Here is a 72,089-nt window from a genome sequence, read left to right as displayed (position 1 = left end):
AGTAATCAAGACGGGAGATAATCAGGGCATGGATAAGAGCCTTAGTGGCATGCTGTGTAAGGAAGGGACGGATGGGGGCAATGTTTTTAAGATGGAGACGACAGTTTTTAGAGACAGACTGAATATGGGTTGCGAACGAAAGGTCGGAGTCAAGGGTGACACCTTTCCCTGCGTGCTTTTGAGGGACCTGATGATTGTTTTTGCAAACTTCGGCCGGGCTTGGATGTTTTTCTCTGTAAGAAAAGGCTTCTGTCTTGCCACCCTACCCCATAGCCCATTCATGTGACAAATACAGGAGATTGTTGTCACATGTACTTGCCAGAAAAACCCACTTTTCTTTGCTTCGATTATTTTGACTTGTGACTAATTATCTTTAGGGAACTAGCAAAACTTTCTATGCACATAAAGGCACTGGAACACATGTGACTGGGTGATTGTAATGTACCACAAGCGCACGCTGTGCATAATGCCTTACTAAACCAGTAAGCCATTAACATGTTAATCTAAACATATTTCTGTTGCAATACTCCCATTTCCAATCTTGCAGTTTCAGTTTTTGAGGAAATACACACCAACATTGAGACATGGGATAAGCCACTTTTCTGATAGTTTACAGATCAGATTATTGGTGTGATTGGTGTGATATAAATCGTGTTGCAAAGCTGTTCATCCACGAGCATAAAGGTACAATTGTGTACATTTTTCCCCCATTCTGTAAAACCTATATAAACCACATCCATTGTTCTTTAGGTACACTTTTAGATCTTTAATTCCCCAAAATGTGAGCTGTGTCACAAATATCCAGGGGCTTTATTATTTTTTTTTTTAAGTTGTACATTGTAAAACATTTTTACAATGAACAGGTCTTTTGGTAAATGTTTACAGCGTGCGTTAATCCTCTGACCTAATTTCATTCTAAGTGCAATAAAAAGGTGTATTACCAGTTTTGACATGGGAGGAATAATTGCGCCCCTGGCTCGTACTTGTATCCTGCGTACTTGCAGTAACATTCTGATGTACTTATACAGCCTTTTTCCCTCACATCATCAAAAACCGTGTCTGGAAATAGGAATCAAATATAAAGAACAAGAAAAAGCATTATTATTCTACATACATCAGTGATAGCAACTATCATAATGGGATTTATAAAGTTCTATCTATAGTATTTTAACTTCATTGGCCTATCCATTTGGTCGTCGACTGCAGTTACTATACACTTGTTTTTATACATACAGTTTTGTCTCATTATATATATATATGTATATACGGTATATATATATATATATATATATATATATATATATATATATATATATATATATATATGTATTAGTACTATTATATAACACCAACATTTTTTTGCAGAGCTTAAAATACATATATTCAAGGGCTATCACAAATCTAGAATTGAAAGACTAAAACAAACATTCTAGAGGAATGGGATGTAGAGAGGCATACGGTATGGAGAAATGGGACACATAGTGTGGGGGTTATATTAGCGGCAGATAAACTCTAGCTGGATTAAATGTAAAATCAATTAAGCAATAGGGACCCAGCGGATGGCTTCACAGAGTGGGGGAGCAGAAGAAGAACAGTGTGCATGGAAGATATGCCTAGCAGCAGCATATTGGATACACTGGAGAGAGTCAAGAGATCTGGAGAGAGTCAAGAGATCTGGAAAGAACAAGTAGATTAGAGTATCATTTGCATATCTAGTACACCACCGTTCAAAAGTTTGGGGTCCCTTAGAAATTTCCTTGTTTTTGAAAGAAGATCAAATTGTTGATTGTCCATTAATTTAACACCTGATAGATCGGAAATACTGTATAGGCATTGTTAATGTTGTAAATGACTATTGCAGCGGATTTTAATGGAATATCTTCATACAGCATACAGAGGTCCTTTATCAGCAACCATCACTTCTGTATTCCAATGGCATGTTGGCTAGTCCAGGTTTAAGTTTAAAAAGCTAATTGATCATTAGAAAACCTTTTTAGAAATTTGTTATCACAGAAATGTTCTTGTTTTCATAAAAAAGTGACCTCAAACTTTCGACTGGTATGCTATATCACACTTGAAGTCACATGAGTTGATTAGTTTCCCCAGAGATGAAGTGTAAAGAGAGAAGAGCAGAGGGACAAGGACTGATCCTTTGGAAACGCCAACAGAAAGTGTAAGGGGTGAAGATGTCTTACCAGAGAAGGTGACAGGTAAACAATTGGACAGATATTAGGAGATCCAGGAGAAAGATGTATCTTGCAATTTTTTCAAAGAAAAATCAAGAAGAAGGTGATGATCAACAGTATGAAAAGCAGCACACTCAGTGGCATACAGATGAAGATTGGAGGATGTGGATATTGTGGTTCTGATGCCTGTAGAACAAGCTATTATGCAAAACAGATAAAATAACCCATTGTTTAGCAATTGACAAACCATTTGGACAGAAGCAGCCGATAACACATTTGCGTTCACATGATGCTGCTGCCTCCTGGTTACTGCAGGTTTTTTCACAAGCTGTTCCACATTCCTTGTATATCATTGTTTCAGGACATTTTAGGGCTAAAAACAGAAAACTATTTTAGCAATAGTCAAGAAGCAATTTCACAGCAATTTCACAACAATTACATATTAGGAATACCAAATTTACTTGCCAGATTGCCCACTGCACAAAAGATGGTGGTACACCTGTATAGTTACCTGTGTTTATGCATGAATTTCAAACATGACATACCTCTCCTCTCTTCTTCATTCTTTAATGTCCAACTTTTCTAGTAGCTCAAAGTGTCTATTGGGTATGTGTGTATCTCAGTGTTCCAAAGCCATACGAGTATTAATCATGTGTTTACAAACAACAGAAAATGGAAAGGAAAGTCATGTTGCTAACCTTATCCACCAAACAGTGATATTCAGACCTTATTAAACCTCGAAACTGATATGAAAATTGAGCATGGAATTCTATCTTGCAAACTAACGTTTTATTTTATACATTCTCCATTAGGTGGAGCTAAAAGCTCCAATGACAAAAAGCAACTGCATTGAAGGTGACCTTCCTTTTCACATATCTGCACAAGGCTTGATAGTATGTAAGTGACAGTTATACTATTTTAAGTTCTGACCATGGCATACTATGAATTTTCACAGAAAAATGAAAATAGCAAATAGCAAATCAGACTAGCAAATCATACAATAAACTACAAGCTATTAGAAACAAGGTATGACCCTTCATTGAAGGTCGGAGGATTAGGCTATTGGCCAACTCCAGTCCAAAAGACACCTGGCAGCCTTATGTCTTTATAAACTGCTGTGATCACACACTCCTGCAGTTGTAAGCAGGTTAAGTTACTGGATGTGCTGTGTCGGTGAACACTGATTCTTCTCTGGGTTAAAAAATCAGTACCTAGAAATCCACTTTTTAGCCATTGCTACTGTATAGACTCCATTGCCAATTAATAGTGGTTACTGCATTATAGACTCAGCTAGTTGTATGACAGCAGAATCTGGCGTATAAGGGGCATAAGCTTGCCAAGTACAACTGCCCCCTGCCAACCATGGATACTTCAGTGCTTTGTATGAGCTGCCTATGGCCCAATATGGAGTCTTAATTCTGTAGCAGTAAGTCATTAATGCCATCAAGGGTACCTTTTTTCCTCTCTTTTGCATCCCTAATGTTTTTCAACCCCTATTGATCATTATCTAGTGAATCATCAGAGGCACAAAACTGGAACTGTCTATTCTATTAGGTGAAAAGACCCCTGTGAATTAGCATAGCTTAATGTTCAGGACACATGCGTGAGGGTGGGTGAGTGCGCAGTGATTGGTGGGTGCATGGTGGGGGGGCATGCATTCAGAGGGTATATAGGGGTGAACTCTGGGTGACCTGGGTCATTGCCATTTTGGTAACCGGCTAGCAGTCACTTCCCTCCCTCCCCTTTTTTCCTATGTCATTTCTATGTTCTAACTTTATTTTCTTTGTCACAGCAGGAGGGTGGCGTGTCCTTGTCGGTCAGGAATTGGTAATGTTGAATATGGAAGGTGGTGTTAAGGACAGGAAGGCGGCTCTCAATCCTCCCCTAACCTCTCGTGGTAAGGTCAATGACCTTGGTCGGCTGGTGGTTAGCACTGATAGATGGCAGCACAGGGAGCAGTTTGTTGTATTGGACGAGGGGGGAGGTGATTGCAAGTATGGAATCAAGGACGGCAAGGACGGAGTTAATGTATTATTACCGTGTTAGTTAAGTTTGTATGTTTTTTCAGTGTAAAATATTTATGGTTAATATTTATTTGTTTAAAAGATGGTGTTTTTCTCTTGAAAATTGGCGAACACGGTATGATTTTGTGTTTTATAATAAAGCTGTGGCCTGTTTTTATCCATATACAGTTGTCTGTGTATTATTTGGTTGGTGGGTTGGTCAGGGGTGGTTGTTTTGCCCGGAGCACAATCCCCACTTCTTAATCCATGAGTCCAAGATTCCCAAGATCTTGAAATGGATGACAAACAATTCATTTCTTGCTTCAGTTACTGTAGATACTGTATATCTTTGTACCTTGCACGCATAGGAGTTATACATACTCACAACATTTATCAGGCCCTCTCCAATTGTCAGGTATTCCTTTTGCAATTATACACTGTCTGGCATATTCTGATATGGTGGCACAGAGGCAGAATTCACTTAGATGATTACTGGCTTTACAAATGCAGCTGTCCAAGGTACATATTTCAAGGAAGGCTGAGACGTCCAAATGTTCTGTACAACCAGAGAGCTCAGGGCCTTCTAATAGGTTTCTGCATGTTTCATTCTAGAAAAGAGTAATCAGATTAATTAGAAGATGAAATGTTGGTTGCCTTCCAGCGGAGGGCTGGTTGGGACGGGGGTTCTGGTGGCAATTGCTGTGTGGCTAGCTCTGATTGAAAGATTATGGGCTACAACCAGATTTTATATTTCTTACTTTTACAAGCCTGGGCTGGCCATCACAGCCAACTTTAATACCTAATCTACTTCTGTCCTTTTATGTGTGGTTTTTGATTCAATATACTGGGGATGGCGAAAAGAACATTTGCAAGAGGGACCCAATGAAACCATAAAGTGACCACTCAGCTTTCATATGCATTAAAGTGCTTGAAATGGAACAAATGAAACAAATGGCATTAAGAAATTTTAAATTAATATTACTTACAACAGTTGTACACGAAGTTTGGTTCTGTAAATCGATATGCTGGCAGTCTTCCCCAGGATCTGACACAGTGTTTTCCATCACAAACTCATCTATTCCTTGTTTTTCTCCTGTAAGTAATTTAGCACAGAACCATGTTAACAAGTAGGAGCAAACCCCCATATGCTGCAAAGTACAAACACATTATATTTGTGGAGTTCATTTTTATAAAAGGCAGGGTCGTAGCTCTCCTGTGAAGAAAGGAGTCACAGGGGGCTGCTTTTAATTTAAAGCCACCACCAGATTTTATTTGTGTTTTTTGGTTACTTTAAGAAGTAAAAACAGCCTAAATAATTTAACAAAGAGTCATGTGACCCTAAGCAGCTTTTCCAAGTATACTGATAAACCCTTAATTACAAGTACAAAAAAAACAATACAAGAGCAACCATAAATCTGGCTTTTGTGTAAAATATCTAAAGATCTAAAATATCTAAATTATAGAGTTAAGAACAGTTCCAGGGCAAAAGGTTAAATCAGGAGCATATAACCCAAAATACACAGTACCCGGTCTTACTGGAATAACTGGCTTTCAGTGCTTGGATGTGGAAAAAGCAAATGAACATGAAAACATTTGCATTAAAGATATTAAAGTGTAAATAAAAATTTTTAAAACAAATAAAAAGTCATGGAAATCCCCCAAAATGTTTTCGGGTTTCCAGAAAATTAAAAAAGTATATTTCTATTGGAAATCTAACAAGCAGTGTTCAGTGTTTGTAATTATTAGGGTAAACGCTACAAAAACAAATTGTTCTACCATTTTTACATTTGCTTTCCAACTTGTAAAGTGAGTAACAGAAAACATCACTCAAAAGAACGTGACTAACGTATTATTTATTACGCTATTTTTTACAAAATGGCTCAGTGTGGCCCTTTTATTCCTGACTAACTCCAATGTCTTTAAAATATTTGCATCTTAAAAGATTTTACAAACTACAAGGAACTGCTCAGAAGTCTTCTTAAAAAAAAACAACTGGTGGAAATACTTACCATCTTGGAAAAGCTCATTAAAAAGGGGAAATCCATTATAATCTCCACAAAGGCCGCAGGTCTGATTTGCGTATTTTTCTGGGAGCTCTACCTGCAGTTACAGAGATTGAGAAATATAAAATTTGGTAAATATTTCCTGGAAAAACAGACATTTTTGCATCACCCTTTAAACGTCTCAAATTTGCAAAATGCTTGCACAACTTTACATACCTACTGCTACACATGACTGTTCCTCTAAAATAATAGACTGATTAGTTAACTTAGAAAAGTCAGCGTTATGGGTCAGTGACCTTAGACAATTGGAACACTTATATAAACCAGTGTTTCTTTTTACACATTTCTTACAGGCATGTACTTTTTCTTGGGCAGGTTAATAGTACAAAAGATTGATGCTGAAGTGAGTTATCTGGCATCATAGTGACACCGCTTAAAGGTACACTCCAGCCATCATATGTATTAATGTACTAATGAATATGATAGCTGTGTGGTCCTTTTCATTTTCGTGTTATCCTGTTTTCAAACATATAGTTGGAATTCCCACACACGCACATTTACCCCTTCCCCATCTAAATGAGATGCAAGAAGATGTGTTTAGCAATATACTCACATCAAGTCATCTCCAATGGTAGCTTGGTGAAAGCTACAGTACGTTCTTCACACTGGCTGGCTGCATCCACAAGATGTGCATGTTCTCTGTCTTTTTGTTTAGCAAAAATACATATTAAAGTACTCACAGAGTAACTTAATATGAATTTTTCAATAGTAGGGGTGTCAGTGACATTAAACTGTCCCTTTACGCTAAAGCCCATGCTATTAACACAGTTTTTAGTATATTTATTTATTTGATTATTTTCACTCTCCTCTACCTCCTAATATAATTTATGCTCATTGTATAATGATTTGATATTTCTAAAACAGTGATGTAGAATTTGCTGGATCTTTCGCAATAAAAGTTATTATGTATTCTGGCCTAGGCCAACAGGTCCACATGAAAGGATGGCATTTCTTGGGGGCACAGCCCCTCTGTCACTGTTCAATTGGTTGTTTCAAATTAATATCTCTGATCTCCCTAATCAGCCCATTTATGCTACAGAGGACTGTACTGTGCTGCATAACCTCCAAAGTGCTTTAAGCTATGCAGCACACTCTTAAGAGGCAGATAGTCAAGTTATAACGCCATATCCAAGAGCTCAGCATAGAGAAAGTGGCTATGGGCTGGGACTCTGCCCTTTGCCAGACCTAGGGCAGTGCCCATCATATGGCACACATGTAATAGGAGAAATAGCTTATTCTTTTAAGTATATTAGTAAGCTATGCATGAAAACACTATGTTCTGTAGTACTACTGTTTGGTGTGTTTGGCTAATTGATTGTCCTATAATTTGTTGGTTCAGATGTTTACTTCTATAGAGTGTTCCTGTTTTATATATTATCATGTATATGTCTTTTATCTGGGTCTCTTTGTCTGTCTCTGTGCTAGACCTCTCCGTGCTATATGTCTCTGAGATATATTCCCTAAATAGGAGTTTGCAGGTGAATGAATCATTTCTGCTTAATGATGTCACTACAAATCATGGAGGGCCAACTCCAGCAACGGGCCTGCATAATTTATATGGTATGTAAAAAAATATTTAGATTTTATTTTTATTGCCAAAACAAACTTCTTTCTGCATGTACCTCTGTGTTTCTTAGGCATGGGCAAGATATGCATTAGCAGACTTTATATGTAAAGTAATTTGCTGGGTATTTTTCCTGTTTTAGCAAATACATTTATAAAAAAACACAGCCCCCTTATGAATCTTCATCTGGGCCCACGAACTCCAAGATAAGCCTAAATGGAGTGTGTTATGTTCTGTTATGTTGTTTAATAAAACTTTATTGATCTAATAGTGATAGCCTTGTGGTGAATGTTGGAAACCACTGTTTTAAATATATTTAATAAATACCAGTTTAATAATTTATTGCATACCATCTGTGCTAGTTTATGGTGTCAAGCCAAATTTTATTAAGTAAAAGATAAAGAACAAATAGGCATATTCGTCTACCAGGAAACCTTACTAAATGATTTGTGGGAAAATTATGTTTCATGACAGAGAATTCATAAAGAATCTATAACTCCATAAAGACCAATATTTATATACTACATTATTACCTGTAAGTAGTCAATAAAATTCCATGTGACAGTCACACCCGCTTTTGAACTGAAAACGATGGTCAATCCTGCAGGAGAAATCTTCAAAGTTGATTTCTGATATGGAATATCAGCTCTGAGAAAAGAAGATAAAATGGATATGTTCATTTACACAAATCCACACAAAATAAGTTTAACTATACAGTCCTATGTGGACCAGGTTGACAGGTTGTTGTGAGAGGCTGGTGATGATCCAGTGGTCATAGTCCATGTTGGTACATAATGACAGTCAATGGCAGGTGGGGCATCCTTAAAAAAAGATTTTATGGCAGTAGATGACAAACTTAGGGAGGAATATTACCTACACGACACACTACAATAATCAGCAGGAGCTTAGGGAGATAAATGCGTGGCTGCAAAAGCGGTGTAAGAAGGAGGGATTTGGGTTTTGAGAGAACTGGGCAGACTTTGCAGTTGGCTACAGACTCTATAGCAGAGATAGACTGCACCTCAAACATGAGAGGGCTGCCGTACTGGGGGATCAGATGGTTAGAGGAATGGAAGAGATTTTAAACTAGAGCATGGGGGGGGGTGAATATAGCAGTAAAAGAGAAGATAGTGTAGGTTCTGAGCAGGTCTTGGTTTTGAGAGTTGGGAAAGGAATGGTGGGATCAGTAAAGATCTAGAAATAGCTAAACTAAAACATGTTATAACACTTAACTTAAGAAAGATATACTTTAGTGAGAAGGTTGTAGATAAATACAACAGCCTCCCAGCAAAAGTGGTGGAGGCTAATACAGTGAGGGAATTTAAACATGCATTGGATAGAAGTAAAGCTATCCTTACAATAGGACCTAACCAAAGAATGAAGAGTGAATGTTATTTTACTCTTAGTGTTTAGAGGCAGAAATGGTAACAGATGTGGCACAGGCAGGCTGTTAAGGGAGCAGAGGTGGTCCAGGCAGGCTACTTAAGGCATTCTGCTTCAGGGGCAAGGGTGGCACAGGCAAGCTATGTAAGGGGCAGAGGTGGCAGAGGCAGAATGTTTTCTACTTGCCAACATTAGTTTTTGTGGGTGTCTTTACATTTGAAAGTGTGGGGTGTGCCACATACAGGATCCGCCCCAGGTGCCAAATACTGTAGGAACACTCCTGAGTAAACAGTTTCCATAGTTGTTAGGCCATCCATGCAATATGTCTACTTGAGAATCCTAAACCTTACACTTACTTTTTTCCATTGACCAGTATAGTATTTCTCTTCACCTCAATGAGCTGGCCTTCCAACTTCATAGTAATTGAGTTTATGATTGGCACTTTGTTTACCACTGTGCGACGGAACTGTATGTTGAAGTCTTCAAAGGAGTTATGGCAGTGCCTGGCCAAAATGTATGAGCAATAACCTTTATAGCTGTACGTATAACCATCAAAAGTATTGACGTGATAGTAACCCCACGTGCTGCAGACTCTTTCGTTGTTTTGGACAACTAAAGAGAGAACATGTATATGCCATTTAAACAGCTATAACAATGCCACAAATATTATCAAACGTAAGGCAGATAAAAAGACCTTCCCTAAATAATACAAAAACATCAGGTAATACACACTAAACCTAAGAAAGACAGTAACACGTCAGTAAAGTGATAAACTACAAAACAATTTAAATTTAAATTAGGCTGTAGGATTTGGGATCAAGAACTACAATTTCTATGTTTTTTTAATTAAAAAGTTACAATATCCAGTTTTTTGTTTACAATTACTTATCAGTTATATTGATCAGAAACTTCCGCACCTAGCTGAGCATGAAGACTGTAGCACCTAGGCTGTCAAAACCACGTCTGTAACGCTGGTGTTCCATTCAGTGTTCATGTTTTTAATGTACCGTATGTGTGTAAAAGTAGGACATAGAACTACCATAATGTTGTACAGGCCTCAGGGGCCACAAACAGTCGATGAATCCTTGACTTCACTGAGAACAAGTAATTTTAAGAGTTTGTCTGTGCTCCACCTGGGATACTCAGAAGTGCAGAATGTGTTTGAACTTCAAGTGCTGAAGTTCTCTCAACCCAATAAAGGGTCATAAAAGGAGACAGGGATCAGAAGCTTATTGGCTTCCCTTTTTTAAATAATGTGGGCAACCAATACAATATCCAGATTCATCCAACATTCTTCCATTGGTAGAATTGGAAAATCTCTGTATTGTATCTATCCAACCATTTTGTTAAGTTTAAAATGTTATTTAATGTTTTGGGCTGATATTTTTCATGTTATCAGCCATCTTCTGCTCATAGGGTATTTTTAATAAATGAAGAGCATTAAAAAACTGGGTGACATGCATTACTCATTTATGTTACGTTAATACTAAAATTAAAATACTAAAACACTTAGCAGGCCTTTTATTTCAATTCTTGATGAACATATAACTACAAAGAAAGGAGAGACTAAAGCTTAATTATGTTTAGATGTTTAAAGTAATACTGTACCTTCAAATAGGTTCTGACTTCTCAGGTATTTATATTGATCCTTGTTTGGCTCCATCTGGTAGCATTGTTTCCCCCAAGCTACAAAAGATTCACAATATACAATTACGTGTATCATATGTAACTATGGATTAAGATTGTGCACAGCTGTATTTTAAATGTATACCCCCAATCCTTCAACACAGCATATTGTCCATTTTAAAATATTACTTTTCTTTTACTTGTTTGCAACTGCATAGCATTACATTTTCAAATGTTGAACCCCATTCTCCAATTTTGTCTGTATTACGCAAGAAAGAAATCTACAGCTTTATTACTTCAAATTTCCGAATTTGCATTTGTATACATTTGTATACATAGGTCTAATGAGTCAAATCAAAAGCATTTTGATTACATTCATGTGTTATGATTTTTTGCAATATTATATATAATGTTTTCTTCTATAAAAAACTTTGTAACTATCTCCCTTCCACTATAAATAAAAATGATAGAGGGGTCATTTAGTATTACTCTTTCTACTGGCATTGTATATAGATGAGAATACACATTTGTAGTAAGGATGAAAGCTTGCAGTATTTTAAGTATGAAAAAGTACCCAAGAATATACAACACAGAGATTCTTAAATTAATATGTTTTTGTGATTTTTTTGTTGTATGGATAAATACCAAAATTCTGTTATATCTGACTTCATGGACAATTTCACATGGGACCAACATTCTGCAAAAGGCGTATAGAACTATATAGAAATGCCGCAAGACCGACACAAGTGATCTTGCTCATTATTTTTTGACTTTTAAATATTTTCTAAGAAATACTGCTCACGTATGTAGAAGTGCACACATGTATGTGGGTTTATTTATGTATTTTATCAAAGATATATAGCTTTCATTGAAGTTCTTACCATAGTCGGTGAAGAAGATGACCACTTGTAACATAAGAGTCCATGTTGGTCTGTGTCCCATCCTGTCCATGACTTGGCCACAAGCTCCTCAGCTGTACTGCTGAGGAAGAACAAAAGACGTGTTTGCATCTGGCTTATATTGCAGAGAGACTCCCAGTTTTCACATTGTAGGTGGGTCCCTATATTGTACACAACACATCTCCATCAAAACACGGACTGGGTACGTTTTGTATCTGACTATAGTCTCCAGTGTACTTTTGACTTGGATGTATAAAACATTATTTCCCAGATACAATCAACCAGCACATTGTTTCAAGTATGTGCTTGAATTCTTCTTACAAAATATAATATAGGTATTTATATACTTATTTAACAGAAGTGTTCTCATTTTTTAATTAAATGGTCAACATTTTTATTAAAAAATGAATGAACTGATCACTCTTTGAAACAGCAAAGGTAGCATGTTCTTAATAACAGATGCATTTGGTTTATTCGGTTCCTATTAAACTTCCGCTAGCCTTGTTTTCCTTCTAACCATATTTTGTTTGAGGCATCCATTGCCAATTTTTTGAACCGTGAAGACAAGAAGTCCAGCAAATGAAATACAATGCTGTGTAAGAAACCAGAAAATGCCAATTGCATGAATTTACGTAGGCTCCTATAGTTAGATAAGATCAATTTCTTTTCTATTTGATACTTAACTCTCCCCTTTCCACTTGTATTCATTTATAATGCATGATATAACATATTTTCTTGCGCCTCACCTAAAATTTTACAAGGCTACTGCAATTCACTACTAAAATGCACATAGCACATGTATACTATCTAATATTATTTTTGGAGATTTCTGTAATTCCTCTACGGTTTGATTATAAGCAAATTCATCATCTTGGTTTAGCACATAGACAACTAAGTGCACTACTTTTGGAGAATTTTGTTATCTACACCCATGAGAACAAAACGATTGATTAGAACTTAGTGGTAGGACAACCTTGCTGGGTGACGAGATGTAGTGGTGGTCTGGCTGCAGACTACCAAACCTTCTATTACTACGGGTTGAGAAGAGATTGACACAGACATGGATACATTAACCGATCTTGGACATCTGAGTTCTTTCAGTATGTCTAAATGTTATAGCTATCTAATTCCAGGTTGCACCCCAAGCTGTTACCGTTGTTTCCCCCTTTTTTCCTCTCCTTTCGTCCCCCCTTCCTCATAAATCAACTTGTTTTATTTGCTTATTAATTATCTTTATTTAAGAACACACACTATATTACTTTATTTCCATCTTCTAATGTTTTCTGCACCTTGTGCATTACTATATAAAATAGTTGAAGGAGCAGTGGTTAACAATTTATTGCCTTTTGGGTCACTTTGAGCAGCCATACAGACTGCTTTTAATGTATTATTTGCGCTTCCTGGATTACTACAGGTTTAGCCCTAGGGGTAGGTAACCTGGCAAGTAGAAACCCTTTAAATCTCTACAAAACGCTCTATTTATGACCACATACATGTACTATGGATTAAGATTGTGATTCAGTGACAGACCCAGCTCATCAAAGTCCCAAAGACAATCCCAGGTTACATGTCTCTGTTGAAAACCATTTAACCAGGAAGGGAAAACCAGATTCATAAAGATTTTTTTATTACTGTACAGTAACACATAGGATAATTTGTTTCCCTTCACCATTTTATGCCATCAATGATACCCTTTAGGGAGAACATATAAATCCACAACAACAGGACTTCAAGGATCACAAAGCATTACAGAGCAGCTCGTCCTGACTGCAATGAGGTCACATGATCCCAGAATCCAGTGTCTAGAACAATAGCAGGCTGTCATGCCAGCTGAACCCATTGTTAGAGTCAGAATGAATCTAAAAGGAGTGTCCTGTACCAAAGTTAAGTGTCAGATTAAACGACTGATAAGAAAAATGATTCAGTAGTGTCTCAGCTGTGTTTGCATGCTCTGAGCCTTCAACCTTTCACAGGGCAAGGTATAAAAAAGCAATCAAATGTGACCTTTACTACCAAACCAGGATACATATACATAGATTTTATCATACAGTTTGTTTTATAACCTTATTCAGTGCTGTCCACGTTATTATTTAAAAACTGAGGCACTTCATACTTAAATTAATAATGAATTGCACCCATGTTCTAGATTGTAGACTTGTTTGAGCAGGGCCGTCTTTACCATTTGTTTCGGTAAGTCAGAATGGTTATGTTAAGCACTACTGGCTATGACCCGTGTAACCATTGTATGGAACTGCAGAATATAGTTCTAGATTGTAACTTCCTGCCCTTCTTATATGTGTGTCAGTTGCTGTATTGCACTTGTTGTTATCTGTAAAATGTTCATCTCAAGCAGGATAGAGGCTGTTTTGAAAACCATGTAGCCCACAACCCTTCACTATGTGAAAGATGGGCATTCTGGTCTACTAATTAGGTGCTGTCATGGATCTATATTCTGACTGACATCCCCAAATACTATTTATTTTCCACACATTCTGTTCCTGCAGTCTGGAGACATTTCTGATATTCGTGTACGATGTGTTTTGCCTGATTTAATATCGCAATATCACTCACACATCTAGCGTTTTGGACCTTATGAGCAATTTACTTTAGACAGAATCTTACTTCTCTGAGCGTGTAGGGAGTTTCTTGGTTTTGATTTTGGCTAGACTCTGACTTTGACTGAACTCTGCCTGCCTGACCTTTAGATTGTGATTGACTACATTAAATACTCAACCTGCCTAACCTTCAGGTTATGCTTTAAATTTTATTATATCTTGTATGCTTTTGACCTGTATTTGGGTTGCTTATGGTTTTTTTCCTTAGAGCAAAGCTGCAGAAGTCCTGGCAGTCCTATACATTTCGTCTCTAATATTTAGGAGTAGTCCTTGAGTCTTGGGTCTCTCTTTCCAGTGGTCACTGTTTTGGATCTCTGGTAGACATCAGTCCTTTTTTCTACCTTGCATTGAAACACAAGGATGGTACTAGACAGCTTTATCCTAAATCCGGTTTAGATAAATAGGTAGAGTGCCTATCATACTTAACTCGTTATATTAAAGTAAGATCTGCACCTATATCTTACAGACAATATAGGTGCAAGCTAAAATTATTATGGATAAGATATGTCCTGGCCCTGTATTTTGTAGTTTACAAATCCCTGTTTATTTTTAGTAAGTTGCGTTAAGACCTGCACCTTCAGACGCATGATATTTTATTAATCTAAGCCATATCCGAGTTGGAAAGCTGGCCACAGCTCCACATTTGTGGGTGAACGTTTGGGCCTTATGGGGATTGGAAAATAATTCCTGTAAGAGCCCCCAAAATATATTCAGATACAATACATATGTTTTGGTGTGACCCTTGAAATGTGACACAAGCTACAATTTGCAAAAACAAAGTAAGGTTATGTTTTTATTTGGTCCCCTTTTCAGTAGGTGGTTACAGGGCAACAATTCTACCATATCTACCAAATACAAAAGAAAATCTAATAGTGGTCAATGGCTGCTCATTACTTTTCCAATTCTTTCTTAAACTCCTGATGTTGTGATCTGGTTGACAAAACACTGCTGCTTAGTGCAGAATGCAGATATATTCTATGTATTTTCCAAGGGATGCTTCAGGTGTTTGTAATTTGTTGGTTTCTTTTCTTTTAACATGCTTTGTTCACTTGATTTGAACTGAAATGTAATGTATGTTTATATAATAAATCATTAAGCAGTAGATCATTTTAATATCCAGTAGCCTGTAAATTACCATTAAACATGAAACTGAACAAATTACAAATGACTCCAATATTTTGCTTCAAAATTTATTACAGTCTACATTAAACAAAACTGGGTGTTGCTTTCCAAAATACTGCAGATTACATTAGATCATGATTATCTAATGTTAACAATGATTGTGTTGACATTACAGATCTAATTAATATGCACAAATACATTTTACCTTAAAAGGCTAAAATATGTTTGCCTTAGGCCTAGCTCTTAATATGAACCATTTAGTTAAGCTCATAGCTTTCCTTGGAGTATTTATGGAGTCCAGTAAGACCACTGTCAGGCGTGCACTCAGCCCCAGCACAGCCACAACGGAGGACATCGATGTACGTGTAACTTTTACGGAGACCATCAGCACAAAGCAGCTGGATTGTCTTCTGTCCTACCTCCATCTCAGTACAGCAAGTACATTTGTGGTCTATACCATTCTTAGCCATTGAATACCTGAGAAAACAAAGATGTGACAATATAACTACAAGAACAAGCCAACAAGTAGGTTCCTGACTACATAAGTAAATATATTGAAGTAGTTTATGTATTACACTGTTTTAATTTAATCACTTGATTGATTGATTGATTATTTATAGCAATAAAGTGATTTAGAAAACTATTTTGCAGTGTCATGAAAAACATAGGCAAGTGACTTACATGGAAGATCCCATGCATGGTCCACCACAGTATGAGAGTTCCACCTCAGTCTCACAGTCACCCTGTTTCAGGACAGTTACGTTCTTACGCAAACTGCAGTCTTCGATAATCTTGGGTTTTTCTGTAACTGTAATGACTGGAAACAAAACAAATATGAATTCAGAACACGTTTCTTAGACAGAACATTTCAATATCTTTCATACAATTTTATAGATGGTGATGGGATGTTTATAGTTGAATAAATTATGAACCACAAAAGGAAACCACTCAGGGTCTGTAATATAAAACGTGAAATGAACAAAAGTGTTGTAACTTTCAAATGTTCTTTTTCACATATTTAATGTATTCAATAATAAATAGAACTAACAAAATATTACATTAAAAGTGTTATTGTCTTTTTAGAATAAATGTAGTGCAATTATCTGCATCATTTTCTAAAATGATACCAAGACTATATAATTTTATAACAGCGCTCCATGTGTATGATTGTGAATTGGTTCACATTTTGTTTCAGCCAAAGGGTTGCAGTCATTCTCCTGTTTCTTAGATTCTATCCAAGCACTTTCCTAGTAAAAGGATGGCATCTGCTCTCTACTAATATGTAACAAGTGTAAGAATGGTCAATTTTCAAGCTAATAATTCCCGCAGGCTACTTACTGTTCTTTGGTTGACATGTCTTGCAGCAACCATCTTCGTCATATTTTAGGGTACTCTAAAAAGCACAAAACATCAGAGTTTCAGTACTTTGCATGAAATTAGAAGACATCAAAAAGTGGTTTCTTTAAAAAAAAAAAAGTTTGTCTCAAAAAATATTTTATAACCCATATAAAACATTTAAGGGATTACATACCATGTCACATTTAGAGAGATCTAGATTCTGGCAGACCTTCTTCACCTTGGTAAGAATTGGCACACCATTTTCCTCATTACATTCATAATAGCTGCACGTACTGTAGTTTGTGCGGTATGTATCTCCAATCTATGCAACAAAGAATAGGGAATATTTTCAAAGGGTTAACATCTCAGAGTCTGTATTTCATCGATGTCCAGAATTGATGTTGTGTGTAACAAAATAAACATAGCTAGAACTTTCTCCACTCAAACAATTAAATAGTATAGTCTGGATGATTTAACACATAATAAACAGCGAGTCTGTGATGCCTTTAAAAGCAATCTGCTCTAATTTAGCATTTGCCTAATAATATTATTTTCACTGTGTGATAATGGATCAAAGGATTTAGTGAACTTTTAATATAAATAGTGATTTATTACCTTTATATTCACTTCTGTGTTTTCCTCTCCCTTCATAGTACATTGAAGCGGTACACATTCACCACAACACTGTCCTTCTATTTGCTTATACACATAACCCTAAATTTTAAGTAGGAAAATATATTAGAAATGTATTCTACTTTACAATATATGTGTTGTTCACAGATAAAATTATCACAAAGATAATATTGAATTTCATTATTTTAATATCCAGTACTGTATAGTTTCTAATTCTTTATTCATTTTAATATCACTTTACAAATGCATTGTACTCAGATTACCACCTCAACTTGGCATTTGTTAAAGTGAAATACAAAATATATATGATGTCATAGTTTTAAAACAACACTGTGCACACAGCTTTACTTTACAACATATAAACCCATACGTAAAAATCTTTGAGTCAAATTGAAAAACTCCTTGAAACATCTGGAATAACAATTGACATAAGACAAACTATTTTGCAATTAAGGCTTACAATTCAGATACTATACAGAAAATTTTACATTTTAAAAGCCATAGGTCCGATGCTAGAATCAGATCAATTTAATATTCAAAATGGGACACGCCAAGGATGTCCCTTGGCCCCACTACTTTATATTCTATCAATTGAACCTCTAGCAGAAATGATTCGTCAAGAGGTAAAGGGAATAATAATTAACAAACATGAATATAATTTATCATTATTTGCAGACGACGCCCTGCCATCAATAACCAGCCCACTCACTTCTATACATGCACTGCTCCAGATTATCGAACAATATAGTCAATATTCTAATTATAAATTTAACCTAACTAAAATACAAGCACTAACATTAGGAATACAGACACGAGAATTGGAGAAACTACAATCAAGCTTTAAATTTAATTGGCACAACACCAAAATGGAAAACCTAGGCGTCCAAATAACCGCTAAAATCCAAGATGTAATAGAGACTAATTACAAGAATTTAATTGGAAAAATTGGAGAAGATCTAGTGGCCTGGAGGAATTATGAATTGTCCTGGCTGGGAAGGATAGAAATGGTCAAAGTATACGTTACCCCTAAAATATTATATCTGTTTAGAACTATCCCACTCAGAGTCAATCTGAAATGGATTTTGGGTTAACAACTACAGAGGGTTAAACACTATAAATTCCAACCCTATAATTAATGGAATATTACAAACTATTAAATATTTGAGAAAGGAATTTGATGCAGCAGATTCTCTCCCAATCTCATCTCCAATTCAAGTTACACAACTAAGTATTGAGGATTTACAATTAGATAACTGGGAAGAATTAAAACTCACTTTCATAACTAAATGGGAAACAGAATTTAATATTATTATCGATCCTGAAGACTGGACACAGGGAATACCTCTAATTAGAAAAAGTATCCATTGTGTGACCATAGTAGAACTACACTACAAAATCTCCTACCTTTGGTATATGGTTTCGATGAAATTGCACAAAATTGATAAATCTAATCCACCACTATGCTGTAGATGTAGAAAGGAACTAGGAACATTTTTACATATATGGTGGGATTGTGAGAGATTAACAAACCTGAAACATAAATTTAACTGTTTGCTAAACTCTTTACTCTCTACAAACAATTTGCTATCCCCACAGACTTTTCTTCTCTTAGATCTTTCCAAAATAAACAACGAGCAATGAAACGATTAGGAATTCCATCACATTATACGTCCATATGTGTGCTTAGTCAGTATATCAACGTACCCCAATTTTAGCAATTCTCATTTAATACAAACTTAAAGCCCAATGATGTCCAAAGCGGGCTTTAAATTGTAGGCCAGTGCCCACTAAAATGGTATACGTGTTCTCTGCATCCAGCCAGAGGAGGCAGTAAGGCTATGCAGGAGGCAAATCAGACACCAGCCGACTTGGGATGTGCCTAGTTTGTCTAATAGCCAGCTCAGGCCTGGTTTATTGAGGTTCTCTGTTTTTGTCTTTCTAGATAGTACATGGTTTCTTCTAAAGGGTTAACGTTTAAATCTAGACAATCTGATATCTATGTGGTCATTTGTGTGGACCACTAGGTATGCATATAATCCACGCACAAAATAGGAAACGGCATTTTCACGACAGTATATATACATATAACAATCAAAGATTATCAATATAAAATGAGACAAAGCTCATCATGGGATGATACTGTGCTATTTTGTACTTAGTGACAAGAAAGTAACAAAATAAGATCACTTACTTGACTACATGTCTTCTTACACTCAATTGGCTGGCACTTTACAGCATAAAACTCAGAACTTTTGTCCATTTCATTAGAACATAAGCATGTTTGACATGAACCTTTTCGCTGCGGGATGATAGATCCCCGCTAGAATAAACAATAAAGAATATATTTATTCACGCCGTGCCAACACAATATGAGATGTCATATCGAAACAATGATTTAAGTGTCATTTATGTGAACCAAGCTGAAATTATAGCCATATTTTATATCTGAAAATAACCAATTATATTCTTGATTTTATTTCCTGCAAGAAAAGTAAAATGTTTCCAGGTATTAAACAATTATGAATTCAGCTATAAGGCTATTACAACCATCTAAGTAGGATGTCAGCTATAAAAATGGTGCCATGGATCCTATATTTCCTATCCTCCTACTCCAACTTTGTGCCATATCTCACTGGACACATAAGAAGCTTTGAAAATAACCAAAATAACCAATGTAAATCTACCAGATAGAACTTCAGTGAAAAACTAGCTCCTGGAATACATGAAGCCTACAGAAAACTGTTTGTCATTCTCCAGTAACGGGCTGTAATAATATCTTTATCGGTAGTTCCTTTATGGTCGTTCCTGTTCCTTTATGAACACTGGTGATGGCTCAAAGTCAAAAGTGGATTACTGGGAAATTGGAAAAACAGTCTAAAGTGGCTGTGAATTCCCACCCATCAGTAAATGGATAGGTTTCTAAAGCTAAGGGGATTTCATCAATTGGGCAACAATGGATAAGTCATGATGCCAGCAAAGATTGGGTACATTTTATAAGAATTATGATACTGTACCTGATATACATTGTTGTCGACCACACAAACAGAGTCGGGTACTGTGGATAAAGATAAAATAACAATAAATTAACGATTGTAGACCTGTTTTGAGATCGAGCTGGATTTTCCCTGTATTAAAGGAAAACAAGTTTCTTCCTCTTCAGATTGTTAATTAGTGAAATATTTTCTATACATTTGTTTAATAATACTGTGCTTACCACAAGTGATATTGACACAGCAGGCACCCGGTGGCAGGAAAGAGTACACACGATACCCCGTTTCACATTTTGGCATCTGGCATACACACTCACCACATGCTGTAAAATAAATAAGGCATATCATGGACTTTTGAATACATTACTTAACTGGCAGCAATACATGTTTAATTTGTAATTTAGGCAACTTTCTAACAATTTTTAACCCCTTAAGGACAATGGGCAGTCCCTAAACTCATTGAAAAAAATGCATTTTTAGCCCGTAAAGGCTTTGTCATTAAGGAGTTCATTTGTGTATAAGAAACTATTTATGGTTTAATAGCGTGTATATATAAAAGAATCATTTTACATTTTCTGTATCTGTTCCTGATATTGGCATGGCCTTATGTTTGCACATGGAAATGTACTTACATTTTATATAATTACATGTTTTCATAAATTTGCCAACTATAGTTTACAAAACATTTTTTTCTGTGTACTTGAGCAAACTGCAAAGTTCTGCTTTACTTGACAGTTAATTGACTATGGTTGCATATAAACAATCTTATCTGGGTTTTAAATTCAGGGTTTATACTGTCTGGTTCTGCATTTACAGGAAACCTAATTTGTATGCTTATGATGTCAATTTGTTTTTGCATCATTTAAATGTTTACTTACATGGGCTACTGGATACAGGAACAGTTGTAGAGACTGTGGACACTATCACTGAAGTTGTGTTGGCTGAGGTGGTCGGGCCAGTTGTTTTAGTCACAACAGAAGAAATGGTTGAGACTGTTGTTGAGGCACAATTTCCAACAAACCTCTCTGCTGTACAATTAACACCACATTTTGCATAGTACTCACAACCAACCTTATCTAAGGTTCTATAGATGATGTCCCCTAAGAGCAAAAAAATAAATAAAACATTAATTGCAAGCAAATGTTTATACAGTTGGCAAAAAAATCAAATATTTCTAAGTTGATCCAAGGGTTTCTGGTGTCCTAGATACATTATGTCTCTAGGACCCATTGCTTGACAAAATAGAAGAGAACCTCATGGTGCTGACCATTCTGGCCTACGTGGTGGTCCCTGATTCAACATTTCCTGTTTCATATTGTGCGTTGTTTTATCTCTCACTATGGTATCCATAACGAGCGTACTTTGTGAAAGATTTTCTAGTTCCTCTGCCAGGATGAATGTTATTAACAAAACTACCTTTTCTGTAATTTAGGAATTAAGCTCTAAAATGTTGCGTGTTTTAGAACAACAGAGATATAACAGATCAAAGAAACTTGTGACAGATCGTTCCACCTAAAGAGTTTTAGCAGTGGAGTTTCAAATAATACATACTAAATGTCTAAAATACATAACAATTGGCTTACCGGGTGAGAATAAAGATTCGTTGACTTGGCAGAAACATGAAGTTGAAATGCTCATAGTTGGATATGTAGTAGATGACGTTGGTGGAGTGGTCTTGGAAAATGTAGATATTGTTGTGGGCTCAGACACCGTAACTGGTGGTGATGGTGATACTGTTGTACTTGCAGATGTAATACTAAAAGAAGGTGATGTAGAAAAGGTAGTGCTTGTTGTTTTAGACACGGGGGAACTAGTTGTTCCAGAGGTTGAAGTGACAGTAATATGGGTAGATGTAATAGTAGCTGAGGTAGTTGAAGAAGACGTAGGCAAGGAATATATCACAGGAGTCGATGTGGAAATAGTAACTGATGTAGGAAGAGAGGTAGTTGTACTTCTTGGTGTGGGTTCACAGTACTTCGCGCAACACTCAACCCTAATCCTGTAATTGGAACATTTGTTTCTAAAGAGGAAGCCTTTTTGTTTGGAGTTCAGACAAACTAAACCATTTTGGAGGTCACACGTATAAACTTCTTTTTCCTCCTCGCTGCTCGATCCTGCGATTTTCCTATTGGATCCAGATCCTGAATCCTCTACAACTTCACACATGATTCTGCTTTCCATTTCACGGTCTGTACAGATTTCATATCCACTTGATCTTAATTTGGACAGGCTTTCAAATTCTCCACCCAACTTATCACTTGGTTTACTGTTATCAAACCATGTTGTGTTACGGCATTCCATTACATATGGACAGCTTGTTGAAGTGGTAGCAGGTGTGGAAGTGGAGGAGGATGTTGTCACTAATGAGTAGGGAGTGGTTGTTGAACCAACAGGTGGTGTAGAGGTAGGTTTTGTTGTTTTTGAGCTTGGAGTAGTTGTGGTAAGGCTTGAGGGAGTAGTTGTAGTAGGGCCTGAGGAAGTAGTTGTAGTAGGGCCTGAAGAAGTAGTTGTAGTAGGGCCTGAGGAAGTAGTTGTGGAAATAGTTGGCTTAGAAGTTGATGTGCTAAGGGAGGTAGATGTACTTGGTGTTGGTTCACAATACTTGGCACAGCACTCAACCCTAATCCTGTAATTGGAACATTTGTTTCTAAAGAGAAAGCCTTTCTGTTTGGAGTTCAGACAAACTAAACCATTTTGGAGGTCACAGGTATAAACTTCTTTTTCCTCTTCGCTGCTCGATCCTGCATTTTTCCTATTGGATCCAGATCCTGAATCCTCTACAACTTCACACATGATTCTGCTTTCCATTTCACGGTCTGTACAGATTTCATATCCACTAGATCTTAATTTGGGCAGGCTTTCAAATTCTCCACCCAACTTGTTACTTGGTTTACTGTTATCAAACCATGTTGTGTTACGGCATTCCATTACATATGGACAGGTTGTTGAACTAGTAGCAGGTGTGGAAGTGGAGGAGGATGTTGTCACTAATGAATAGGGAGTGCTTGTTGAACTAACAGGTGTTGTAGAAGTAGGTTTTGTTGTATTTGAGCTTGGAGTAGTTGTAGTAAGGCTTGAGGGAGTAGTTGTTGTAGGGACTGAGGAAGTAGTTGTAGTAGGGCCTGAGGAAGTAGTTGTAGAAATAGTTGGCTTAGAAGTTGATGTGCTAAGGGAGGTAGATGTACTTGGTGTTGGTTCACAATACTTAGCACAGCACTCAACCCTAATCCTGTAATTGGAACATTTGTTTCTAAAGAGGAAGCCTTTCTGTTTGGAGTTCAGACAAACTAAACCATTTTGGAGGTCACACGTATAAACTTCTTTTTCCTCTTCGCTGCTCGATCCTGCATTTTTCCTATTGGATCCAGATCCTGAATCCTCTACAACTTCACACATGATTCTGCTTTCCATTTCACGGTCTGTACAGATTTCATATCCACTAGATCTTAATTTGGGCAGGCTTTCAAATTCTCCACCCAACTTGTTACTTGGTTTACTGTTATCAAACCATGTTGTGTTACGGCATTCCATTACATATGGACAGGTTGTTGAACTAGTAGCAGGTGTGGAAGTGGAGGAGGATGTTGTCACTAATGAATAGGGAGTGCTTGTTGAACTAACAGGTGTTGTAGAAGTAGGTTTTGTTGTATTTGAGCTTGGAGTAGTTGTAGTAAGGCTTGAGGGAGTAGTTGTTGTAGGGACTGAGGAAGTAGTTGTAGTAGGGCCTGAGGAAGTAGTTGTAGAAATAGTTGGCTTAGAAGTTGATGTGCTAAGGGAGGTAGATGTACTTGGTGTTGGTTCACAATACTTAGCACAGCACTCAACCCTAATCCTGTAATTGGAACATTTGTTTCTAAAGAGGAAGCCTTTCTGTTTGGAGTTCAGACAAACTAAACCATTTTGGAGGTCACACGTATAAACTTCTTTTTCCTCTTCGCTGCTCGATCCTGCATTTTTCCTATTGGATCCAGATCCTGAATCCTCTACAACTTCACACATGATTCTGCTTTCCATTTCACGGTCTGTACAGATTTCATATCCACTTGATCTTAATTTGGGCAGGCTTTCAAATTCTCCACCCAACTTGTTACTTGGTTTACTGTTATCAAACCATGTTGTGTTACGGCATTCCATTACATATGGACAGGTTGTTGAAGTAGTAGCAGGTGTGGAAGTGGAGGAGGATGTTGTCACTAATGAATAGGGAGTGCTTGTTGAACTAACAGGTGTTGTAGACGTAGGTTTTGTTGTTTTTGAGCTTGGAGTAGTTGTGGTAGGGCTTGAGGGAGTAGTTGTTGTAGGGACTGAGGAAGTAGTTGTAGTAGGGCCTGAGGAAGTAGTTGTGGAAATAGTTGGCTTAGAAGTTGATGTGCTAAGGGAGGTAGATGTACTTGGTGTTGGTTCACAATACTTAGCACAGCACTCAACCCTAATCCTGTAATTGGAACATTTGTTTCCAAAGCGGAAGCCTTTCTGTTTGGAGTTCAGACAAACTAAACCATTTTGGAGGTCACACGTATAAACTTCTTTTTCCTCTTCGCTGCTCGATCCTGCATTTTTCCTATTGGATCCAGATCCTGAATCCTCTACAACTTCACACATGATTCTGCTTTCCATTTCACGGTCTGTACAGATTTCATATCCACTTGATCTTAATTTGGGCAGGCTTTCAAATTCTCCACCCAACTTGTTACTTGGTTTACTGTTATCAAACCATGTTGTGTTACGGCATTCCATTACATATGGACAGGTTGTTGATGTAGTAGCAGGTGTGGAAGTGGAGGAGGATGTTGTCACTAATGAATAGGGAGTGCTTGTTGAACTAACAGGTGTTGTAGAAGTAGGTTTTGTTGTATTTGAGCTTGGAGTAGTTGTAGTAAGGCGTGAGGGAGTAGTTGTTGTAGGGACTGAGGAAGTAGTTGTAGTAGGGCCTGAGGAAGTAGTTGTTGAAATAGTTGGCTTAGAAGTTGATGTGCTAAGGGAGGTAGATGTACTTGGTGTTGGTTCACAATACTTAGCACAGCACTCAACCCTAATCCTGTAATTGGAACATTTGTTTCTAAAGAGGAAGCCTTTCTGTTTGGAGTTCAGACAAACTAAACCATTTTGGAGGTCACACGTATAAACTTCTTTTTCCTCTTCGCTGCTCGATCCTGCATTTTTCCTATTGGATCCAGATCCTGAATCCTCTACAACTTCACACATGATTCTGCTTTCCATTTCACGGTCTGTACAGATTTCATATCCACTTGATCTTAATTTGGGCAGGCTTTCAAATTCTCCACCCAACTTGTTACTTGGTTTACTGTTATCAAACCATGTTGTGTTACGGCATTCCATTACATATGGACAGGTTGTTGAAGTAGTAGCAGGTGTGGAAGTGGAGGAGGATGTTGTCACTAATGAATAGGGAGTGCTTGTTGAACTAACAGGTGTTGTAGACGTAGGTTTTGTTGTTTTTGAGCTTGGAGTAGTTGTGGTAGGGCTTGAGGGAGTAGTTGTTGTAGGGACTGAGGAAGTAGTTGTAGTAGGGCCTGAGGAAGTAGTTGTGGAAATAGTTGGCTTAGAAGTTGATGTGCTTAAGGAGGTAGATGTACTTGGTGTTGGTTCACAATACTTAGCACAGCACTCAACCCTAATCCTGTAATTGGAACATTTGTTTCCAAAGCGGAAGCCTTTCTGTTTGGAGTTCAGACAAACTAAACCATTTTGGAGGTCACACGTATAAACTTCTTTTTCCTCTTCGCTGCTCGATCCTGCATTTTTCCTATTGGATCCAGATCCTGAATTCTCTACAACTTCACACATGATTCTGCTTTCCATTTCACGGTCTGTACAGATTTCATATCCACTTGATCTTAATTTGGGCAGGCTTTCAAATTCTCCACCCAACTTGTTACTTGGTTTACTGTTATCAAACCACGTTGTGTTACGGCATTCCATTACATATGGACAGGTTGTTGATGTAGTAGCAGGTGTGGAAGTGGAGGAGGATGTTGTCACTAATGAATAGGGAGTGCTTGTTGAACTAACAGGTGTTGTAGAAGTAGGTTTTGTTGTATTTGAGCTTGGAGTAGTTGTAGTAAGGCTTGAGGGAGTAGTTGTTGTAGGGACTGAGGAAGTAGTTGTAGTAGGGCCTGAGGAAGTAGTTGTGGAAATAGTTGGCTTAGAAGTTGATGTGCTAAGGGAGGTAGATGTACTTGGTGTTGGTTCACAATACTTAGCACAGCACTCAACCCTAATCCTGTAATTGGAACATTTGTTTCTAAAGAGGAAGCCTTTCTGTTTGGAGTTCAGACAAACTAAACCATTTTGGAGGTCACACGTATAAACTTCTTTTTCCTCTTCGCTGCTCGATCCTGCATTTTTCCTATTGGATCCAGATCCTGAATCCTCTACAACTTCACACATGATTCTGCTTTCCATTTCACGGTCTGTACAGATTTCATATCCACTTGATCTTAATTTGGGCAGGCTTTCAAATTCTCCACCCAACTTGTTACTTGGTTTACTGTTATCAAACCATGTTGTGTTACGGCATTCCATTACATATGGACAGGTTGTTGAAGTAGTAGCAGGTGTGGAAGTGGAGGAGGATGTTGTCACTAATGAATAGGGAGTGCTTGTTGAACTAACAGGTGTTGTAGACGTAGATTTTGTTGTTTTTGAGCTTGGAGTAGTTGTGGTAGGGCTTGAGGGAGTAGTTGTTGTAGGGACTGAGGAAGTAGTTGTAGTAGGGCCTGAGGAAGTAGTTGTGGAAATAGTTGGCTTAGAAGTTGATGTGCTAAGGGAGGTAGATGTACTTGGTGTTGGTTCACAATACTTAGCACAGCACTCAACCCTAATCCTGTAATTGGAACATTTGTTTCCAAAGCGGAAGCCTTTCTGTTTGGAGTTCAGACAAACTAAACCATTTTGGAGGTCACACGTATAAACTTCTTTTTCCTCTTCGCTGCTCGATCCTGCATTTTTCCTATTGGATCCAGATCCTGAATCCTCTACAACTTCACACATGATTCTGCTTTCCATTTCACGGTCTGTACAGATTTCATATCCACTTGATCTTAATTTGGGCAGGCTTTCAAATTCTCCACCCAACTTGTTACTTGGTTTACTGTTATCAAACCATGTTGTGTTACGGCATTCCATTACATATGGACAGGTTGTTGATGTAGTAGCAGGTGTGGAAGTGGAGGAGGATGTTGTCACTAATGAATAGGGAGTGCTTGTTGAACTAACAGGTGTTGTAGAAGTAGGTTTTGTTGTATTTGAGCTTGGAGTAGTTGTAGTAAGGCTTGAGGGAGTAGTTGTTGTAGGGACTAAGGAAGTAGTTGTAGTAGGGCCTGAGGAAGTAGTTGTGGAAATAGTTGGCTTAGAAGTTGATGTGCTAAGGGAGGTAGATGTACTTGGTGTTGGTTCACAATACTTAGCACAGCACTCAACCCTAATCCTGTAATTGGAACATTTGTTTCTAAAGAGGAAGCCTTTCTGTTTGGAGTTCAGACAAACTAAACCATTTTGGAGGTCACACGTATAAACTTCTTTTTCCTCTTCGCTGCTCGATCCTGCATTTTTCCTATTGGATCCAGATCCTGAATCCTCTACAACTTCACACATGATTCTGCTTTCCATTTCACGGTCTGTACAGATTTCATATCCACTTGATCTTAATTTGGGCAGGCTTTCAAATTCTCCACCCAACTTGTTACTTGGTTTACTGTTATCAAACCATGTTGTGTTACGGCATTCCATTACATATGGACAGGTTGTTGAAGTAGAAGCAGGTGTGGAAGTGGAGGAGGATGTTGTCACTAATGAATAGGGAGTGCTTGTTGAACTAACAGGTGTTGTAGACGTAGGTTTTGTTGTTTTTGAGCTTGGAGTAGTTGTGGTAGGGCTTGAGGGAGTAGTTGTTGTAGGGACTGAGGAAGTAGTTGTAGTAGGGCCTGAGGAAGTAGTTGTGGAAATAGTTGGCTTAGAAGTTGATGTGCTTAGGGAGGTAGATGTACTTGGTGTTGGTTCACAATACTTAGCACAGCACTCAACCCTAATCCTATAATTGGAACATTTGTTTCCAAAGCGGAAGCCTTTCTGTTTGGAGTTCAGACAAACTAAACCATTTTGGAGGTCACACGTATAAACTTCTTTTTCCTCTTCGCTGCTCGATCCTGCATTTTTCCTATTGGATCCAGATCCTGAATTCTCTACAACTTCACACATGATTCTGCTTTCCATTTCACGGTCTGTACAGATGTCATATCCACTTGATCTTAATTTGGGCAGGCTTTCAAATTCTCCACCCAACTTGTTACTTGGTTTACTGTTATCAAACCACGTTGTGTTACGGCATTCCATTACATATGGACAGGTTGTTGATGTAGTAGCAGGTGTGGAAGTGGAGGAGGATGTTGTCACTAATGAATAGGGAGTGCTTGTTGAACTAACAGGTGTTGTAGAAGAAGGTTTTGTTGTTTTTGAGCTTGGAGTAGTTGTGGTAAGGCTTGAGGGAGTAGTAGTTGTAGGGACTGAGGAAGTAGTTGTAGTAGGGCCTGAGGAAGTAGTTGTGGAAATAGTTGGCTTAGAAGTTGATGTGCTAAGGGAGGTAGATGTACTTGGTGTTGGTTCACAATACTTAGCACAGCACTCAACCCTAATCCTGTAATTGGAACATTTGTTTCCAAAGCGGAAGCCTTTCTGTTTGGAGTTCAGACAAACTAAACCATTTTGGAGGTCACACGTATAAACTTCTTTTTCCTCTTCGCTGCTCGATCCTGCATTTTTCCTATTGGATCCAGATCCTGAATCCTCTACAACTTCACACATGATTCTGCTTTCCATTTCACGGTCTGTACAGATTTCATATCCACTTGATCTTAATTTGGGCAGGCTTTCAAATTCTCCACCCAACTTGTTACTTGGTTTACTGTTATCAAACCATGTTGTGTTACGGCATTCCATTACATATGGACAGGTTGTTGATGTAGTAGCAGGTGTGGAAGTGGAGGAGGATGTTGTCACTAATGAATAGGGAGTGCTTGTTGAACTAACAGGTGTTGTAGAAGAAGGTTTTGTTGTTTTTGAGCTTGGAGTAGTTGTGGTAAGGCTTGAGGGAGTAGTAGTTGTAGGGCCTGAGGAAGTAGTTGTAGTAGGGCCTGAGGAAGTAGTTGTGGAAATAGTTGGCTTAGAAGTTGATGTGCTAAGGGAGGTAGATGTACTTGGTGTTGGTTCACAATACTTAGCACAGCACTCAACCCTAATCCTGTAATTGGAACATTTGTTTCCAAAGCGGAAGCCTTTCTGTTTGGAGTTCAGACAAACTAAACCATTTTGGAGGTCGCACGTATAAACTTCTTTTTCCTCTTCGCTGCTCGATCCTGCATTTTTCCTATTGGATCCAGATCCTGAATCCTCTACAACTTCACACATGATTCTGCTTTCCATTTCACGGTCTGTACAGATTTCATATCCACTTGATCTTAATTTGGGCAGGCTTTCAAATTCTCCACCCAACTTGTTACTTGGTTTACTGTTATCAAACCATGTTGTGTTACGGCATTCCATTACATATGGACAGGTTGTTGATGTAGTAGCAGGTGTGGAAGTGGAGGAGGATGTTGTCACTAATGAATAGGGAGTGCTTGTTGAACTAACAGGTGTTGTAGAAGAAGGTTTTGTTGTTTTTGAGCTTGGAGTAGTTGTGGTAAGGCTTGAGGGAGTAGTAGTTGTAGGGCCTGAGGAAGTAGTTGTAGTAGGGCCTGAGGAAGTAGTTGTGGAAATAGTTGGCTTAGAAGTTGATGTGCTAAGGGAGGTAGATGTACTTGGTGTTGGTTCACAATACTTAGCACAGCACTCAACCCTAATCCTGTAATTGGAACATTTGTTTCCAAAGCGGAAGCCTTTCTGTTTGGAGTTCAGACAAACTAAACCATTTTGGAGGTCACACGTATAAACTTCTTTTTCCTCTTCGCTGCTCGATCCTGCATTTTTCCTATTGGATCCAGATCCTGAATCCTCTACAACTTCACACATGATTCTGCTTTCCATTTCACGGTCTGTACAGATTTCATATCCACTTGATCTTAATTTGGGCAGGCTTTCAAATTCTCCACCCAACTTGTTACTTGGTTTACTGTTATCAAACCATGTTGTGTTACGGCATTCCATTACATATGGACAGGTTGTTGATGTAGTAGCAGGTGTGGAAGTGGAGGAGGATGTTGTCACTAATGAATAGGGAGTGCTTGTTGAACTAACAGGTGTTGTAGAAGAAGGTTTTGTTGTTTTTGAGGTTGGAGTAGTTGTGGTAAGGCTTGAGGGAGTAGTTGTTGTAGGGACTGAGGAAGTAGTTGTAGTAGGGCCTGAGGAAGTAGTTGTGGAAATAGTTGGCTTAGAAGTCGATGTGCTAAGGGAGGTAGATGTACTTGGTGTTGGTTCACAATACTTAGCACAGCACTCAACCCTAATCCTGTAATTGGAACATTTGTTTCCAAAGCGGAAGCCTTTCTGTTTGGAGTTTAGACAAACTAAACCATTTTGGAGGTCACACGTATAAACTTCTTTTTCCTCTTCGCTGCTCGATCCTGCATTTTTCCTATTGGATCCAGATCCTGAATCCTCTACAACTTCACACATGATTCTGCTTTCCATTTCACGGTCTGTACAGATTTCATATCCACTTGATCTTAATTTGGGCAGGCTTTCAAATTCTCCACCCAACTTGTTACTTGGTTTACTGTTATCAAACCATGTTGTGTTACGGCATTCCATTACATATGGACAGGTTGTTGAAGTAGTAGTAGGTGTGGAAATTGTTGAAGACGTTGTCACTGATGCTGAAGAGAGTGTTTTTGTGGATGGAATAGTTGTGCTGAGGTTTGAAGGAGTTGTTGAGGAAGATGTCACTGGAGTTGGCCTGGAGCTTGTGGATGATGATACTGATACAGAAGTAAGTGTAGTTAATGGTGTTTCTGATGAAGGGGTAGTTTCAGTAGCTGTACATTCACTGTTTGGGTAACAGCATTCAACCCTAATCTGATAATTATAGCATAGTGGATAGTTGTTTCTATTAAGACAGATTAGACCGACATTTTTGTTGCATGTTACATCTTGCTTTAAGTCTTTTAGGTCCTTTTCAGGATATTCCTTTGCTCTGCACTCAACATTTCGGGGGGCATCACAAATATTGAAGCCTTTTTTTCTTATATTTTCAAATGTTTCAATGTCTCCCTTGTCATTTCCATATACTGGATAGCTTACATCATACCATTTTGACCAACTGCAATTGACCTTAGAAACATCCACTGAGCACACTGAGAAAAATAAAGATGAAAAAGTTGTTTAGTAAAATTAATTTAAGCAAAAAATGTTTGGTTAACGTGTGAATTCTATTTTTTTAAGTAGTAATAAGATGGTCTATGTAAGAATGCCGGAGCACTGTATTATTCTTATTTTTCATATTTTTTTTATAAAAAAATAATATAATTAATTTTTCTTACAGTACCAATTCTGTGTTTGTGTTTAAAAATTACTGGATTTTTTTGGATGCTGTCTGTTACAATATTTATAATTTAAAAATACAATAGGAAATGTCTATCACTATGCATTATGAAGAACAAACACTCAATTAATATATTATATATATATAAAATGTGTTTCATGAGACGTTTGATGGAGTTAGCCTAACTTATAGCAAACTTTTTCTGTCATAGGATTAAATTGATTAGTCCATCTGTAGCTACATTGCTTTTAAGCTAATGATTCTTAGGATATACAGGTTGACATCATCAAGTTCAATCAGTTTTCACCTTGTGGTCTTCAATCAGGCTGTTTAACAAACATAATATTACATCGCATTTCTAAATTGAAATTCCTTGGCTGGTTACATTCATTATCATATTAAAAAACATGTTCGGGACAAAGCTAGAGCATATTGGTGCTATGAGAATTTTCTTGCAGCATTGACTGGATGTATTGCCAGTGACATAAGCAATAATCCACAATTAATAATATTGTTAATCTTTACTGCTCCACCAGTAGTTAGCTCAAAAGATTAGTACTGAGTAATCTAGAGTTGTCATTTTTATAGTACAATATTTTTTACTTTTTGCAGTATGAAGTAAAAGTAGATAATTTTTTCCTACATGTTTCCAATTACTTTTGCCATATTTGCTCCTTACCTGTGACTGTTGATCTACTTGTTGAAAAAGAAGTAGTGGTGGAAAAGCTGAATGTTGTGGTTGGTACAGTTGTAGTAGTTGCTGAGCAGTCGTCGATATACCTTTCAATTTCACCATCAACACAACTGGCTCTAATACAACCACCAATTCCATCAGTTGTAGTGTAAATAATTTTTCTGTTCCTATATACCTTTTTTTCATACAGACAACAACCTGCAAACAACAATGTTTACAAATGTCAATTACAGTTGTACTTGTCCATTTGGGCTATATTACTCATTAGGACTTGATTGCTACTATCTGTGGGTTTACAGTTTTCTCTGGGCTCCCTCTTCTACATAGAAATATAGGTAGGTTGAAGTATTTTAACACTGGGGTCACCCTATATTGGCACTTTGTCTCACATTGTGGCCAGTCATAACCCAGTCGAAGTTGAAGAAGCAGACTTATTAAACAATAACTTTTGATTGCTATTTAATCTTGAAGTCTATTGGATTACTGAGGAAATAACTGTGATGTCTAACTTTGATCTCTAACATCTACAGGTGAAAAGTAGTATATGAGAAATATACAAAACTGTGGCTTTTTGGCCAATACACAACATGGAAATGCAAAAAAAAAAAAATATTAATAATGCTTCCTATTTCTACAAAAAAATTATCTCAATGATGGCATGAATAAATAGCCATGGTGGTCAAAATAGAATTGAAAAGGTTCTTATCCAGCCAACTAATAAGTATATTATAACATAGGTTGCGGTATATATATGCAACACATGGGGTTGACAATGTGTCCTTCATTGCCTAAGACACTTACTGAAACGACTTGTCCTACATCCCTTACAATCCAGTTCCAGGGCCAAGCACTGTGCTGGAATGAAGCTTTGGCGATCTAAGGATCTACTCATCCAGCTACCTGACGGTGGTTAGCTGACACATTCCCTACTAAGGTGGTCTCATGGAAATTATGATTTAGGTCTGTACTCCAGAAGCAATGTAGAGTTTCTATACAGGAGGCCACCAGAGTTGTGCTTCTGTTCAAGTTATGCTCACTGACACTGCACCCAGTTCTGTAACTGTTGAACCCCCGACAAGGCCACATTTCTATCCCTAATTTAAAATGTGTTAAAATTACCTGTTAAAATTACTTGTCTTGACTTTCTTATTTGTTGCTGTGTAATTGGTATCTTATATTACTTAATGTAAATCATGCAAAAGCTTCCTAATCTTTATCATAGTATAAAATAAAATAATCCTATCATGCCATCTTACCTGTTTCATTGGAACACCGTCTACCCTCTTTTGTACATTTGCTAAAAAAAAAAAAAAAAAAGAAAATTCCCAATGAATATACATTTTATCAGCATGTATATATATATAGAATAGATTCTAAAATAATAATAACGTGTGTCAGGGCTACAAACAAGAAGTTTGGAAGTAATAAGACAATTGCCTAGAAATCAAATTCCATATCTAAACCTGCAAGGGAACATCTTGGGATTTCCCAGGCATGCAGATAAACACACCTGAGAATTTGGATCCAGGTATGATAGCTGATTACCTGGATTTTTTTTTATCTCCAGTGTGGACTTTAGCTTTGTCCATTCCCTGCTCGGTTCTCCATACTTTCTCCTCCTTCTACTTTAGGCTATTTACACCTCCATCTGGCTAGCATAATTCCCCCTGCTCCCGTTCCAATGATTACAAGCTCCCCTCCCTCGTCTCTCATGGAAAAGGGTCAATATACAGCAGGTAGTCCCAAGTATACAGATAAAGCACGTATGCTTTTTTGTGTTTTCACTTAATAGGCAACATTAGTAATTTATGTATGCACAAAAAAGTCATATTGTAGACTAAACTTTTAGTGCAATGTTGCCAATATGTTTAGTGTAACATGAAGATGATTAAAATGACAATCATGTACATAATTATTCAGATTTCAAAGTAGCCACACTGTTCCACTTTTCTAAGTGCATTTTGGGAATTATTATTTGCTGTGTTTGACTTTTGGTATTACAATAAAACTTGAATTGGAGATTAGAGATCCGTGTCCCCAGATAAATATACATGTTAAAAATCAGAGGTGGGTATTTTTTACTTTTCGAGTAAGATTTTTTTTGTTGCGTCATGGGAGACATAAATGTAGCAGTCTTATGTCCCACCTACATAACATTTTACAATTGTTTAAAGGAGTGGGATGTCAATAGATATTTCAGGTAGACAAGCCTAGGCAATTCAGCAGGAAAACAAATAAATGTATTACCATAGGTATAGAACATCGCTCTTTCTTACCAGGTTGTGCAGAAACCATCTTCCTCTTCATTAGGCATTTCTTGCCCAGGAATATATACATTTCTGTTTTTGTCATAACAGTTGCAAGTTGGCACACACTGCATTTTGTCTTCATCAAAGAAAGGTCTGTCTTCAGGGCAGTTAGGATAACATCCTGCATACAGAGTTTAAACTAAAATTACTAACATTACTAACACTAATCTTGAACAGATGGTGAGTGAGCTACTAATAACTATCAGATGGCATTGTTCATGGAAAAGTAATGACAGGATCTGATAAATAATTAATGCAAATTAATATGCCCCACACGTTCTAAAAAAAGTGAATCATATTCTTCATACATTCTTTATACATGGTGATAGTCTACGTTTTGTATTACAAGTCACACCTTCTAAGCCTGGAAAGTGTTGGTAGCATATTCCAGTAGGGTTTCGGCAGGTCTTCATACATGGAGCACCACATGCTTTATAATGCCACTCACATTGTCCTTGGAGATTGTAGTAATCGCAGAACACAGCTGAAAATGAATATAGAGATAATTGTTAAACAACTTTGAGAAAACAAGATGTCGTAAACTAGCAATTTCGTAAACCTAAACAAAGTTGGAATGTCTAAGGTAACGGATTAGCGGTTAATGACTAAAAGCCATTCAAGTGCAGTCAAGTGCCACTAAGACCTCAATGTCTGACAAAATCACATTTGAAGAGTGGTTCCAAATTGAGATTCCACTGGTGACAAGGCTGAGCATCTGGACTTGAATGGTTCACCACAAACAACATCAGCACCTCAGAACAGCTTTCAGTGATGTTTAATGAACTGCAATTTCACAATTCAGCTTTTCAGCTCACTCACGGCAAGCTGGACCTCATATATATATTTCTAAGTGATACAAATAAAACAGAAAAAATAAATAAAATGGGCTTACGGCACATGGTTGGTGTTCTCCAGCTGACACAGACTCCAGCTTCGCTGCAAGCTTGGGCATACGAAGCTACAGCTGTACAGAAGCACTCACAGTCTCCACCAGTGTCACAGGCGCATGCATCATTAACACAAGCTTCATAATATCTAAGGGGATCCACCTGTAAGTAGACATTGACTTTTATCAATGTGGTGTGAGAAAATGTATCTAACTTCCACCCAGCATAGAAAACAATATTCACAAAGAAAAATAATAATAATAATATAATTATACAGTAACAATATAAATAGGCCTGGGCCAGGGCAACTCCGCCACCGGACCCCAAAACCTACTTCTAAAAGTGACCTACAATGAGTGTGCTCTGGTCTGAGAGTTAGGACATGACATCTTGCCCAAATACAATGCCTCTGAATCATTTTTCACAGTGTGCTGCAGTGGCTATGGGTCAGACACTCCCAAACTGACCAGCTGAGTAAGTATCACATCAAATAGACAATCACTCAGCAATGTAATCTGCCTCCAGTAATGTGTGTTAATAATTTCATATAAATTCATATAAAACGTGCATTTGTGTATGTTGCAACATCATACTTACTCATACAATTATACTCACCAAGGAATGGCAAGATAAGAAGGTGCTACTTGTGATGATGCTACATTGTCTCTGTGACCATGCTTTTCTAAATGGGTTAGAAGAACAGGGATCCCCAATTTCCCCAGAATCCAAGCAGCTTGGTGAGAGTTTCCAGCTATTGCCAAATTCAATCACATCTCCAACCACAGACAGACTTCTGGTGGTGAAATCATTGACAGCATTGCCATCATAGTTACCACAAAGTCCACATACTTTACCCTGTACAAAAAAAACAGAAGCAGGTCATTAAATTGATGCAGAAAATATGAAACCTATTTTTCTTTCATAAACATATTTTGCTTGATTATTCTCTTGTGTTAGAAGTATGTTCTGTGCCCTTCATGTTTTCCTACATTGACAGGGCTTGGAGTCCTGATAATCTTAGTCTATTGGACAAACAGTTATCAATGCAGGCACGAAATTTAATTTTTCTTCTTGTAGCTTTCCTGAAACCTCCCAAGCCCTCTGCAAACCACCACCAGCACCTGCCCTTGCAAAAATCAAGATATTCAACTTAATTTGCAAAATCTGCAACCATGTTTCCTAATTATTATGCATGCTTTTCCTGTATATGTACCAAATATGTATTTTGGGGACATTATTTCTTTTTTTGGCCAAATGTTGTTTACATTGGGAAAGTACATTCTTTTGTTCTGATCTCTGCCCATCCAAAGCCCACCATCTGAGATCAAGCACCAACCCACCCCTCTGTTCATTTTAATTATACATCCTATTTTGCACCCTGAGACCACTTTGTGCTAATTACTGCTACAAGAGAACTACTACTCCCTCTTTGCACCCCTCCTTTTGTTTCAATTACCCATATTACCCCCTTGGATTATCAGCGGGGCTCTTCTGGTGTATCTGTATGTATTAACGTATAATTGATATGTATGTGCTAACTGCCCCAATTAAATTGTGCAGCGCCGCGTAATTTTTTTGGTGCTTAATAAATAAATGGTAATAATAATAATTAAGGCTTTGTTTATGTTTTACAGATCTGACATCCACCAAAGGCATACCAAGAGTATTTCTTGCAGTTTTTTTTCTTTATTTTTAAATAAATAATATCAAATAATATTAAATGCTCTTATGAAATGCTGATTGTATTTAAATTATACTTGAAGTCCAATGAAGCGTTGTAAGACTCTGCCAAGATTGTACAGGATTGATTTAGCAGATTGCACATACATTACTACCAGATACTTTTTACAACTATAAATCTTTGCGTTGTTACTTAAGAGAAATTGAAAAAAAAACATGATTGATATTGTATATAAATTCAAGAATTAGGATCAGGAATAATCTGGAACATTTTATTTACCATTAAAAATATGTATGTATTCGAAAATACATTTTTATAGGTAACTTTTAAGTGCTATATTGCATCTTGACTTTACATGTGTTTAACTGCTCCTGTCCCGTAAAATGCAACAACATGACTTATGTATGTCTATCTGGCTTGCATGCGACACAGTGGGACAAGGATCCTCAGGCATAGGCAACACGTGTTCGCAAACATATAACATTATATTGTGATTTCCATTTGAGCTGAGTGTTGTTGAGTCGGATCCTTGTTTGAGCCACATATTACTCAAAAAGTAGTTTTTCTTAGAATTACAGGAATTAAACAAAGTAGTAAGTATTCTAAATTGATTAGATTAGAATAGCAGCTCCTCACGTGAATTTGCAGGAAAATATATAATTAAAAACATATTAAAATACATTTTTCATCCAAGCCCTTATTGAAAGTATTACCTGGAAACTGGACTCCAACTTGATATATATGCTGGTCTTCTTGTCCCATACCAAAGCCAATCCGTTTTGCGCTTCAATCACCATGTAGAGTCCCATCTGGTGAACCTTGTATGGGATATATTCTCCTTCTTCTCTTTGTACAACCTCAAATTTATCCTCTGCAAGGATGATCTCATAGTTCTGTGCAAGGAAACACAAACATTGAATGCCATCCAAGGGCTGGGAAATATTGCCAATTATATTGACAGATAGCATAGCCTTTAGCGGCTAACATGCTCTGACCACACTTGGAACTTACCCCAAGAAAGAGTTTGATGGATTTAGAGCATGTTGTTCCTGTAGTGCCACAAGGTACCGTCTCGGTAATGATGCGGAAAGAACCACTAGAAGAACCCCCGCCACAGTAATCCTGTGATTAAAATGTTTCATTATTATTATTATTTAATGGTCTGCATGATAAGGTACATAGAAATTAATTGTATATATATATATATATATATATATATATATATATATATATATATATCTTAATAACTTAGTATCTTGAGTGTACTGGGGCAAAATGTATATTTCAAGTGTCCATAGACAGAAAAAAAATTGGGCCCCACGGGTGTATTTTCTAGTTTGTGTAGAGTCAGGAATTAGACACATTATGGGTCCAAATTAGTAGTTGAAACTGGTGAAATAATATAAATGCTTGTATAATCCTCCCATGGTGACTGTAAAAAGAAGGGCTTATTATTGCATCTTATTGGACATAGCCTGTACTTGCAGTGTAATTGAGTGTCAAATATTTATATGAAAAACATTTTATCATAGGGAGTCTAAGATATGTAATGTACTTATTGTTACTAACCACGCCCTTAAAAAGTCTGCCTTAACCAATCAATAACTATCAGCAACTTAACAATAGAGGAGATACCTAAAAAAGGCGGTATTAATCATGCAGACCCTCAGAACAGGAGGAAGATAGCTGCCCAGAGGATATGTAAATAAGGTGGGCCTCTAAGACATATATATTTATATATAGATATAGATATTGCTTAGTTCAATTGAACTTTAATTTGAGTCTTTCGTTATCTAATATACCAAAAATAATTGACATTTACTTGAACCAATGTATATTCACAGTTTCCATTGAAACGATATCTCTTGTTGTCGAAGGTAAGGTAGTGGCCGTCTCCATATACAGAACATGTTGACATACACTGATCATTGGTGCACTCCCACATTCTGTTCTTGCAGGTACTAAAGAAAGGCATATGAAAAATGATGCATTTGTCGACGTCACATAAATTAGGCATGTATGTCATCTTTCTCTACAAGCACTATGCATTGCTATGTTTTTGAATACTTCATTAATAGCAGTAAGTAATTGAACCATTTGTTATGAGGTACACCACCATGTGACCTTATTCTTGTTGATTGACAAATGAAAATAAACATCTATCCAGTTCAGGATATAGAAGTCGACTTCAGACTACTACCGACCTTTACGTGTATTTTTTTAACCTCTTAGTTATTTCCCATATTTTTATTAATGCTGGTTACTCACCAACTATTGCATTTGATTTTGATTTGAGAACCCGGGGAGTATTGCTCATTGTTGTGTAGGCATGGACAGTCATCTTCCCTTACACAGCCTCCATTTCCATCGGCTACTAGTCCATGTGGGCACACGCACCCAGATGCACACTGAGTGCTATACTGCAAAGAGCATAGATAAAACAAAGCTTACTTAAACGGGATCGTGAACGCAGAAAAGGGCGTTGAGAATCGATACCAGATGCCAACAAGCACTATTATTATTATTATTATTTATTGTTTTATATAGCACCATCAAATTCCGTAGCACTGTACAATGGGTAGACAGGACATAATAAGTAGTATGTAACATAACAAATTGACTGACAGAGACAACAGGTGAGGAGGGCCCTGCTCAATGTCATCGTAATGTCATTGTATCAAGAAGATATCAGAAGCATAGCTAGCATTGGTGCTGTAAGTGTGAAGAGTGAATTTGGCTCCTAAAACAGCACATTCCAATAGTTGCTATGTTAATTGCATCACTTTAACTTCTTTCCACTAAAATTGCTTTTTAAACTTGACCTCTAGTGTGCATCAACAATACCATTTACCGAAAAGACCCCACACATAGTTACCCTCTCATGTTTTAACAATAACACTTTTCTTTATTATTCCCCCTTGTCATTGGGCACAGGATTTAGTTTTTTTCTCACTTGACTATTGACTGAGTGTGAAATCAAGAGTTACATAGACATGAGTATCTACAAATCCTCATAATACTTACACATTGCATATCCAGGGTCTGGCAGCTCTTCTGGCACTCTGACCCTTTCGTACCAGCCGTTTTGTTGGTGCAGTCAAAATAGATCATAGGAGCATCACACACTACAGGATGAGATGTATGAATAATTTAGTTGTATGCAACCCATTTATATAATAATAATCAAGTATGTGTACAGGAATAAATTGGGTGATGGAATAGATGTATGAGGCTCTTTGGCTATATATATAAGGATGTCAGATCTTATCATGTTAATGACAAAGTTACTAAGCAATGCCTATTGTATGTGATTCACCAGCCTCACAGTTACTGCTAAATCAAAGCCACCAGTCATTCATGCACCACCACAGCAATCTCCCATAGGAGCAAGCTTCAGGATTTCTAAACGAACTGGCCCACCACATTTACTGGATATATTGTGTTTGTGTGTGGGGGGGTGCGTTTAGCCCTGCAGTTTTCACATAGAAACCCTCTCAGACCTCAAGGAGGCCGATTACACTTAATGTAGTACAAGGTACACACAACAATGTAATACAACAACTGTTGCTTTAAACACATGTTCAAAATACATACTTTGGAAAACAGGAAAATGCATCCTACCTTTAACTTCAGGTTGTTGTCCAATACAGTCCAGCTTTCCTTTGGTGCATGTGCTATGATAAGTATGATAACAGAAATGTGTTATTTTTAAATAATTAAACCAAACCCGTAAATGCAACAACTTTACTGAATAATTTAATTCTGGACCTGTCAAATTATATATATATATATATATATATATATATATATATATATATATATATATATATATATATTGTAACAAGGTGCGGGGTGTTGTTGTGGAAGGGGTATACATTCCCCCTCGATTTTGCAGGGTTTTCTATGACATATAGGGCAGGCTGGTGCTCCGCCCCGCAGTTTACATGCACCTGGACTGACCCAGGATCCAGGCCAGGAGTTTAAGCTGACTCCAATGCACTGGTCAGCTGCAGGTAATTAGCTGCACTGGCTGCAATATAACCTGACCTGTTGGACAGAAGAGAGAGAGTTTGTTTGGAAGCAGCAGGGCTTGCTTTGCTCAAGAGAGACCATCAAAAAGGTTGGTGGGATTACGTTTTGTTTAGTTTTAGACCCTGTGTAGTGAGGGAAGTTATATGTTAGTAAGCGCTCAGACGAGCTAGGCTTTTGTTTGTAGAGAATTTGTTTTCTATGTAATCCTGTAAATATCTTCGTACGTGGACTACAAATAAATTGTGGGTGATTACCTAATTGAGCTGTGGCGTTAATACCCTAGAGGACCGTGCTGTTTGGTACCCTGTGTGGGTGCAGGATCACAATATATATATATATATATAATGTGGTTCCATCAGTTAAAAAGTCAAGAACTAGTTTGTTATTTTCTGATCTGCTAATGTAATGTATTAGACATATTACACGAGCCTAAAATTCAGTAATTTATTAGTCTTTACTGAGCTTTTCCAAAAAAAAACATTTATGATGCTCTGATTTTCACATATTTAAATATCTGCTTACCACTTGGCTCCATTGTCATGGACCACCTCTCCCGGAAGTACTGTTGTTCTCTTGTAAAAACAAGGGCAGGATGTTGGAAGAACACATTTGCCAGTGTCATCCAGGTACGTTCCATTCTGGCAAACGCACCCATCGATGGGGACAAATGAGATGTCACAGGTGATATCATGTTCACTAAGGGAGCGGCAGGTTCGTTGGCAGGTATTGACATTATAGCTGTATGTAAAAGATCTGGGACAGGTTGTGGTATATGTATCTAAAATGGGAAAAAGAAATAATTTATAGTACATATCACATGGTTTTTGGGATGCACAAGTAAATTTGGAATCGCTTGCTCATGTGTAAATCCACTTAATCTACATTGACCACACTGCCCGTCTAGTCTGCCTTTCTTCCTGCTTTAAAGACTCCTACCTTAAGTAGTTCTCGGTCTCATCTTAGATTCAGCATAGCCATGTGCCTTTCCCACCTCAGCTGGGAGTCTGTTCCACTTACTGTATATACCACCTCTCAGTAAACTTCCTTGCATTACCTCTAAGCCTTTGACTGCTCAGTGTTTGATTATGACCTCTTATTCTAAGATAACATATTAAATTGTAAGCTATCCTTTATGTATGCTCCGAAATTACAAGTAATCTGTAGCCATACCAACAGAGTCACTGAACTCTAATAATGTGTATTTATCAGACAAAATGGATTTTCAAAGCTTACTGCAGACATCTTTTCTCCATCCCCTGATGATGATCCCTGCTCTAGAACAGGCATGGACGTAGGAAGAAACGGCTGCACACAAACATTCCTCACTGTTGGCGCAGTTGCAGGTGTCAAACATACAGTTCTGGATGGGAAAAGACTTTATTAAAACAATGTACAATAGGCTGTTAGCGGCCAATAAGCTTATATCATTATCATTTATCATTGTAAATTCCAGACATAAGCCATTGTTTTCTAAATAATGTTGACTATGTTGACCAAACGTTCTGTGTATAGAAGACTTATGAACATCATTAAGAACAGTTAAGAGAAAACCAAAACCAAAGGCAGGGTGCCTTATTTCTATCCGGCTATTTTCTTAAATGAACAAAAAGTACGGGGATGCCGTAAACTTACTGTTTTATAATTCGTTGGATTCACTTTCATGTGACACTCGGCAAAAGGTCCTTCGGGTTCTGTGATTATTGAGCACCAGCGTATTGCATATTGTTCTAGGGAAAAGTATGTACTCTTAGTGAAGGATATGTTTTCTAATACATTATAACCTACTGAACCGCAAGGAATCTAATACTCATTATCATTAGATAATGAATAGACGTGTGGTCTCATATCATAGTTTGCCCAGGTTAATTTGCCCATACAAAGCCAATAACAATAATAATAATAAACTCCAATACAATTATTTTTGTATAAGGGCCTTTTCTCATTGTACCTTTTCGTACATGTCTATAACTACATTCATATAAACGAATTGTCATGATAACCATTGATTCTTGGATATTATATTTGTTTTAAGCTTTATACAAACAATAGTTAAAATAATATGTAAGTTTAAGAAACAACTGGTAGGTTGTGTCATGATCCGGTTGAAGTTTGATTCAATTTAAAGTTGCTATAGAAGTATCTATCGAAAAACTATGTTTTAGTGTTTGAAATGTTGCTGCTATCATACCACAATTAAGTGGCCATACCATTTTCGATGCTGAGGGAACATGGATTCTCAAAGCTGTTCCTAACATTGGGACAGTTGGCATGAACCTTCCATGTGTTGGCAAAAGATGATCCAGTGCCTTCTGTCACTCCACTGAGCACTCTGAAGTCATCTGCTTGAATTCTGTTGAAGTTGCCGCAGAGACCTGAATGTAAAGAAAACACTGAGTTATCATTGCGGATTATGGTTTTCCTCTCAGTTTGTTCTATGTTGTTTCAATTAATCACATTATAAATTGTTATTGTCCATCTTAACATGTCTATTATATTTACATTCTATTTCAGCTTGTGCAGTTGCATTATTAGTTGTCTTTCACTGTAAGGTTTACACCAGTGGTTCCCAAAGTGGAACGATCCCGGGTGGCGGTAGTAGCCTCAGGTGCAATTGGGGGGCATTGAATAAAAATAAGGGGGCGGTGGAAGCATAAAGAAAAGGAGATAAAATATTTTTTTTAAAAAACCTTCATACATGTTTAATCTATTGTGTTACATAGAGCTAAAGTCGTAGTAATTACTTAACTTTCCAAATAAAAACACAAAATGCTATAGTTATAACTATAACCCAGTGCTTCCCAAAGTGTGCAATACCAGACCCTGGGGGCACTAGAACGATCCAGGGTGGCACTGAGTATTTTTTTTTCTGAAAAGGGGGTAAGCCAAATCAATTTGGAAACCTCTGGTTTATATCATCTGATGGGGGCGATCAATGTAGCTTCTTGAGGATTACTAATAGAATGCATCTTTTGTGCAATATCTCTTTGAGGTACAAGTATGATCTCCTCTCAACACACTAAACTCTGTAAATAAGCCCTGCAGAGCGGATGACATACAATTAAATCTTGATATATTTCTTACACTGGCTTCTGTTTATTTACAAGGCATGTACACTACTACCGGTACTACTACTATGCTCAATGCTATATAGTATTTTAAATGTATGGAGTATATAATTTTGAACACTGAATTCAACTTTCAATATATTTCTTACCACAGAGTGTGTTTTTGTAGGATGGTTCAACATTGATGTATACTTGCATCATGGGGCTGAGCTGAATCTGAAGCTGAATGCCAATTTTAGTCTGCACAATTATGTAGAAAGTTGAAGGCTTGAAGATTGTTGCACTTGCTGTGAATAAAAAATGTTATCATTTTTATGAGAAAAAGTTATCATTGCCAAAAAGGAAGTAAACATTTATCCACTTTGTCACCATTCTTACATTTAAAAAGTGAAATTATTCATACAGGTATAAAGGTTATTTTTTTTTTTCTCGCGTTTGCCAAAGATGATAAATGTATCATGAAAACTACAAAAGCAGAAGCCAAGTATATAACCAAGTATATAACCTTGCTTTAGAAAACTTCAAAGTGATTGTTTTTAATATGTGGGTTCTTGATGGGCAGTTTCAAGGGACAGTTAACCATTCTTCCCCATAAAGCTGTCAGGGTCACTCCTACCGTAGACCTTAAGAAATTCCACTGGGACCTGTAACGTAGCTTCTAAATAAACTCAATTTATCAATCTCAAAATTAAATCCCCTTTTGGGATCAGTAGATACTACCACACACTCGTGCTGTAAGTTACCTGCAACCTAATCCTAGCTTTAGCCAATTCTTAACTTGTGGATTTGTGAATTTTACTTTTAGTCTACTTTTCCTTGGATATGAAACTGGAACATTGGGGGATCTGTGATCCCAGAATAAGTCAACGGACATTTGGTGAATGGGGAACAGACAGTCAAAAACAGCTAATCCCAGCTATGTCAAACATGGTGCTTTTGGGGCAAAACTAGAAAGTTCCCATGAATCCCAAAAAGGATAAAGGCCTATGCTTCTACTATTTATTAGGAAAAAAAAGTAGACTTGACATACCTGATGAAACCGGTAGCTGGGTAAATATGTAGTTCACAAATACACTTCCACAAGGCTGAATGTAAATAATCTGTTACATCGGAGTAGAAATAAATAGTAAGAACATGGAAACAACAAGAGTTGAAGGATTTGCTCGGTTGAATCATATTCCTTACTTACAAATATATTTGAGGAGAAAATAAATATTATTCCGGAGACATTACCTCTTTCCCTTCATCCAAAATGAGGGTTATACTCTTTAAGCAAGTCTCTGTGTCTGTCAGGCCACAGGTGCGCAGCTCTCCAAGGACACTGAACTTCTGGTTGTTACAGGTCTAAAGAAAAGGGATAATAATGAACTGAGGATATCACAATCTACAGCATAGTGTTCAGAAGGGGTCTAACAATTTGCAAAATGTTTGTCCATTATCTATTTATTCTGTCCATAGAGAGGCGGTAAAGAAAAGTTAACGTAAAATGGTAGGAGTGGGGGGGGGTTGATACACAACTATAAGAAAAGTTTCCCAGATTTCACAACGTTCACATGTGGTTACCTTAGACAGGACATAGCTACAGTCTCCGTGAAATGTGTAACGTGTGGCATCATACGAAGTGATGTGAGATCCTCCTTCAACAGAGCAAGATCCTGAGCAAGGGGCTTCCACACATTTCCATTTCCCTTCAGCACATGAGCTAATGAAATAATCAAATGAATATGTAAGAAATAGAAACATTTTTCAAAACATATTATGCTATCATTACAAAAAAGGTGGAGAACTATTTAGATATAACTGCTTTCAGTGGATTTACTACGGAACATCATAGCAGTAGAACTGTAGAATCTCTATTTGCGCTGGTATCTTAGAAAGAAAAATAAAATGACGATGAATTTATTTGTTGGTGAACAATATCCCAAGCTACATCAGATACTTGGACTTCCCAGGTGGTGTGGATTGAGACACATCTATCTCCTTACCTCTGATGTGAGTAATTCAATTAAATGTTTAAATTAAACTCATTGAAATACTTTATTGTCCTCAAGAGACTTATTTTTTACTAATGTCCTGTCTCACCGGAGAGGAACATCGAAAGGACAAATAAATAAAAAATTAACCCCTTTATGACATGTATGATTGAAGACTATTTACCATGATTGGCATTGTTCAGAATATCCAGTGCCTGCCGCATAGACCCTTCCATTGTACGTACAGGAACACTGTTGCTTGGGAATGCAGCCAGAGTTGTTTATATCATCAAATACAGTTCCTATAATATGATATAAAATATAAATGCAATATATTGTATCCAACACTGACCATTTAAGTATGTCGTTAATTAGTGACATGATATAAAAAATATTCTAGGTTGGCATGTTTGAAGTTAGTCTTCTTAAAGAAGGTCTATACATGTAATGAAGTACCTTCAGGACAGACGCATCCATCGATGCAGTGATTGTTACACACCGATGAACGCTCAGAGTTGGTGCATGTGTCTGGACAGGCACTGCCACATTCCTTGTACTGCATGTTGTAGTTGCAATTTAAAGCTGTAATAATTAAAAAAAAAACAAAAAAACATTTCATATCAACAATTTTATCAACGTAAGTAAAGGGTTAATTGCACTGTTTCTAAATTAAATACTGATTTGGAATTGTATGTGTTGAAGATCCTACAATTATTATATTCAGCATCACAGGAACTAAGTAGACATAATGTTTTGACCGTGCACAAAAGCGCAAGTAAACTCACGGCAAAGAGTGGATGTTCTCCAGTTGCGAGGTCTCCCTCCTGCATGAGCACACTGCCTCGAGTACTCAGTGAAGGTATTACAGAGGCAGAAACCAGCTGCACTTTGTGCACAACGACACAAATCTTGTACACAGGCCTCAATGTATTGTGTAGCATCTACAAGGGCGTTGCATGGTGAGAACGCTGAGTTGGTGAGGACGACTTCACATAATCTCCTCTGCAAAAGAATTCCCATAAAAAACATTAGAACAAATCCTGAATATTGTGAAATTATTCTTTAATATATGGAAATATTATAAGGTATTCATATGCTAAACTGAGTTGTGCTAGTGTTCTTAAATGTCAGAGCTGTAATTTGGGATCATGATCCTGTGCATAAAATTTGCATTAGGAAAAATTTACTAGATGGATTATTAAAAAAAAATAGTTTTTTTTTTATAGAATTACATAGGGCTCGGTGTCCTTAAGAAACGGTAATACTTACAGAATCGGTACAGTTGTTCTGTGGGTTCACAGTTACATCTTGGCACCTTTCTGTTGGTCCATTCAGCTTCTGCATGTTTCCAAACTGGATATCAGACACTTGAACATCTAGAAAAACGTAGCATGTATGAAACCATCCTTGCTGAATACTTCCAAACCAAACTTCCAAAGGTATATGAAAAGGATAATGTCTTACTGTTTGCAATAAATTCATTGTAAGTTGGAATTCCATTGAAGTCTCCACAAAGACCGCATGTTGTATTGGCAAACTTCTTATCAAGTTCCAGCTGAAAATAAATAGAAAGTGTTGTTCAGGTCGATTCATAACTGGGTTGTATCATAAATTATATTACAAAGCCAAACGGTGGATCATACCAAAATGGCGTCATCTTCATTCCACATAAATTCAAGACCCAGTTTTGCAGTGACTTTTATATATATTCCACTTCTATCAATCTGGACTCCTGAGAAGCTGAATGGCAGTTCCACTCTGTGAAGATATGAGAATATAATGATATGAATATCTTCACTGAAAATTATTTTACTAACCAATCAAGAATTTATTGAGGGCCAGCGTTAGGATACACTAGTTAGGGTACACTAGTATAGAAGGGGGAATCCACATACATGGTATTTAGCTTTATACACAGGTATAGAAGGCTTACAATCTAAGTGAGCAAGTAAATAATTTAGGGTGATGTTAAACATTTCATCTCACTGATTAACAATACATTATGAAAGGCAAGAAGTGATACATTGCTACTTCATAATACATTGGATAACATGTGAGATAACATTCTTGAGCTATGCTTTATGCAGTTATGACATTCTATCTCAACTTGTTGCCTACAACTCACTATTGAATAAACAGCATGGTCAATGGTTGGGCTCTCAACAATTTTGGCTTATCTAAAGGATGCATCGGTCAATGGAAAATTCAAGGTGGTCTTATCGCTACCAAACAATTATTTTCTGTCAGCTTTAGGTGTGGATCATATACACACCTGTAAACAAATAGTTATTGTGGTAATATAAAACAAAAGTGAACTTACGGTTCTCCATTAAATGTAATGTTTCCACTGGTCAGTTCGATGAATATACCATCAATTTTCATTATAATGTGGCTGATGGTTGGAAGAGCATTAACAACAGAGCGTCTGATCTGAATGTTAAACTCTTCAAAACTGCTCTTGCAGTTGGAAGCATACAAGTAGTTGCAGGTCCCGGGGTAATGGTAGATGTCGCCATCGAAAGTCTTAAAGTGGTAGTTACCCCATGTACTGCAGACTTGGCCGTTGTGAGCCGTAGAAATACCTATAAGTCATAAAGCAAGCTTTTAAAATTAGAGTCCATGAGAAGAATCATCAGAACTACAAGATTTACCTATCATACTGAAAATTATAATAACATGAAGGAAAAGGGACACTGTTGTGAATACTTTCTAACTAAGCTGTAATAACATACGGTGCATACTCCTATTTAGTATTAGAAAATTATGTTTGTGTCCAACAGAAGGACTTGGCATCAGATACCTTTAACAGACTCAAGATACATATGGCTAAGAAAACTATACTAAGGTATACTATTTAAAGCTAATATAATAATTTCCCATTTTGTGTAAGACAGAGATGAATTGATTCTCTCTTGTCTGTCTTTTTTATTTTTAAAATAACAATGAGATATCTTAGAATTTTAAACTTGGTTTACAGCTAGTATTTGTCTTTTTTGAAACTATGCACTATACAATAAAATTATTAACATAATGCATTGTGTGTAATTTAAACCAGAAGTAAAGTTCTGTGACCCACACATAATTAATTGTTCATGAATTTTCATGTTGTGATGTTTAATTTAATGTTATGGTCTTCAACCATATTGAATTGACTCACTTCTAAACACTGGTGGTGTTGTTGGTGCAATAAAGGTCAGCTTGGAAGGCTTCTCTGCACCTACAAAGGAACATCAAATTCAGGTTATTAGCAAATACTTCAAGAAATTATGAGAACGCAATCTATGCAATGTGCATTTACATGGCAGAACATTTCTGGTATTGCCAGACCAAAGAGGCCATTCATTTCATGATGATGACACAAAGCATGTTTGGCTTCTTATATACTAATATTTAATACAATTGTTTGTGATGTAATTTTGCCATTAGGATGGACAATGAAAGAGAGCTGTTTCTAAAGTTAGCTTTGACTTGCGTTTTGGCATCTTCAATTCCGACATTGAATGGTACTAGGACAAGATACATTTATATGATGTGAGATAGTGATTTTATCTGTCTACACCAACTCTTGCTTACTGTGTGTGGAGGTAAAAGTGTAAATCTACACAGTACTCTGTTACACACTGTGACACTATGTATTCAAGTACCATATAGACACAACATACAGACATAACAAAAAAGTGCTAAAACTTCCAACTTACTCTGGTCATATCGGTTTCTTTGCTGGTAATACCATGACCTGTCAGTGTTAGGGCTTTGATTGATATTTTTTTTGTCCGTTTTGTCTTTTGTAGACTGAGCTTCCTTACTTTGACTGTCACCTTCGTACTCTTCAACATCTGAAAATGAAATAATAGCAGTGTATCTTTAAACGGGTGATAGCGATCAATACTTTCCATGTTATTAAACGTCTAATTAGTTACCATTGTTGCATTCAGCAATTAGCAAAATACCCCTTTTAATGTGCTATTCCACACAAAGTTCATTCCACTCACTAGTATGGGGAGCAAATCCACCATTGTGCTGCTTACTTTGAAAGTAAATATAAAAACACATTTTTAAGAAACCCTTTTCACTTTCTTAGGTAACAATCTACCTATAAGTATACATATTATCCACAAAGTGAATGAATGAGATGTTACGTAACATAACTGTAATAAGTATAATGCACCCTCTGGAGGATTTTAGTTTATTAAGTAGCTCATGTTTGGCGGTATTTGCTCAGGACTGCACCCCAACTTTGTACAGGTGCCTTCTTTCCAAGTCCAATGCGATAAAGAAGATGAAGAGGGACATGTGTCATAGCCAAATAAAATCGAACTAAATGCATGGATTACAACATTATAAATGGCACAAGACATTTTACCATTGCTCATGCCATCTATATTGTGATGTTCATTTAAAACCCTCAACGAGGATTGTACAAATGTCTTTCTCTAGCAAGGGTTACTTATAAGATGTGCAGTTCTCACCATCTTCATCCAGCTGGCTTGACTCTTTACTATTTGACTGGGCAGAAGTATCTTTCTGCAACTTCTCATCGCTGTTTTCAGCAGCTTAAAATTAAAAATACCATGATTATCACATTATCACCCCACTATTAAGCCATCACATCTACATTTGTAATTATCACATCAACAATCTTGGTTTATATGTGGAAAGGTATACAAATGGCCCAATGTTGTATATTTTTCTGCAATTGTTGCCAAGAAACAATTAGATTTCAATTAAATGAGTACAAATCTAATGAAATCTTCACAAAGTAATTTATGCATGTTTTATTTCCATATCTTATCGATTTCCTTTTCCGAGTTTCTTACACGTCGGACATCTCTTCAAAGTTTCTAAGAGTAAAATTATTTGCTTACCTGATTTGACTTTCTCATTCATTTCCTGCTGACCTGCAACTTTCTTGTAATTTTCTTCAACTGCACGAAAATTTTTAAAAAAGTTACATGACTATGTTAAAATTTTGAAATAGATAAATGTACCTGGGGTCTCTCGGGAGTTCACCTAGAAGCTCAGGAAATCACAGTTGATTCCTGGCCCTCAGGGCCAGTGTGTGCTGGACAGCAGAGCAGTCTTTGGCTCTCCTCTCTCTTTGCTTTGATCTGACCCCCCTTTCATGTCTGTGAGGCTAGCCTGGGCTCCATAGCTTTGACATAGTGGATCAACCCCATTTATTTAAGAAGCGTTAATACATTACATTTCTATTTGACAATGTTATATTAAGAGGTTCACACATCAAATGTGTGTATTGTAGCTGCAAAAGTATCAAGAAAGCAAAAAAATAGGTAAAATATGCCTACAAAGACCTGTTTAAGTAAATTTTAATATTTACTGATCATTTTATGCTTGGATTTCTCTGTACTTGCGGTTATGTGAAAATTCACTTATTCACTCAAAACGCTTTTATTATTGATTTCCTATTTTATTTTCCCATTTTTCCTTTAAATCCCTTCAAAGTTTTCTTACCAGATTTTACATTAAACAATTGTTGACCTGAGGACTCAAGGGAATCTTCTGCCACCTTCCCCTTATTCTTAACAACTGTATGGAAAAAAATATAATGTGCTTTTTAAAATACTATGACATACGTAAATACAAATTAATAATCTGCTTCCAGGGGTAGTGGGAATAATCCCCCGGTGGAGCAGCTACTTTTCCCCGTTCTAACCTAGCCTAAATTAGAACAGGTAGCCATCCATTATACAGTGTCAGAGACGTTCCTTGTGCAGGAGAAGCTCACTGGCTCTTTTAATGTATGGTGAAGTCAATGACTTGGACCATTACTCTGTAAGCCTCACTGACTCAAAATAGCCATCTTTACATTAAAGGCGAATAACATTCTCAATGTGTTCCACATTTATTAAAAAGCATAAAAAGTACCTTAATATGCTACAAGATACTAATCAATGTGTCATTAAATAAATTCACAATGCATCTGCCTTGTTATATTTAAATCTATGATGTACATTTCTAATATATATGTATATAAAACATGCGTATCACATAATTTCTATTAATAAATTATGTAGTTTGCTATACATTGCGTTTCTATATGATTTTTTTCTTTTGCCAACATGCTTGAAGGAACTAAGATCTTTGCCTACTACTTAATCATACTGAGAAATGTGTATTGTAGCTACAGAGTGTAAAGCAAACAAAAGAGAAAATTAAGTAAAATATGTATAGAAAGACTGTTTACTTCATGTTAAATATTGACTTTGATCAAGGAAGTTTATGCGTCATGGCAAAGGATGACAAGTAGAGACAAACGAGAGATACTAATGATGTGAACTCATCTTGGGTTGTAACGCTAAAATCATGGATGTGTGAAGTTGTGCAGCTATGATACGATTGATAAGCTCAAGGAAATGTGTGTTCTCAAGTCATAAGGGATAAAGCCGTATTGGTCAAAGAGAAGCGGTGTCTTTATGTTTTGTTGAGCCACAATCATTCCATCTAGAGAAAGACTTCTGAGATACCAAAAGCTTAGGCTCTACATCTTACATCTTATTCTTTTATCCAATAAAAGGTATCAGCTTTAATTAAGAATTAAATGTTCTCAGGTCAACGTTCCTCAACAGGAGATATCTTCATTGGGGTGTGAAAAGTGTATTTCTCACTATCCCAAAATAGTCATTTTTTGTTTACGTCCAACAACATGCTTAATGTCTCCCATATTAGCAAACATTTCTGCCTCAAAGCACACGTCTTATCTATTTATAATATTTAGTTAACTAAACTTCTTCAAAGTTCAAAAGAGTAAAATAATTTTCTCACTTGATTTAACTTTCTGATTTAACCCCCGCTGGCCTGAGGACTCAACGGAATCATCTGCCACGTTCACTTTATTTTTTTCACCTGGACAGAAAAAATAATAATCATTTCTTAACAAAAAAAAAAATACAGATTACATGAATATATACAACAAACATTGAACTAGCTTGGCATGTAAAGTAATGGCATTTTACCTGGAGGCTGAAGAAATCATAGCTGATTCCATGGCCTTGGGAACAGTGTGTTTCTAGACAGGAAAGCGACATTTGGCTCTGACATCTCGCTCATCCCCTCTTTAAGTGTGTTGGCAGAAGACCTCAATATGCATTTGCCCCATAACTATTATTTCCCATGCAAGATATGTGTTCAATTGAGCACATCTCCGTGCACATGATATACTTACTGCATGATATACTCCTACAGGAGACAATACTATGTTCAGACTCCCATGCACATGCACAGAAAGTGTACCCATTGATTTCAAGAGGAGTTGGACCACAGAAGAAGAAGGCAGCTGCAAATCTGCAGGCTCAAGTTTATATAAGTTTTTGTATCTTTTTAGAAGAATGCATATTAGGGTACTCACAGACAGTAGCGTACCTAGCGGGGGGTGGGGGTGGGGGGGCGGTCCGCACCGGGTGCCGCTCATCAGGGGGGTGCCAACTTGCCGGCACCCCTCCAGAGACGGACAGTAATGTCCGCCGCTGGAGGAGCAGGCTCGCAAGGGAGCGGTATTGGAGGTCTTTAACAGACCTCCTGCTCTCTTGAGTGATTTTAAGCCGGTTCTAGGATCTCCCTTGAACCCGGCTTAAAATCACTCAAGGGAGCCGGAGGTCTGTTAAAGACCTCCGATACCACTCCCTTGCGATCCGCGCGGCAACAGCTGCTGTGCGCAGGGGTTTGTTGTCAGATCCCGGTGCACAACACTGAAGCCGCGCCCACCGCTGTCCGTGCCCTCTGACCCGGAAGAAGACAGAAGAACTGAAGAAGAGGAGAGAAGAGCAGGAAAAGGAGCTGTAAGGAGAAAAGAGGAAAGGTAGGAAAGCATTCAGTGAGAGTGACAGTGAGAGTGGATTGGTATGTGTGGATTGGTATATGTGTGGATTAGTATATGTGTGGATTGGTATATTTGTGGATTAGTATATGTGTGGATTGGTATGTGTGTGGATTGGTATATGTGTGGATTGGTATATGTGTGTGTGGATTGGTATATGTGGATTGGTATGTGTGGATTGGTAAGTGGGGATTGGTAAGTGTGTGAGAGTGATGGGTGTTATGCTGTACCATTTCCAATGTATTTTTCATTATATAATTATGCTCTAAAGTACATCATAACTCCCATCACTCAATACTGTTCCATACAGTGGCAGAGCTGGGAGACAGAGGCCTTGCACCCCCACCGCAGGACTCCTGAAAGGAAAGTGAACTTCAAAGAGGGAGAGGGTAGATAGTTAGGAGGGGGTAGATAGGGAGAAGGGAGTGAGACGGGGGATAGGGGGTAGATAGGGAGAAGGGAGTGAGAAGGGGTAGATAGGGCAGAAGGGAGTGAGAAGGGGTAGATAGCGCAATCATACTCCTATCATGCCAAGTCTGCGAGTGCCTCCTGGGAATGTGATTGCTGTTAACAATTACATATATATATATATATATATATATATATATATATATTAATATTGTTATTTAATTGTTTTGTCCAATTTTGGTGTGTTACTTACTTTAAATAAAAGTGTTAGATTTTTTTTTATGGTGTGGGGGGGGGTCATATTCAGTTTCGGCCAGGTAAATGCTGCATTTTCGGTTTCAGTCCAGAATTCGTTTTGGTGCATCCCTACTACTAATGAAGTGGTAGGACTACATCACATCAATGTTTGGCTTAGTATATAGTGATTGGGGTTATGCTGCACTATTGTCAATGTCTGGCTCAATGTATAGTGGTAGGTGTTATGCTGTACCACCGTCAATTTCTGCCTCAGTATGTAGTGGTAGGTGTTATGCTTTACCACCGTCAATTTCTGCCTCAGTATATAGTGATAAGTGTTATGCTGTATCACCGTCAATGTCTGCCTTAATATATAATGATAACAGTAATGCTGTACCACCTTCAGTGTCTGCGCCGGTATATAACGGTAGAAGCTATGCAGTTTTAAAGTGTGTGTGGGGGGGTGCCACATACAGGATCTGCCCTGGGTGCCAAATACTCTAAGTACGCCCCTGCTCACAGGAAAGTGAACTATGCATTATTCTTTAGTAGGATGACAAGGGACTTAAAAGACCAACAAAATTCTTAGTGCCTCCTGTGTTCATTTTAAAATGTTAAGAGCATTGTGTCTGTTTGTAGAAATGTTTAGTTATGAAATGGGAAGTCTAGCCCTCGCTTACAGGAGATGTTTACATTAAAGACCAATAACATATATACATAAGTCCATGCCTCAAAAAAAATTAAAAAATAATAAATAAAAAATATATATATATATATATATATATATACACAAGCCCAGATTGCCCATAAGCACATTATATATATATATATTATTTTTATACATAAATAGATAGATCAGATAGATGGACGGATAGATAAATATTGTGTTTATCTTTCATTTTTGTATTAACTTCCTGAAAGTTTGTGAGAATAAAAGTATCTTCTCACCTGATTGGACTTTCTGGTACTCCTTCTGACCTGAGGCCTCATTGGAATCTTTTGCCACTTTCACATTATTCTTTACAACTGCATGGAAAAATAGTATTTGTTATTACAAATGACACAAGCATATAAAGATGTTGAAATGTATTTCTCGTGCCAGAGAGCCCTCTGAGTTTGACCTGGAGGCTCAGTGCTGGTTCCAGGTTCTCGGGCCATAAGACAATCAATTCAAATCATTATTTTTTATTTGTAATTGTCTCTTAAAATTACATTTTTTTTTCTTAAAATCCTTACCTTTCAACTTAGAACATTCCCCATATTCCTTCCTTCATTAAAAAAAGTATAATTAAAGAGTTTTCTTTTGTAATTATATCCTGGACAGACCGGTTGGTTTTAGAATGATTTATAATAATATTTTAGATAATAAATAATTATAACCTCTCTATCATTGGAAAGCAAACAGGGAACTCCTGTCATTGGTATCTTCTCAGACTGATTCTATGGCCATGTTTTGCACCTGGTCCTTTATAGACCTTGTAGAAAGGGGGAATTGGAAAAAATCTATTTCCCAGCTCCCTTGCATTCATCATTTTAAAGCAGTTATTTCAGTTAGTTTTTGTGAGCGGGGTAAATGATACACTTAGGTGAATACATAATAAGAAAGAAACGTCAGAGGAAACGATAAAGAAGGACAGTCATAATCAAACAACCATATTTTAATTACTTGGCCAGAAAAGGTACACAATAAAGACTTGGAGACAAGACTACATTTGGGAACAGACACCCACACCTGTAACGTGACTTTAAAGTGGCTTCATACCCATTTTTAGAACATAAATTGTATATTTCTTGGCAATTTGGTGTTATTCGCAAGTCGGACAATACTTTTGATTGTGTGAACGTATCAGATATATAGGAAGTATACAATTTCCAATCCATTACAAATATATTAATTTAGTGGTACAATAATCACTTTCACAGGGATTTTTTTCTTTTATTATTTGTTATAATTACATGCGTCTTAATGTGTTTACTATTTTTAGATTTTAAAATCCTTACCTGATTTAACCTCTTCATATGAATCTTCCTTACTAGAAACCTTATATAAATCTTTTTGATTCTCTGTGTTTCTTCCTGCATTTGGATATTGGAGGGAAGAAAAAAGACAAGTAGGATTAATTTTTTTTCTCACTTTTAATTATATCCTTGGCAGACTGGTTGGTTTTAGAATAATAAATACATGAAAATAATAAATAATAATTTATTAACCATAGTATTAAGCCATTACTGCTAGGTATACTATACAATGTACATGCATGCATATGCATCAGCATTGGGTGTATCCACTACAACATGCTTTCTCCCTTCCATCCCAGTAGAACACTTCCCACATTCTTCACCGGTATATTTGACTCTTTTTTGGCATGGGTTTGGGGAAGGAGTGCTTAAGATACAGTATTTTAGCTTGTATTTTAGCTCCTGGTATTGTTATCAAATAAACATATTGTCATTTTAATTACTTGGTAACAAAGGGTACAGAGAGTAAAGCTGGAAAACAAGACTTGGGAACAGAAGCCCACGCCTGTAAGGTGACTTTAAAGCAGCCTTATGCCACTTTTTTTAGTTAAGTGGAACACTATTTTTGATTGTGTAAACATATATTTTATTATGACGGATCGTGTCCATATTAAGGAGTATTCAATTCTCTGTCAAATCCATAATTACAGTGGTGTATTAGTACAACAATCACTTCTACGGGGATAGTTTTTCATTTTTAATCATCACATATAAGGCTACATATTAATTATTATTATTATTATTATTATTATTAACAATAAAAATGCCCATTCCTTACCTGATCCAACCTGTTCAGATGAATGTTCATTACTAGGAACATCAAATGAATCCTTTTGATTCCCTATGTTTTTTCCTGCATTTAAAGACACATAGTAAATATAGTAAAAATAAAAAGTATGCATGGAAGACAGGACAGTCCGCCCCTAATTAAAGTGTTTTCATGTGTCGGTATATCCATGACAGACTGGTTTGTTTTAGTACAATTTATGATAGCTTTTTGTATAATAAATAATGATACATCTCTGCTAGTAGAATGCAACCAGAGACATTGGTGTCTCTTCAGACTGCTTCTATGCTCGTGTTTTTTGCATCCAGCCCTGGTATGGAGAGAGGGGCACATGGTAAAGTCCCTGATGGTTTTGTAGAAGGAAGGAATAAAATATTTCCCAATTCCCTTGCATCTGTCTTTTTTAAGCAAATATTTCAATCACTTGTTTCTGTGTGGGGTAAAAGACACACTTCAACGAAACAAGAATGAAAGAGGTGCATGCCATGGGGAAAAAAAACTTGAGATAGGCCCTTTAGAAACATCATATAAATCTTTTTGATTTTCTGTGTTTCTTCCTGCATTTGGATATTGAAAAAAATAAGCAAGTAGGATTTAATTAACAGTACATTAAAAGACCAACAAAATTCTTAGTGCCTCCTGTGTTTATTTTAAAATGTTAAGAGCATTGTGTCTGTTTCTAGAAATGCTTAGTTATGAAATGGGCAGCTCTCACCATCGGGTCATGGGAAGTCTAGCCCTCACTTACAGGAAATTTTTACATTAAAGACCAATAACATATATACATAAGTCCATGCCTCAAAAAAAAATAATAATAAAAAAAAAATATATATATATATACACAAGCCCAGATTGCCCATAAGCACATAATATATATATATATATATATTATTTTTATACATAAATAGATAGATTAGATAGATGGACGGATAAATAAATAGATAAATATTGTGTTTATCTTTCATTTTTTATTAACTCCCTGAAAGTTTGTGAGAATAAAAGTATCTTCTCACCTGATTGGACTTTCTGATACTCCTTCTGACCTGAGGCCTCGTTGGAATCTTTTGCCACTTTCACATTATTCTTTACAACTGCATGGAAAAATAGTATTTGTTATTACAAATGACGCAAGCATATAAAGATGTTGAAATGTATTTCTTGTGCCAGAGAGCCCTCTGAGTTTAACCTGGAGGCTCAGTGCTGGTTCCAGGTTTTTTTTTATTTGTAATTGTCACGTCTCTTAAAATTACATTTTTTTTTTCTTAAAATCCTTAGCTAACTCAACTTAAAACATTCCCCATATTCCTTCCTTCATTAAAAAAAGTATAATAATAAAAACATTAAAGAGTTTTCTTTTGTAATTATATCCTGGACAGACCGGTTGGTTTTAGAATGATTTATAATAATATTTTAGATAATAAATAATGTTTTGCACCTGGTCCTTTATATACCTTGTAGAAAGGGGGAATTGGAAAAAATCTATTTCCCAACTCCCTTGCATTCCTCATTTTAAAGCAGTTATTTCAGTTAGTTTTTGTGAGCGGGGTAAATGAGACACTTAGGTGAATAAAGAATAAGAAAGAAACATACATCAGAGGAAATCATAAAGAAAGACAGTCATAATCAAACAACCATATTTTAATTACTTGGTCAGAAAAGGTACACAAATAAAGACTTGGAGACAAGACTACATTTGGGAACAGACACCCACACCTGTAACGTGACTTTAAAGTGGCTTCACACCCATTTTTAGAACATAAATTGTATATTTCTTGGCAATTTTGTGTTATTCGCAAGTCGGACAATACTTTTGATTGTGTGAACGTTTCAGACATATAGGAAGTATACAACTCTATGTCCAATCCACTATAAATATATTAATTTTGTGGTACAATAATCACTTTCACAGGGATTTTTTTTTATTTTTATTTGTTGTAATTACATGCTTCTTAATGTGTTTACTATTTTTAGATTTTAAAATCCTTACCTGATTTAATCTGTTCATATGAATCTTCCTTACTAGAAACCTTAGATAAATCTTTTTGATTCTCTGTGTTTCTTCCTGCATTTGGATATTGGAGGGAAAAAAAAGGCAAGTAGGATTAAATCTTTTTCCTCACTTTTAATTATATCCTTGGCAGACTGACTTTAAAGCGGCCTTATGCCAGTTTTTTTAGTTAAGTGGAAAACTACTTTTGATTGTGTAAACATATTTTTATTATGACGGATAGTGTCCATATTAAGGAGTATTCAATTCTCTGTCAAATCCATAATTACAGTGGTTTATTAGTGCAGCAATCACTTCTACGGGGATAGTTTTCAATTTGTAATCATCACATATAAGGCTACATGTTAATTATTATTATTATTAACAATAATAATTTCAATTCCTTACCTGATCCAACCAACAAATCCTTTTGATTCTCTATGTTTTTTCCTGCATTTAAAGACACATAGTAAATATAGTAAAAATAAAAAGTATGCATGGAAGACAGGACAGCCCCCCCCCTAATTAAAGTGTCTTCATGTGTCGTTATATCCATGACAGACTGGTTTGTTTTTGTACAATTTATGATAGCTTTTTGTATAATGAATAATTATACATCTCTGCTAGTAGAATGCAACCAGAGACATTGGTGTCCCTTCAGACTGCTTCTATGCTCGTGTTTTTTGCATCCAGCTCTGGTATGGAGAGAGGGGCGCATGGTAAAGTCCCTGATGGTTTTGTAGAAGGAAGGAATAAAATCTTTCCCACCTCCCTTGCATCTGTCTTTTTTTAAGCAAATATTTCAATAACTTGTTTCTGTGTGGGGTAAAAGACACACTTCAACGACACAAGAATGAAAGAGGTGCATGCCATGGGAAAAAAAAAAAAAAACTTGAGATAGGCCCTTTAGAAACATCATATAAAGCTTTTTGATTTTCTGTGTTTCTTCCTGCATTTGGATATTGAAAAAAAATAAGCAAGTAGGATTAAATTTTTTTCTCACTTTTAATTATATCCTTGGCAGACTGGTTGGTTTTAGAATAATAAATACATGAAAATAATAAATAATAATTTATTAACCATAGTATTAAGCCATTACTGCTAGGTATACTATACAATGTACATGCATGCATCTGCATCAGCATTGGGTATATCCACTACAACATGCTTTCTCCCTTCCATCCCAGTAGAACGCTTCCCACATTCTTCACCGGTATATTTGACTCTTCTGAAGAATCTTATTCCATTACTTTTTTGGCATGGGTTTGGGGAAGGAGTGCTTAAGATACAGTATTTTAGCTTGTATTTTAGCTCCTGGTATTGTTATCAAATAAACCTATTGACATTTTAATTACTTGGTAACAAAGGGTACAGAGAGTAAAGCTGGAAAGCAAAATTGGGAACAGAAGCCCACGCCTGTAAGGTGACTTTAAAGCGGCCTTATGCCACTTTTTTTTAGTTAAGTGGAACACTATTTTTGATTGTGTAAACATATATTTTATTATGACGGTTAGTGTCCATATTAAGGAATTTTCAATTCTCTGTCAAATCCATAATTACAGTGGTGTATTAGTACAGCAATCACTTCTACGGGGATAGTTTTTCATTTTTAATCATCACATATAAGGCTACATGTTAATTATTATTATTATTATTATTATTAACAATAAAAATTTCCATTCCTTACCTGATCCAACCTGTTCAGATGAATGTTCATTACTAGGAACATCAAACAAATCCTTTTGATTCCCTATGTTTTTTCCTGCATTTAAAGACACATAGTAAATATAGTAAAAATAAAAAAACATGCATTGAAGACAGGACAGTCCGCCCCTAATTAAAGTGTCTTCATGTGTCGGTATATCCATGACAGACTGGTTTGTTTTAGTACAATTTATGATAGCTTTTTGTGTAATAAATAATTATACATCTCTGCTAGTAGAATGCAACCAGAGACGTTGGTGTCCCTTCAGACTGCTTCTATGCTCGTGTTTTTTGCATCCAGCCCTGGTATGAAGAGAGGGGCGCATGGTAAAGTCCCTGATGGTTTTGTAGAAGGAAGGAATAAAATATTTCCCGATTCCCTTGCATCTGTCTTTTTTTAAGCAAATATTTCAATCACTTGTTTCTGTGTGGGGTAAAAGACACACTTCAACGAAACAAGAATGAAAGAGGCGCATGCCATGGGGAAAAAAAAAACTTGAGATAGGCCCTTTAGAAACATCATATAAATCTTTTTGATTTTCTGTGTTTCTTCCTGCATTTGGATATTGAAAAAAATAAGCAAGTAGGATTTAATTAACAGTACGTTAAAAGACCAACAAAATTCGTAGTGCCTCCTGTGTTTATTTTAAAATGTTAAGAGCATTGTGGCTGTTTGTAGAAATGCTTAGTTATGAAATGGGCAGCTCTCACCATCGGGTCATGGGAAGTCTAGCCCTCACTTACAGGAAATTTTTACATTAAAGACCAATAACATATATACATAAGTCCATGCCTCAAAAAAAAATAAAAAAATATATATATACACAAGCCCAGGTTGCCCATAAGCACATAATATATATATACCGTATATATATATATATATATATATATATATATATATATATATATTATATTTTTATACATAAATAGATAGATTAGATAGATGGACGGATAAATAAATAGATAAATATTGTGTTTATCTTTCATTTTTTATTAACTCCCTGAAAGTTTGTGAGAATAAAAGTATCTTCTCACCTGATTGGACTTTCTGAAACACCTTCTGACCTGAGGCCTCGTTGGAATCTTTTGCCACTTTCACATTATTCTTTACATCTGCATGGAAAAATAGTATTTGTTATTACAAATGACGCAAGCATATAAAGATGTTGAAATGTATTTCTCGTGCCAGAGAGCCCTCTGAGTTTAACCTGGAGGCTCAGTGCTGGTTCCAGGTTCTCGGGCCAAAAGACAATCAATTCAAATTATTATTTTTTATTTGTAATTGTCTCTTAAAATTAATTTTTTTTTCTTAAAATCCTTACCTTTCAACTTAGAACATTCCCCATATTCCTTCCTTCATTAAAAAAAGTATAATAATAAAAACATTAAAGAGTTTTCTTTTGTAATTATATCCTGGACAGACCGGTTGGTTTTAAAATGATTTATAAAAATATTTTAGATAATAAATAATTATAACCTCTCTATCATTGGAAAGCAAACAGAGAACTCCTGTCATTGGTATCTTCTCAGACTGATTCTATGGCCATGTTTTGCACCTGGTCCTTTATATACCTTGTAGAAAGGGGGAATTGGAAAAAATCTATTTCCCAGCTCCCTTGCATTCATCATTTTAAAGCAGTTATTTCAGTTAGTTTTTGTGAGCGGGGTAAATGATGCACTTAGGTGAATAAATAATAAGAAAGAAACGTCAGAGGAAACGAAAAAGAAAGACAGTCATAATCAAACAACCATATTTTAATGACTTGGTCAGAAAAGGTACACAAATAAAGACTTGGAGACAAGACTAAATTTGGGAACAGACACCCACACCTGTAACGTGACTTTAAAGTGGCTTCATGCCCATTTTTAGAACGTAAATTGTATATTTCTTGTCAATTTGGTGTTATTTGCAAGTCGGACAATACTTTTGATTGTGTGAACGTATCAGACATATAGGAAGTATACAACTGTATGTCCAATCCACTATAACTATATTAATTTAGTGGTACAATAATCACTTTCACAGGGATGTTTTTTTTTATTATTATTTGTTATAATTACATGCGTCTTAATTTGTTTACTATTTTTAGATTTTAAAATCCTTACCTGATTTAACCTCTTCATATGAATCTTCCTTACTAGAAACCTTATATAAATCTTTTTGATTCTCTGTGTTTCTTCCTGCATTTGGATATTGGAGGGGAAAAAAAAGACAAGTAGGATTAAAAATTTTTCTCACTTTTAATTATATCCTTGGCAGACTGGTTGGTTTTAGAATAATAAATACATGAAAATAATAAATAATAATTTATTAACTATAGTATTAAGCCATGCATGTACATGCATGCATATGCATCAGCATTGGGTGTATCTACTACAACATGCTTGCTCCCTTCCATCCCAGTAGAACACTTCCCACATTCTTCACCGGTATATTTGACTCTTCTGAAGAATCTTATTCCATTACTTTTTTGGCATGGGTTTGGGGAAGGAGTGCTTAAGATACAGTATTTTAGCTTGTATTTTAGCTCCTGGTATTGTTATCAAACATTTTAATTACTTGGTAACAAAGGGTACAGAGAGTAAAGCTGGAAAACAAGACTTGGGAACAGAAGCCCACGCCTGTAAGGTGACTTTAAAGTGGCCTTATGCCAGTTTTTTAGTTAACTGGAACACTACTTTTGATTGGGTAAACATATATTTTATTATGACGGATAGTGTCCATATTAAGGAATATTCAGTTCTCTGTCAAATCCATAATTACAGTGGTGTATTAGTACAGCAATCACTTCTACGGGGATAGTTTTTCATTTTTAATCATCACATATAAGGCTACATGTTAATAATTATTATTATTATTATTAACAATAAAAATGTCCATTCCTTACCTGATCCAACCTGTTCAGATGAATGTTCATTACTAGGAACATCAAACACATCCTTTTGATTCCCTATGTTTTTTCCTGCATTTAAAGACACATAGTAAATATAGTAAAAATAAAAAGTATGCATGGAAGACAGGACAGTCCGCCCCTAATTAAAGTGTCTTCATGTGTCGTTATATCCATGACAGACTGGTTTGTTTTAGTACAATTTATGATAGCTTTTTGTATAATGAATAATTATACATCTCTGCTAGGAGAATGCAACCAGAGACATTGGTGTCCCTTCAGACTGCTTCTATGCTCGTGTTTTTTGCATCCAGCTCTGGTATGGAGAGAGGGGCACATGGTAAAGTCCCTGATGGTTTTGTAGAAGGAAGGAATAAAATATTTCCCGCCTCCCTTGCATCTGTCTTTTTTTAAGCAAATATTTCAATCACTTGTTTCTGTGTGGGGTAAAAGACACACTTCAACGACACAAGAATGAAAGAGGCGCATGCCATGGGAAAAAAAAAAACTTGAGATAGGCCCTTTAGAAACATCATATAAATCTTTTTGATTTTCTGTGTTTCTTCCTGCATTTGGATATTGAAAAAAATAAGCAAGTAGGATTTAATTAACAGTACTTTAAAAGACCAACAAAATTCGTAGTGCCTCCTGTGTTTATTTTAAAATGGTAAGAGCATTGTGTCTGTTTCTAGAAATGCTTAGTTATGAAATGGGCAGCTCTCACCATCGGGTCATGGGAAGTCTAGCCCTCACTTACAGGAAATTTTTACATTAAAGACCAATAACATATATACATAAGTCCATGCCTCAAAAAAAAAAAATAATAATAAAAAAAAAATATATATATACACAAGCCCAGATTGGCCATAAGCACATAATATATATATATATATATATTGTGGCAAAGTAATGGACTCTGTCTACATAAGTGGCAGATTGGAACGCTCATTATTCCCAGCATGGGGAGGGTTAATTGCTGGAGGTCAGCAAGGTGGAGCCAATTAACCTGAACTCAGGTGGTTAAAGGGGCGGCCGTTAGAGGCATTAGATGTCTGGGAGTAGGGTGAGAGGCAGGCAAGCCAGAGGCCCTCAGACTGTATCAAAAGGATTTTGTTTTTGTTTTGGTTTATTTACACTATGAAGTGCATCGCCGTGGACTGTACAATTCTGCAATAAACCACATCTTGCTTTTATTCTGCTGGTGTTCGGAGTTTCTTGTTTTGATCAGGCCATCCTGCTACAATATATATATATATTATTTTTATACATAAATAGATAGATTAGATAGATGGACGGATAAATAAATAGATAAATATTGTGTTTATCTTTCATTTTTTATTAACTCCCTGAAAGTTTGTGAGAATAAAAGTATCTTCTCACCTGATTGGACTTTCTGATACTCCTTCTGACCTGAGGCCTCATTGGAATCTTTTGCCACTTTCACATTATTCTTTACAACTGCATGGAAAAATAGTATTTGTTATTGCAAATGACGCAAGCATATAAAGATGTTGAAATGTATTTCTTGTGCCAGAGAGCCCTCTGAGTTTAACCTGGAGGCTCAGTGCTGGTTCCAGGTTTTTTTTTATTTGTAATTGTCACGTCTCTTAAAATTACATTTTTTTTTTCTTAAAATCCTTAGCTAACTCAACTTAAAACATTCCCCATATTCCTTCCTTCATTAAAAAAAGTATAATAATAAAAACATTAAAGAGTTTTCTTTTGTAATTATATCCTGGACAGACCGGTTGGTTTTAGAATGATTTATAATAATATTTTAGATAATAAATAATGTTTTGCACCTGGTCCTTTATATACCTTGTAGAAAGGGGTAATTGGAAAAAATCTATTTCCCAACTCCCTTGCATTCATCATTTTAAAGCAGTTATTTCAGTTAGTTTTTGTGAGCGGGGTAAATGATGCACTTAGGTGAATAAAGAATAAGAAAGAAACGTCAGAGGAAATGATAAAGAAAGACAGTCATAATCAAACAACCATATTTTAATTACTTGGTCAGAAAAGGCACACAAATAAAGACTTGGAGACAAGACTATATTTGGGAACAGACACCTACACCTGTAACGTGACTTTAAAGTGGCTTCACACCCATTTTTAGAACATAAATTGTATATTTCTTGGCAATTTTGTGTTATAAAAGTCGGACAATACTTTTGATTGTGTGAACGTATCAGACATATAGGAAGTATACAACTGTATGTCCAATCCACTATAAATATATTAATTTCGTGGTACAATAGTCACTTTCACAGGGATTTTTTTTTATTTTTATTTGTTATAATTACATGCTTCTTAATGTGTTTACTATTTTTAGATTTTAAAATCCTTACCTGATTTAACCTCTTCATATGAATCTTCCTTACTAGAAACCTTAGATAAATCTTTTTGATTCTCTGTGTTTCTTCCTGCATTTGGATATTGGAGGGGGAAAAAGCAAGTAGGATTTAATCTTTTTTCTCACTTTTAATTATATCCTTGGCAGACTGACTTTAAAGCGGCCTTATGCCAGTTTTTTTTTAGTTAAGTGGAACACTACTTTTGATTGTGTAAACATATATTTTATTATGACGGATAGTGTCCATATTAAGGAATATTCAATTCTCTGTCAAATCCATAATTACAGTGGTTTATTAGTACAACAATCACTTCTACGGGGATAGTTTTCAATTTGTAATCATCATATATAAGGCTACATGTTATTTATTATTATTATTAACAATAATAATTTCAATTCCTTACCTGATCCAACCAGCAAATCCTTTTGATTCCCTATGTTTTTTCCTGCATTTAAAGACACATAGTAAATATAGTAAAAATAAAAAGTATGCATTAAAGACAGGACAGTCCGCCCCTAATTAAAGTGTCTTCATGTGTCGGTATATCCATGACAGACTGGTTTGTTTTAGTAAAATTTAGGATAGCTATTTGTATAATAAATAATTATACATCTCTGCTAGTAGAATGCAACCAGAGACATTGGTGTCCCTTCAGACTGCTTCTATGCTCGTGTTTTTTGCATCCAGCCCTGGTATGGAGAGAGGGGCGCATGGTAAAGTCCCTGATGGTTTTGTAGAAGGAAGGAATAAAATCTTTCCCACCTCCCTTGCATCTGTCTTTTTTAAGTAAATATTTCAATCACTTGTTTCTGTGTGGGGTAAAAGACACACTTCAACGGAACGAGAATGAAAGAGGCGCATGCCATGGGGAAAAAAAAACTTGAGATAGGCCCTTTAGAAACATTATATAAATCTTTTGATTTTCTGTGTTTCTTCCTGCATTTGGATATTGAAAAAAATAAGCAAGTAGGATTTAATTTTTTTCTCACTTTTAATTATATCCTTGGCAGACTGGTTGGTTTTAGAATAATAAATACATGAAAATAATAAATAATAATTTATTAACCATAGTATTTAGTCATTACTGCTAGGTATACTATACAATGTACATGCATGCATCTGCATCAGCATTGGGTGTATCCACTACAACATGCTTTCTCCCTTCCATCCCAGTAGAACACTTCCCACATTCTTCACCGGTATATTTGACTCTTCTGAAGAATCTTATTCCATTACTTTTTTGGCATGGGTTTGGGGAAGGAGTGCTTAAGATACAGTATTTTAGCTTGTATTTTAGCTCCTGGTATTGTTATCAAATAAACCTATTGACATTTTAATTACTTCGTAACAAAGGGTACAGAGAGTAAAGCTGGAAAGCAAAATTGGGAACAGAAGCCCACGCCTGTAAGGTGACTTTAAAGCGGCCTTATGCCACTTTTTTTTAGTTAAGTGGAACACTATTTTTGATTGTGTAAACATATATTTTATTATGACGGTTAGTGTCCATATTAAGGAATTTTCAATTCTCTGTCAAATCCATAATTACAGTGGTGTATTAGTACAGCAATCACTTCTACGGGGATAGATTTTCATTTTTAATCATCACATATAAGGCTACATGTTAATTATTATTATTATTATTAACAATAAAAATGCCAATTCCTTACCTGATCCAACCTGTTCATATGAATGTTCATTACTAGGAACATCAAACAAATCCTTTTGATTCCCTATGTTTTTTCCTGCATTTAAAGACACATAGTAAATATAGTAAAAATAAAAGGTATGCATGGAAGACAGGACAGTCCGCCGCTAATTAAAGTGTTTTCATGTGTCGGTATATCCATGACAGACTGGTTTGTTTTAGTACAATTTATGATAGCTTTTTGTATAATAAATAATTATACATCTCTGCTAGTAGAATGCAACCAGAGACATTGGTGTCCCTTCAGACTGCTTCTATGCTCGTGTTTTTTGCATCCAGCCCTGGTATGGAGAGAGGGGCGCATGGTAAAGTCCCTGATGGTTTTGTAGAAGGAAGGAATAAAATATTTCCCGCCTCCCTTGCATCTGTCTTTTTTTAAGCAAATCTTTCAATCACTTGTTTCTGTGTGGGGTAAAAGACACACTTCAACGACACAAGAATGAAAGAGGCGCATGCCATGGGAAAAAAAAACTTGAGATAGGCCCTTTAGAAACATCATATAAAGCTTTTTGATTTTCTGTGTTTCTTCCTGCATTTGGATATTGAAAAAAATTAGCAAGTAGGATTTAATTAACAGTACTTTAAAAGACCAACAAAATTTGTAGTGCCTCCTGTGTTTATTTTAAAATGGTAAGAGCATTGTGTCTGTTTCTAGAAATGCTTAGTTATGAAATGGGCAGCTCTCACCATCGGGTCATGGGAAGTCTAGCCCTCACTTACAGGAAATTTTTACATTAAAGACCAATAACATATATACATAAGTCCATGCCTCAAAAAAAAAATAAAAAAATAAAAAAAAAAATATATATATATACACAAGCCCAGATTGCCCATAAGCACATTATATATATATATATTATTTTTATACATAAATAGATAGATTAAATAGATGGACGGATAAATAAATAGATAAATATTGTGTTTATCTTTCATTTTTTATTAACTCCCTGAAAGTTTGTGAGAATAAAAGTATCTTCTCACCTGATTGGACTTTCTGAAACACCTTCTGACCTGAGGCCTCGTTGGAATCTTTTGCCACTTTCACATTATTCTTTACAACTGCATGGGAAAATAGTATTTGTTATTGCAAATGACGCAAGAATATTAAGATGTTGAAATGTATTTCTTGTGCCAGAGAGCCCTCTGAGTTTAACCTGGAGGCTCAGTGCTGGTTCCAGGTTTTTTTTTATTTGTAATTGTCACGTCTCTTAAAATTGCATTTTTTTTTCTTAAAATCCTTAGCTAACTAAGTAAGAATCGTATGTGGTCGTGTTGAGGAAGGGGAGAGGAAAGCGCAAAATATTTATAGGAAGTGTGAAGGCTTTCTCACATTATTTTTCCTTCAATGCACGAGGGAGATGTAAAAACCCACTCAGTGTTTTTATGGAGTAATGAGTAAAGGATAAGGGCACAGGGTTGCTGATTCTTGAAGTTCATGGTTAAAGTTCATAGAAAGCCCCCTTCATTTTGAGGAAAGCATTTCAGAAATATCAGCTCCCCTGGGGCAGTTATGAAGTCCTTGGAGGTGATATGAATATTGGGACTTACTCCCTTTGTTGGCTAGTGAGTTGGACGGCACTGGTATTGTTACGATATTTTTATTTTCTGCATTTTATGTCACAGTATTTAACAAAAGTACAGGGCCAATTCAAAATCCACCATGGATGTCTGCATTTTCATTCCTCAAGGTATAGGGCAATAAAGATATAAACCAATTCCAAAATCCAAATCCACCCATGCCATAACAAACAGATTAATGAATAACAATAATTACCAAAATCATTACGGAAACTCACCATTTTCCTTGTTGCCATCGACCGGTTTAAGATTTTTTTGGGTGCCTTTTTTGGAAGAAAAATATTTAAGTCAATGATCTTTCTCTAACTATAATAATACTTGAATGTCTGGTAAATGATACTGCACATTATTTGTTTGAATGACATAATTCAAATGGCTTCATACATCCTAAATGCAAAGTTTATACAACACAGAGGTTCAAGTGAATTCACTGTGAAGGGATGATAAATTTAAAAAAATGAATTTCTCATTATTTATCAAAACATATTGTATTCCCCTGCTAATCTAACAACTGACATTATAGGGCAACTATAATGTTTGCAAATCAAATTTTAGTAATTGCAGATTTGGTTAAATGCACATATATGTACACCTCAAAACTGACACACTAATATAATTAAGTCGATGACACATTTAATACTCTTTATCAGTATAAGTCAGTTATGTACATAATTTCAATTGATTACATATTATTATTAAATCTAATTTTATCCGTAGTCTTACCTTGTACCTGGAGACTGATAAGAACAATTATAAAGACTGCTGTAGGTGTCCATATGCCCTTGCAAGTCCCCATTGTCCCTTCAGTTCAGGTCTTGAACTGAGGAAGAATAAGAGCAGGTACTTGATCTAATGCCCCAAGACATGCTTTTATAGGAAAACCCCTTGTTTAGTCATCGTCATGTGATGTGGAACCTAGACTGTTAGTGACATCGGTCAAAAATGAAAAGCTTATTGCATTATGGATCCAGGATGTTTGTGTTCTGGCTGTTGGAGGGATTTGCTGGTAGCTAGATATTTCTCTGCGGTGATGAGGAGCTGATGACAGGATATGTTACTGAGTGATAAATACATAGTTTGATGACTTGGAGTTGTTTTTCAGGGACCTGTTTAGAAAAATGTTTAATATTGAAAATTAATTCAATTGTAAATGTGCTTTATACATTGTCACAAATACATTATTTTGGGACTAATGTTATTGGATCATTATACATAACTCATAAAACACATTTCACTTGGGGGGGATTTGTATGTATGTATGTTTTAATATGTATGCATGTATGTATGTGAGCATTAATGTCTAAGTATAAGTGTGTGGGCATGGATGTGTAACTGTGTGTGTGAGCATGGATGTCTATGTTTAAGTGTGTGTGAGAATGTATGTGAATTGTGTTAGTAAATATGGATGTGTAAGTGTGTGTGAGCATAGATGTGTAGGTGGGATGAAATGGAGTGTGTGTATGAATGTGTACATGTGTGTTTGTGAGTATGAGTAAGTATGTGTCATTTTTGTAAAGTATGTTTACATATGTGTTCGATGGGGCGTTCTTTGTGGGCAGTGATGGCATAGACAAGTTGTTTGAGGACAATCATGCCACAGACCAGCTACTTGGGGCAAAGATGGAACAACCAGGCTGTTTGGGGGTTAGGATGGCATTGATAAGCTTCTTAGGGGCAAAGGCACTCACAAGCTTTTTTGAGACAAAGGTGGCACAGTGAGACATGTTGCTTGGTGAACTTGGGGGCCCTTGGGGCTATTTTGGCACCAGGGTCCTGTAGTTTCTAGCTTTGCCCGTGCAGTTGTAATAATTTCTGTGTTTGGGATAGAAGATGTTACTAATTTGTATTTAAGATTTACATGGTACTATTGTGGTGGATTGTTTGCTTATGGGCTCATGTGGAGCGCTTATCTTAAAATTGTAGGTGCACTAATTGAGGCAATGCCAAATGCTCTCTTAAGAGTATAGCTTCAGGGGATAACTGATTACAATAATGGTATAGGTCATACATCCAACAGTATACTAT

The 72,089-nt window shown here is 36.4% G+C and overlaps 1 protein-coding gene across 1 annotated transcript; it reads right to left on the bottom strand.

Annotated features, from left to right (window-relative positions):
* Positions 1–15,515: 15,515 nt before the first annotated feature.
* On the bottom strand, positions 15,516–70,919 carry LOC128467114 (mucin-5AC-like). Its single transcript, XM_053448638.1, has 59 exons — positions 70,788–70,919; positions 70,283–70,327; positions 69,468–69,545; positions 68,449–68,523; positions 67,185–67,226; positions 66,776–66,850; positions 65,808–65,885; positions 64,425–64,499; positions 63,643–63,717; positions 61,520–61,594; positions 60,241–60,282; positions 59,833–59,907; positions 58,859–58,936; positions 57,837–57,911; positions 57,041–57,115; positions 55,988–56,065; positions 53,344–53,424; positions 52,033–52,107; positions 51,426–51,485; positions 51,030–51,113; positions 50,259–50,396; positions 49,718–49,777; positions 48,881–49,142; positions 48,204–48,318; positions 48,025–48,115; positions 47,830–47,936; positions 47,346–47,562; positions 47,017–47,142; positions 46,745–46,862; positions 46,151–46,289; positions 45,821–45,931; positions 45,618–45,687; positions 44,737–44,874; positions 43,730–43,894; positions 43,155–43,249; positions 42,756–42,882; positions 42,045–42,300; positions 41,112–41,164; positions 40,515–40,615; positions 39,759–39,910; positions 39,313–39,451; positions 38,502–38,612; positions 38,204–38,383; positions 36,425–36,664; positions 35,815–35,971; positions 35,278–35,406; positions 34,890–35,043; positions 33,870–33,910; positions 32,599–32,811; positions 22,006–31,731; positions 21,301–21,522; positions 20,647–20,745; positions 20,447–20,487; positions 19,624–19,752; positions 17,415–17,513; positions 16,993–17,121; positions 16,800–16,854; positions 16,143–16,278; positions 15,516–15,938 (listed from the first exon to the last, which is right to left on the bottom strand). The coding sequence occupies exons 1-59, from the start codon at positions 70,858–70,860 to the stop codon at positions 15,719–15,721; spliced, it is 16,275 nt and encodes a 5,424-aa protein (XP_053304613.1). The 5' UTR covers positions 70,861–70,919; the 3' UTR covers positions 15,516–15,718.
* Positions 70,920–72,089: the final 1,170 nt, after the last annotated feature.

The sequence above is a fragment of the Spea bombifrons genome, chromosome 10 (genome assembly GCF_027358695.1).
Source record: "Spea bombifrons isolate aSpeBom1 chromosome 10, aSpeBom1.2.pri, whole genome shotgun sequence".
Lineage (NCBI taxonomy): Eukaryota > Metazoa > Chordata > Amphibia > Anura > Pelobatidae > Spea > Spea bombifrons.
Note: the sequence above shows the minus strand (reverse complement) of the source record. Positions and strands in the feature narration are given on the sequence as shown.

Coding starts and splice junctions, on each gene's coding strand:
- LOC128467114 (XM_053448638.1), bottom strand. CDS start 70,860: ATGGGGACTTGCAAGGGCATATGGACACCTACAGCAGTCTTTATAATT. Junction 66,851..67,184: donor GGATTTGCTGGTTGGATCAG/GTAAGGAATTGA, acceptor ATCCAAATGCAG/GAAGAAACACAGAGAATCAA. Junction 43,895..44,736: donor CTACAAAAACACACTCTGTG/GTAAGAAATATA, acceptor CTTTACATTCAG/GTCTCTGCGGCAACTTCAAC.